The sequence below is a fragment of the Artemia franciscana genome, chromosome 8 (assembly GCF_032884065.1).
Source record: "Artemia franciscana chromosome 8, ASM3288406v1, whole genome shotgun sequence".
NCBI lineage: Eukaryota > Metazoa > Arthropoda > Branchiopoda > Anostraca > Artemiidae > Artemia > Artemia franciscana.
In genome coordinates, this window is record NC_088870.1 from 35,494,574 (window position 1) to 35,566,662 (window position 72,089).

General features: G+C 34.0%; 2 protein-coding genes across 5 annotated transcripts in view; one reads left to right on the forward strand and one right to left on the reverse strand.

Annotated features, from left to right (window-relative positions):
- Positions 1-6,058: 6,058 nt before the first annotated feature.
- LOC136030351 (PAT complex subunit CCDC47-like) lies at positions 6,059-50,158 on the reverse strand. Of its 3 annotated transcripts, none has more exons than XM_065709268.1 (10): positions 50,060-50,158; positions 42,389-42,622; positions 36,232-36,300; positions 29,685-29,859; positions 25,026-25,150; positions 23,832-23,984; positions 18,814-19,004; positions 17,195-17,360; positions 11,788-11,922; positions 6,059-8,186 (listed from the first exon to the last, which is right to left on the reverse strand). In XM_065709268.1, the coding sequence occupies exons 2-10, from the start codon at positions 42,620-42,622 to the stop codon at positions 8,085-8,087; spliced, it is 1,350 nt and encodes a 449-aa protein (XP_065565340.1). In that variant the 5' UTR covers positions 50,060-50,158; the 3' UTR covers positions 6,059-8,084. The 3 variants fall into 3 exon arrangements, with proteins under 3 accessions (XP_065565340.1, XP_065565341.1, XP_065565339.1); XM_065709269.1 differs by having other exon boundaries at positions 50,047-50,065; XM_065709267.1 differs by lacking the exon at positions 50,060-50,158 and adding an exon at positions 50,015-50,053.
- A 17,188-nt stretch (positions 50,159-67,346) lies between these two features.
- LOC136030352 (uncharacterized) overlaps positions 67,347-72,089 on the forward strand; it is a 110,297-nt gene continuing 105,554 nt past the window's right edge. Inside the window, exon 1 of one of the 2 annotated variants that reach the window (XM_065709271.1) lies at positions 67,347-67,544. In XM_065709271.1, the coding sequence (XP_065565343.1) occupies positions 67,463-67,544 (82 nt within the window). In that variant the 5' untranslated portion in view covers positions 67,347-67,462. The remainder of the gene's footprint in view (positions 67,545-72,089) is intronic. The other variant, XM_065709270.1, reaches the window with a different exon arrangement.

Below are 72,089 nucleotides of genomic sequence, written 5' to 3' on the forward strand. Positions count from 1 at the left end.
ATATTTATGTTAGTTCTGTTGTAGTTGTAGACGATTTTTAAATCATATTACTTAATTTGTTATTCTTGCTGTGTACTTTCTATCATTTCTTTTTATCTTCCTCCACTATCTGCAATTTTCAAGATTGATTATAAATGTATATATATATATATATATATATATATATATATATATATATATATATATATATATATATATATATATATATATATATATATATATATATATATATATATATATATATGCATTTGCAGGCACTTTGGGTAAACAAATCGCTTTCCTAACAAACTTTTCTTTTAATTTTTAAAGAAATCAGTTGTTCCATGTAAATATTAAATAAAAAAAACAATTTTTTGACCGAAAGTAAGGAGCGACATTAAAACTTAAAACGAACAAATTTTATTCTGTATATGAAAGGGGATTTTTGTCCTCAACGCCCCGCTCTTTACGACAATAAAGAGCGGGGTGAAACTGTTTTTTTTTTAAACAATAAAAAAATTAGCGTAAAGAGCGGGGCGTTGAGGAGGAAAAGCCCCTTTCATATACGGAATAATTTCTGCTCGTTTTAAGCTTTAATGTCGTTCCTTACTTTCAGTTAAAAAAACATTAATTCCTTGAACGTTTTTGAATTAGTGCATGTTTTGATTTTCGCTTTCTCCACATAAATGATTAAAGCGAAATTTGCATAATTTTTTTTGGCCAAATGGACTTCTCATAGTTTAATTCGAAGATTTTGAGAAGAAAAGGAGCGGGGGAGAATGCCTAGTTGCCCTCCGATTTTTTGATTACTTAAAAAGGCAACTAGAACTTTTAATTTTTTTACGAACGTTTTCATTTGTAAAAATTATAGGTAGCTTACGAATTAACTTACGTAACGAACTTCATTATTCAAATGTTTTTATTACGTATATGAGGGGGTTCACTCCCTCATCAGAGGAGCCGTAGAATAAATAGTTTAAATTACTAGAAATACTTTAGCGTAAAGAGCGATGTATTGCGAGGAGGTGATCCCCTCATATGCGTAATAATTTCTGTCCGTTCGAAGTTTTAATGCTGCTCCTTACTTTCAGTTGAAAAAAAACTTTTCATATTTATTTTTTCATTGTTTTTTAAATAATGCTAGAAAATCCAACGCCCCCTTCATAGAAATTTTCTTCCCCCATGGAAAGATCCTCCCACGTAGCCTCCCCCCTCAACTTCTCCCTTCCAAACCAAAAATATCCCCTGAAAACGTTTGTACACTTCCCAATAACCATTACTATATGTAAACACTGGTCAAAGTTTGTAACTTGCAGTCCCTCCCACGGGGACTGTGGGGGAGTAAGTCGTCCCCAAAGACATAGTTATTAGGTTTTTAGACTATGGTAACTAAAATGGCTATCTCAGAATTTTGATCCGATGTTTTCAGGGAAAATATGAGCGTGGGAGGGGGCCGGGGTGCCCTCCAGTTTTTTGTTCACTTAAAAAGGGCGCTAGAACTTATAATTTACGTTAGAATGAGCCCTCTCGCAACACTCTAGGACCACTGGGTCGATATCCCCTCTGAAAAAACAACAACAAATAAATAAAAACAAATAAACTTGCATCCGTGATCTGTCTTCTGGCAGAAAATAAGAAATTCCACATTTTGTAGATAGGAGCTTGAAACTTCTACCTAAGGGTTATCTGATACGTTGAATCTGATGGTGTGATTTTCGTTAAGATTGTACGACATTTAGAGGGTGTTTGTTATGTTCTAAAATAAGACAAATTTTCTCAGGCTCGTAACTTTTGATGGGCAAGACTAAACTTGAAACTTATATATTTAAAATCAGGATTAAAATGCAATTTTTTTTATACAGGTATTGGTACCAAAGCTCCATTTTTTAGAGTTTCGGTTACTATTGAGCCGGGTCGCTCCTTACTACAGTTCGTTACCACGAACTGTTTGAAAACTGAGATTTTCAGTTATTGATATTTGAACTAATTCACAATTTTTTTTAAGAGCCATTGTGTAATAAAGAGCCATGTTGCACGCCTGGGACCGAATTTTTTCTCTCTTTGGCTTCTTTCATAAACTCTGGCTTTTTTTGTCATATTGAAAAGGCTCCGCCGCATCTGTCTAATAAAGTAATTTTCTCATAGCCCTAAATAACAAAATTAGAATATTTTTTTGGAAAAGCAGGAGTAGGTGATTTAAGAAAAAGCCAGAGTAGAGAATTCAAGAACATTAGCACAAATATAGGCAGCGCTTTCGAGTTTTTGATTGAAGTAATGATTGAATACACTGTCTCGAACTTCTTGAAGATACTGGGGTAACAAATCCCTCGGAGTGTTTATCTATGTGATAAAATTGTATATAGTTCATGGAAGTGAAATATGTTTACGCCCACGAAATATAGGAGCAAAACTTATATTTAACACTATATTTTAAAAAAAACTTCACGTTGGCTTCCTTGCCTGAGTTAGACTAAAATCTTTCTGTAAGTTGTTTTTTGAGTGTATTAAAAATAAAAAACTAAGAATGAACAAAAATTATTAAAAAAACGAGATTTTTCTGATAGAAGTAAAGAGCAAAGTTGAAACTTAAAACTAACCAAATTCATATCTTCGCAGTTTATGCAAAATTTATGTAAAACAACCACAAATAAACTGATCAATAACAGTTTCCTGTATATGTAGAATAAAAAAACGATTTATTGAACAATGTGCTCTCTTGAGTGCCATAGGGAATTTAAAGTGTACATTAAAAGCTGTCAATGTCATGGGCGATGAAAGACTATTGAGAGCCTTATAAATTAGCCTTTCCTTTTTTTAAAGATCCTAGGCCACTTCTACTCCGAGGAGAATATCCTGTTTCTGCATCGTTTTGTGTTTTCAGTAAGCGTTATTTTTCCAGAATTATACAAATATAGGAAAACATCAAGAGTAAGTTTATTTAAGCTGGTTTTGTCAATATGTTGCATTAACTGAAAGCAATAATTTTTATTAGTTTTAAGCTTCAACTATGCTCTTTACTTTCATCAAGAAAACCTTCTGCGGGATTAACGATTAACGCAGCATTCAGATGCTAAACTCAGCCTTGGATCAAGTCGAAAGTTCAACACTGTTGAAGCTTCAGCAGAAGAGATTCAATGAACTATCGACCAATCAGATTGAAACAGTATAAAATCTGGTCCAAAAACATTTTTTTTGCAAGAGTTTTTTATGCTCACTTTCCAACCATAAAAGATCATCTTTTTTGCTGAAGTGACTTGCCTAGGCTTTCTGAACTTTTCTAAAAGAAGAAAATTCAAGCCAGACAAACATAACGTTTTAAAAGCAAATATGGCTAGACTTAGTCAGCACGGCATTCGAGCAGTGAATTTTTCTTGAACCCATACTGATTCTAGGCAATTTTTCACCCTCCTAATCAAGGTAATAGTTGCTTTTTTCAGAGATAGAAATTTTTTTTTAGCGGATTAGTTTCTATCCTACAAACATTGGTACAGAAAAAATACCTGCTATTATTTCTCAGTTAGCAAATTTTTCACTTTATATGCATATGCTGAATTTTTTTCAAACTTTGTTTTTAAATTTATGCCTGGTTCATAATTTTCTGAAAACTGATTACTTGTAATCTTTTTAAGCAGTACTTCTACTTCCATGAGCTAATAAAAGATTGTTTTCTAAAATTGTTAATCATCAACCTGATAGCGAAAAAAAAAGCCTTTTGTGCGTTTTTTACGTTGACTTATTGAATTGTAATTGTTTAAATAAATCTAAACTGAGCATTTTTAATGCTGAACTTACAAAAATACTTGCTAGACATGTTTAAGTTCCTCCTATACCACTTACTTTGCATATTGATGATCATTCTAACAAATTTTCTTCTTTGAGCGTCCAGTGTTTTATGAATCTAAAAAAAAAAATTGCCCAGATATTACAGCCTTTTCGTGAACTAGCAATTTATTGTTCACAAACGTACACTCTTTAAAATCTTAAAAAAAAAAAAAAAAAAAAAAAAAACGCTACGAATATCTAGTCTTTCACACAGAGCTGTCGATAAAACAGTCATTTAAGATGGAACGCCTCTAAATTTGAAAATTTTCAATTCCGTAAAACACGTTTTAGAACCATGTTGCCTTTAAAAGATACCATATTGTTTAAAGAACAAACTCCGTCTCATTATTTTTTTTGCCGTAGATTTGAAGAATAATACGTAAAAATACATGAATAATATAGAAAGTATAAGCAATTACGAGATAAATATTGATACTTCAAAGGGCGTATATAAGTTGTGAAGCAACTTCTATGACATTCTAAAAAAGAGTTATCACGAAGTTTCGAGTATCACCTTTCCTTTGGTGCTCTACTTGAAAAACAGCGTGAACAAAATTTGATTGCACCGAAGTAATTTTTTTTTCACTTTTTAATAAATGTCACTTCTGTATTTTTCTCATAGATTTCTATCTATTTTATCAAGAATTCTTCATCTAAGTTGGTTATCGAAAAACGCCGAAATCTATAGAGGAAATTGAGAAATTTCCAAGGCTTAAAATATAAATACCAAGAAAAATTTCATGGGTAGTATAGTGAACTAAGGAGAAAGAAGGTCAAGGCGTTTTTTATGGTCTACGGTTTGAGCATATGAGAAACGAGCGGTACGCAGTGTCTGCTGCAAAAGATCAGGCTTGGTGTTCACTCACCGCATTGGTCCCAAGGCTTGCATAATACGAACTCGGATTTGGTAACTGAAAAATCGCTATATTACACAACATAAGCCCTATAAGAGAAAAAAAAAGCACACTTCCATTTTTTTTTATTATTATAAAGCACCATTTCTTTGCACAGGGAATGTTTTTCTTGGGAATTTAAGACAAGGCGCAAAGTATTTTGTTACTAAAATGATGCTTCCAAAATGGTGGATGTAAGAAAACAGGTTATCACGCAATTTGAAGCAACTTGTGAAAAACTTATGACATTGTACATATTACAACATTATAATACATTATAACTTGTAAACATTTTTATTTGTTTTAGCGCTGCGGTCGAAACGACAACTCCGAATTCAATATTTTTGGCTAGACAAATGTAACTAATTTTAGCAACAATAAAAGGGAATGAGCTAATACCAAATTTTGTCAAAAAAAATGCCCGGGCTCTTCATAAACTATAGCCCTATGATGATATGAGAGAGCTTGCAAAAGTATAAACTAAATTCATCACAATAAACATCAAAATATTTAAGCAACCAAATGTGTAGTAGATATCTACCAAAATAAACAGAGAACGAGGAAGTTGAAGGAGGAAGCTTGATAAATCTTTGTTTTCCAAAAATAGAGTTCTGCAGCCAACCTGTTCCTTAGCTCAACTCGCCCAGTTAATCAAGCTCAACCCCGAAACAGTCTCAAGTGCGCAAAAGCTTTGGCCAAATTAATCCCAATTTTTCCTAATATTTTAATTGAGCTCATTTATATTAGAATAGAATAGAATAGGTTTTATTTGCACAATCTTTTGTAGTCATAAAACTAAATGGCGCTTGTGCTTACAAAAAAGAAAAAAGGATTAAATCAAACGACAAAAAAAAATCAGAAGGCAAATAGTTTAAAATCAACAATTGTTATACTTTGATACAAAGAAAGGGATGAATGAGTTGGAAAAACGATTTGTGCGTGAAGGAGGTGCTGCTAATCTGTCCTTCGACAGATATATATATATATATATATATATATATATATATATATATATATATATATATATATATATATATATATATATAAAGAAAGAGAAATTACATTAAAATATCCCTCAATATTTTTTTTATATATTTTTGTTATTTTTGCATTTTATATATATATATATATATATATATATATATATATATATATATATATATATATATATATATATATATATATATATATATATATATATATATATATATATATATATAAAGAAAGAGAAATTACATTAAAATATCCCTCAATATTTTTTTTATATATTTTTGTTATTTTTGCATTATATATATATATATATATATATATATATATATATATATATATATATATATATATATATATATATATATATATATATATATATATATATATACAGGGTTTCCCGACCAGCTTGAAGGGCTTCAAATTCATAATTGATTCCAGAAGCCAATAAAGCACTTTGTTTCGTACCCCACCTCCGGCTCGTAAAGTCTGTAATTGTTCCAGATTAGTTTTTAGGCTTCATTGACTTGTGGAATTCTAACATGGAAAGAGCTAATCTTATTTTTTATGCATTTTTAAAATAATTTTACTAGCAGGCATGTATTTCACAAGTTTTACCTAACATAAGGTAGATGCTCCATTTTGCCGGGTAAGGAATTTAATACGTCAAAACCCACTTAGGTAGGTGGTATTTCTCTGATGAGCTTTAATGTGAGGTAATCACTTGAGAATATTTAATTAGATTTAAGGTGCTTCTGCTTGTAATTTTGCAACGACTTACATTTATTAATGATGACTTTACATGGATTTGCTGGAGTAGGATGACAGTTCTTTTCTTCTTACTTCGTTTCCTCTTTTTTTTCTTCTGATACATATTTGATACCTCTATTAGATTATTTGAATAAAAAGTAATTTTTACAAAGGGAAAAATCTTTTAGTTTTCGTTCAGTTCCTCTGGATTATCTGTTCTTGCAATCTGATGTTAAAATCTTCTTCTCAAAGCACCAACTAAAATAAAAATCCGGTGAATTGCATACTGATCTAGGTCAGATCCGCGTCGCTTGTGGATTAGTAAAATTATAATGAGGCGATAGAATTTAATTAAGTGACCTTTTCAGAGAAATCATTCAAAATACCACATTTAAACTGTAATAGATTTTACAATACAATCTCTTACCCAAAAGGCAAATTTTCTATTTATTCTTCACCTATTCGCCTTAAATATTGACGATTTTAACTAATTCTTTCTCTTAACTCAACCACATCGCTCTTTACCATGCTATTCGGTTTTTAATGCAGCAAAATTGTATGGTATGTATTTAATGGTTTCATATATTATACAATATTTTTATATTTAATTCAAAATTTGTGTTAGACAGTAAGCTAAAATAGGAAAGTATCTATTACGGCCATAGAAAAGTTCTGGAGGAACGAAACGGCCCTTGTGGCAGCCCTAGTTCATCCAGCACGCAAAACCATTGACGACTATTGAGCACAAAACATTAAACAATACCAAGGGGACTAAAGAATTCAAGAGCACTCAACGAAAAACAAACAAACAAATTTCACAAAAAATAACTGACCAAATATTTCTTTGTCTGAGATGGCGCACAGAACATGATAACTGGTAGACTAAGCCCAATTCAGGAATCTGGTCTTTTGTTTCAGATAGCACAGAACGACGTGACGTTTCAGATGAAGGTCATAGTCTCTGATTCTTAAGTCAGAGATGGCGCAGAACAACTTTATATTTCCGTCAAAGAGCGTGAAAACTAAACCTTAAAGATAATAAACATTGCCAGGATATGACTCTTTTATGACAACATTAAATAGCAGTAAATCGTCGTATCTGTAAGCAGAACTAGATAAAAAACTGAAGCTTCGAACAAAAAGAGTAAACATTATTGCTGTGACAATGTCGAGACAGAAAAAAAAGAAAAATCATCCAGGAGTTATGGGGCCAACTATTTATTGTTGTTACTTTTCCATTTTGTTCTAATTTGTTATACACTGGAATTATCGAGAAAAATTTATACAACCACATCTGACACTGACAATTTCTAGGAAAAATAGAAAAGTTAATACATATAATTTTGATAAAATAAAACATGTAACCAGCTGACAAAGTTTTGCACTGTGTCATGCACACACGAGCTTACACAGAATATTACCATTAGCTTAAAATAAAAGGCTCATAAATACCAAAATGATGACTAAAATGATTCAGCCTTTTATCTTTTATGAATTCAAACTTTCAGAATTATACATACTGACTGTTATGCCAAGAAATCGGCATCCAAAAAAAGAAAAAGAAAATAAACATCAGTAGAAAGCAAATAATTTGGAAGTCACTGGAATCTAAAAGGAAGAAAAAAGGTAAATATAATAAGGCATCACTGTCACTTAAGCACGAACTTTCATCTGTTTCATTTTTGGTGCTTTTCTTTTCGCTTCCTTCTTTGCTTCTTTCTCCTCCCATTTTCTCTGCTTCTCTGGGTCTTCTTCCTAAATTTCAAATAACAGTGTTAAAAACACACAGCTGAGGTAAGGATGCTAGGACTGTTTTAAAAAATTCTTCATTTTAGTTTTATTGATTTTATCCTGTTGTAAGTTGTTTCCTCTTATAAATTTTTGTATTGCTGAGGACGGCCCTGGGACATAGGGCCGAAATATATATATATATATATATATATATATATATATATATATATATATATATATATATATATATATATATATATATATATATATATATATATATATATATATATATATTTATGTAATTAGATATATAATTATATATAAAGATATAAAATTGAATGTTTGCCACATAAAGATTTTTTCATTGATTAGATTTACTATAAAACTTGGTGTAAATTTGGCTTAGAAAGATGACTTAATACAGTATGGAAATTGTCAAAATACAATACAATCACCTTGGTAATAATGCCACTACTAATAACTCACCGCAACACCAAGCGCCTGAGGTCAACACAGCTACGCATGTTCCTCCTCCATCCCAATCCATTCCAAGCCTTCCTCTTTACACCCTCCCAGGAAGTTCCTATTTCCTTCAAATCTTTCTTTATGACATCCTCTCACCCCAACCGCGGACGACCTGCTTTCTCTTTAGCCTTAGGCTTTTCGCGGAAAAGGACAATCTTTAGCAATCTGTCATCCTTCATCCGCAGAACGTGCCCTAGCCATTTCAGCCTTTCTCTCATTATAGCATTAGAAAGCGGGATTGGGCCACACTTTCCATAAAGCCTACTGTTTGAAATAGGGTCAGTCAGCTGAATATCCAGAACAGTGCGTAGACAATTTCTCGTGAAAACATCTGGCAAATCTTTATCTTATTTTCGGAGCAACAATGCTTTAGAGCAATACCGGACAGCTGTCATCACTGTAGCTTCCGATATTCTAATTTTGGTTTGCACACCTATCTTCCTATTCTTCCAAACTTTTGTATCTGTGAAAAACACCCTGAGTCTTGGCTATTCTACATTTAACATCTTCACTGCTCCCACCGTCTTTCCTAATAATACTACCAAGGTAATTGAAGCTGCCCACCTGATCAATCCTTTCGTTACCCAACTTCACCTTTTCATCATCACTTATTCCTAGCCTTAGTGACTTGGTCTTCTTAACATTAATTTTCAAACCTATTCTAGCATTCTGAACTTACAAAACCTCTAAGAGTTCATTCATTTTTCTCACACATTCATCTTGGATGCTTAAATCGTCAGCATAATCTAAGTCTAGGTGAGTTTTTCCCCCCCATTTGATTCCGTGGTCTACTATTGCCTTTCCTGTGCTCCTTAAGACTAAATTAATCAAAAGATTCATATAAAGGGCGATAAAGCCCAACCTTTTTTAACTCCTGATTTAATACAAACCAGCAGCAGACCTAATTTCCTACCTTGACCGCAGCAATGTTATTCTCGTACATAGCATTAATCACTTTAATGTATTTGTCTGGTATACCATACAAGGATAAAACCTTTGCTAAAGCTCTTCTATCAACAGGATCGAACGCTTGCTCATAATCTATAAAACTGAGGACCAAACGTGTTTAATAACTCTGGCACTTCGCAATAATCAACCTAAGGGTGAAAATTTGGTCGACGCATCCTCTACCTTTCATAAAACCGCACTGTTCTTCTCTTAAAACTTTGTCTAGAGCATCTCTCACTCTAAAAACATCATATTACTAAGTGATTTGTTACCTACAGAGACCAGACTAATGCCTCGATAATTACCACACTAACTCTTATCACATTTCTTATAGTAGTTTGATTAAGGTTTTCGAAAATCGCTAGGTACTTTCCCTAGAACGAAGTTTCTGCATATACAATGTTGGGAAACCAAGTTACTCTGTGCTTCAAATGGGACTTTTTAAACTGCTTTTGAGTAAGAAATTGCTACTTAGAGAACAAAATCGTACAAATTTTCATGCAAATTCAAATATAACGAACTTTCTTTTGTCATCCATGGTTTTCTTTTGCAGTTTGGCAAGCTAAATTAAAGAACAAAATGTTCTTATTTAAAAATAGAATGAACAAAGAACAAAATGTTCTTATTTTCTTCAAATTTAAAGGATAAAATCGCACAACTTTTCACGCGAAATTCAAATATAATCGGATTTCTTATGTCATCCATGACTTTCTTAGGCAGTTTGGTAAGCTAAATTCAAAACTGTTACTATTATTTTTCAGCACTTAGTTATTTAGTGACTTTTATCAACATAAAATTTATATAAAAATGTATGCATCAATACAAAAACAGGAATTCCAATATATCCTCGTGAATACGATCAAAACATATATTGGCTTTCTTATTCAATTTCTTTGACAATTCCTATTCAAAAAATCAAGACATGTAACTTTGTACACCAAATTTACATGCATACAAAGCAGCCGAGCCCTTGCATAACATCCGTGGATAGAATGCTACGGAGCCTTTTATAATCATAATGAATAGAAGAGATAATTTTATTTCTCTTATATTATTATTATTGTTTCTCTTATTATTCTCTTATTATTATTATTATTATTATTATTATTATTATTATTATTATTATTATAAGAATGAAAAATAGAAAAAAGAATAGATAAGATAGATAGAATAAAAGATAGAAAAAAGAATAGATAAGACAGATAGAATAAGAGATAGAAAAATGAATAGATAAGATAGATAAGAATGAAAGGAAGAAAAGAATAAAAATAGAAAACAGAATAGATAAGATAGATAGAATAAAAGATAGAAAAAAGAATAGATGAGATAGATAAGAATAAAAGGCAGAAAAAGAACAGAAAAGAATAAAATTAGAAAACAGAATAGATAAGATAAGATGTAAAAAAATAATCAATAAAAGATATAAAAAATAATATATAAGATGGATAAGAGCATGTAATATAAGTAGCATAACCTCCGTAGATATTATGCTACAGAGCCTTTTATAATCATATTTAATAGAAGAAAATGTCAAACAGCAACCATAAAAAAGGGACAACTTTAATGGGGATCATAAACCTATTAGTGGTGCAATGAGAAATAGTAACTCGGTAGGATGGCTTCATGCATCCATTATATGTCATCAAATAACCGTTTTCCGAGCAGAGTTACCGACATAGCTAATATATTGCTAGATTTTTATATAACCTAATTTTTGCATGGTAATTTAAAGCACCAGTAGTTGTGCAAGGATTTTCCGAAATTTCTTTGATGAAACTGTCGGTATTTCAATCTCAAGAAAATAAGGGCGACGAAATATTAAGAATGAATTTTAGTAGCAGTAGCTTAATTTCGCCGAAATTCCGGGGGGGGGGGCAAAGTTGGAGCCAATTTTCCTAAATCACGTGAAAATGACAGTAAAACTGAAAAATGAGCCATTGGGTACCGTGAAGGTCTGGGAGGGGCAGTTACCCCCACCCCACGCCATAGAAAATGACGCCCCTGTTAAGAACCCAACGTAATAAACCCTTTTCAAATCACATACTTCAACGCTATACAGTATGGAGGTTCTCAATTCAGTTGCATGAAGCCATTAAAGTCTAAAGAAAAACTGTTCCATTAAAAAGAAAAGAAAAAAGAAGTTTCAACTTACAGCCAAAATTCGTTCTTTTTCTAGCCTCCTCTTCTCTTCACGTTTAGCAGCTGCTGCTTCTGCCCTAAGAGCATGAGTGTTTTTCAAAAAAGCCTCTTCTACTTTCTGACGGTTTTTCTCAGCTTTTACTTTAGCCTAGAAAAATACATTTAGATTTTACAATATTTCTACGCAAGAAGAATGGAGTGGACTTTATTTATTTCTGGTACCACTTGCAAACGTGGATTTTTATTTTTTACAAATAAAATGACATGAAATGCAGAAAAAACAGGTATAATATTTAGCAAATCTTTTTTTTTTTACTAATAATAACTAGATCTACGTTGCATGGGCAAGTGAAGTGATGCGGCAATCTCTATTCGGCTTCACCTAGTAAAGTGTTACGAGAGCAACAATTTGTTTTTGTTTCATCGCATCGATTAACACTGAAGTTGTTAATCAGTAAGGATCTTAAAATAAACACTAGGTACACCAACTTGCCAAAGTTGCAAGCCCCTCATTGCAACTAGCAAAAGTTGCAAACTCCTCATCACTGAAGATGATTGTAGCCTAGCAGCCGATTATTACTTACAGGTCCCCTACATGTCTTACTACTGGAACCAAAGTGGTCTTACCACCAAATACGCTGGAAACAAATAATAGGTGCAACAACTAGCAAAAGTTGCGAATTCCCCATTGTCGAAGACGATTATGAGCTAACAGCTGACTGTAGCTTAAAACTCCTCTATATGTCTCACAATTGGTATCGACCTATTTTTGGTTTCAATGTGTACCTTACTAATGAAGTTGTCAACCACTTTAAACTTTCAAACTGGTATATCTTATGAATGAATTTTTCTACCAAAAAGAGGATGACACATACTTTGATCAGCTCATCAAGAGCTATCGACTACTGTCGAAAAAAAATCTATCTGCCTTAGTTCAAAAGTTGACGTTTTTGCCGTGGGCCAAGTTTCTAACGTTATCATTTAGAAAGGAGCAAAGGATAAACTCTAATTTCTTTAGCAATAAGAGAACTTTTAAAGTTTAAGAGGTACATCTGATACCATTTCTGTATCGGCCTATTTTTGGTTTCAGTGTGTACCTTACTACTGAAGTGGTCAACCCCTTTAAACTTTCAAACTGGTATACCTTATGAAGGAATTTTTCTACCCAAAAATGGATGACATATACCTTGATCAGCTCATCAAGAGCTATCGAATGCCGTCGAAAAAATCTATCTGTCTTAGTTCAAAAGTTGACTTTTTTTTGCTGTGGGCCAAGTTTCTAACGTCATTGCATCGAAGGGAGCAAAGGATAAACTCTAATTTCTTTAGCAATGAGAGAGCTCTTCAAGTTTAAGAAACACATCTGATACCATTTCTCTACCGCAATCCCAAGTGCGAAAAACCAGATGATAAACTCAGCTGAAATAACGAACAGAAATGGGTAGAAACACAAGCAAAAACCATCCTTTTTGGCCCCAGGCAAGAGTTCTACGAAGCTTTCCCAAATGCAAAGTCATATTCATCAATACGGCACAAGGTCCACACTTTCCGTAAAAACCGCAGAGGTAAGACCCTTACCACTTTCTAGGAATAAGCTGAAATCGGGGTGCTAGAAAAAAAAAAACACGACAAAACAAAAGTGTTGCTCTCGCAACACAATTAAAGTCCGAATATTTTGGTTTCACACCCGGAAACCTTTAACAAGAAAAAAGGGAAGTAAATTATGCAAAACATATAAAGGAAAGGAAAAAACTAGACAAGAACACACACGATAAAAAATCACATCTTGATAATGTCCAATCTGACACTGAAAAAAAAAATATAGTGAAAAAATATTTTTTTATTTTCCCTTGTCTTATTTGAAATATTTTACTTGTTTTTCTATATTTTCATGTTCTTATATTTTTAAATAGAAAGACAGTGTGCCCTAAGAGATTATTTACGTTTATTTTTAGTTATTGCTTTTCTATAATCTATATTTTCGTTTTTTGTTTAAAGGGTATCCAACTTGGACCTGCAAGCAGGCCGAAAATGCTATAAATGCAGACCCAGCAGAAAAGTTCAGAACAGATTGAAACAAAAGTCCAGTTCAGGCGCGTGCTTAGCCAGACATAAATGTTTTTTAAAATACACCGCACTCTTTTTCAAAAAATCACAATCTGCTTCCTCTTTCATGATCAACATTGACTCGACCAAAATACTAATCCGCCGTGCAAAATGTGAAGTAGCAATGCTACTCGGCAGTTTTCAAATTTGTTGGCAGATTTAGTCTGAAAATTACCATTTTTACCGATAAAAATAATTTTTGCTCAAAGAAAAGCTGTCAAAACACAATTGTGTTCCTCTGTGCAAAAAGTGGCTTAGCATAGTAGCAATAGTACTTAGCAGTTTTCATGGCATAGTAAAATTTGTTTTGAGCAAAAACAGAGCAAAATCGGACAGGTTTTGTCCGAGAACACCAGCGCTTCCACTATCCCCAAATTTTTAGGGATTTCCCCAAAAATCTGTCTCCTCGAAAAAAACTCGGTTGTCCAAAAATCTCCTTTCGTTCAGGATTACCACCCCTAGTGATTTAACACTAGTGACAAATAACCCGTAACAAGTATCATTTTCACTTAACTTGACATATTCATCAAAGATTCTCGTGACTTTCTTTTGAACACGTTTATGTTCAGTGTAATTCTGAGCATCAATGCAAAGAGGGTTATTTTAGACGGCTGTACCGTGAGTTTAAATTTTGTTTTCCTTTGCTATTCTGTTTCTAAGAGAGTTTGATGGAAAAATTATTATAAAATGAAAAAGTGAAACATAATACTTAGGCAGAGAGAGGGGAGGTGTTTTAGTGGTAAATTTGGAGATACTTTCATTATCAAGCTATAAAATAGATGAATATACCACTTGAGGCCTTTTTTATGCTTTTTCAAAATATAACCGTTGTTTTGCTCAGAAATTAAATATACCTAATAAGATGATAGCTTTTCTCTTATTTTCTCAGTTTAGCTTAAATCTTATTTCCTTTTACTCTAGGTTTTAGGCATAATATATTAATCTTAAATGCTGTTTCTAAAGTATTTTATTGTCATCATGTTTTGATATTTTTCATTAGGGTTCACCTAACTTCAGTGCTTGAGCGTTGGCTACATAATACATAAGTACCGATTAAAGGAATTACCTTTTCGCCATGAATCTTCACCCTTTACAATTTTTTGTTAATTTTGCTTCATTTGGTATGCAAAAATTAAGTACTTTTTTTTCCTTGAGAATTTTGTGTGGCAAATAACCTTTTATCTTTAAATGTGTTACCCTCCTTCTCCTCTGACCATTACTACTCTGGCATCCTCCCCCTGCTATATTTTTGGCAGGCGTCCATACTTGATTAAGTGGTTCAACTACAGTCTAAGCTCTTTTCACGTTCTAGGAAAGTTGTTAATTTTGCGGAATAGATATTCTGCTCAAATTAGGGCATTCGGAATTTTTAAAATACCTAGGCCTACCACCACGACTTCTAACGCTTGAGCAATTATTAACCCTATATGGAGGCTAATGCTGAGATAAAACAATAGAAAAAAAATGGTGGTAGAGTTGGATTTGCAAGTCAAAACGTTTCCTAAACAAAATCTTCTTACCATAAAAGTTGCCACCCCTCCCCTTAGTCCTTCTTAATGAAACAAAATTCAGCTATAGATTATATTCAAATTCGTGAAATAGTTGATCAAAACGCAAGCGACCCCAAAACATGATTCATAGAAAATTGTACATTATAGCTTAAAGTAAAAATTTGGTTATTGTTTTCAGATTATTTTTTTTAAAGTTTTACAGTATTTTCAGATTTTTCTTTTTTTTTACAATTGGATGGTCTTTATTTCTTACTTTGCTACATGAAATCTGTGCTTGAAGATTGATCAAACATTTTGTGGGAATGAACTGTAAGTAAATCGACCCAAAAAGAATCAAAACTCTGAAGAAGAGCTGTTCTCGTTTTTGACATTCCTTTTTTTACCATGTGATGTATCTCTTCTGAAATATCTCTTCTCACGAGATGTATGTATCCCTTCTCTTCTGCAAGAAATGACTTCTTACGCTGCTGCTTTTTAAAAGTTTTTTTAACTAAAAGCTCATTGAGTTTCAATGTCACTATGTAAAAATTCAATTTTATGTCGTTGTTATCCTTTGTCCTTATGGAAAAGTTTTTACTTACTCCAGTTCTCTTCAACTGAAAGTGAATATTTGTTCAAATCTTGCTAAAATACCTAATTTTTCTAAAAACAGTTTATTCATCAGTTGAAAGAATCTTATTGGAACTGGTAGCTATTAAGGTGCACATACAGTTAAAGCAGGAAATGGAAAAGATGGAGCAAGGAAGATTTAAAGCCTAAAACAGTCAAAATATAATGTAGCAGCAATTCTCTGTTTATTTTGGCATTAGATTATGGCAAAACTAATATAACAGCTTCATAATGCACGTGAGAGCCAATTAATATTGTTCTCCCAAAAGTCAAATGGTTCTTTTTATAGTTGTAATATAGTGATCAATGGGTATCAAGCATGCAGTTGGGTATGTATTATTTTTATAACTCCAATTGCATCTTAGTGCACAACTCCATCCATAAAGTAGCAGCAGTAATCTATATACAGTATACTTCATACTTTGAATACTATACTCCGTTATCGGTATTAGAGTAATTATTATACAGCGCTTTTAATAAAATGGTACATATAAAACTATGGAGTAAGATATTTATTGCTAGTATTTGACACGCCACTGAATTAGATCACATTATTAATTTTGACCCAGAGAACTGTCGATATTTCTAACTGCAAGCTATACTAAGTTATATTAGTTACTTTTCTGCCAATTTTACATATAAAAATACTTTTTGCTCAAAGCAAAACAAGCAAAACACAAGTTGTTCTGCTGAAGTGTCGGCAGCTCATCCAATTGCATTTTTGTATATCATGATGGTTAGTACAGTTAAACGAAAAAATAATCATATTATATCTTTACTGATGCCCCCCATCCTAATGAAAAAATTATTGCTTAAAAATGCAGTCCTGATTTAAGTTTTTATGTTTTCTTTACCAGGTTCTGCTCAGTCAATTGCATTTTTATTCATCATGATGGATAGTGCAGCTACAAAAAACAACTATATTAAATATTCATTGATGCCCCTCCCTCCTCCTTACGGAAAATTATGGCCGGAAAAATGCACAGGCCTGATTTAAGCTTTTATGTTTTCTTTACCCTCTTTCTGCCCAGTCAGTTGTATTTTTGTTCATCATGACGGAGAGCAAAGCTGCACAAACATAAATCCTATTACATCTTCATTGATCGTCCCCTCCTTAAGGAAAAATTATGGTCTAAAAAACTACTTTATTGCCTAATCATCTTTTAAGAAAAAAAAGGTATAGTTGTATCTTACTTCTCTAGTTAAGCGGAGACGACTGGCTTTATCCACTAAATGCAAGACTAGATTAGTGACCAATTTAGAAGCTTCAATAGATTCCTCTAAATTTCTACCACATAGACTAAGGGTCACAATGACAACTTTTTCAGTGGAGGGCAATCGAGTAAGAGCTGCTCCTTCCCTAGAAGAAAAAAGGTGTAGGGCTAGGGTCAGATAGGAGTGATATTTCACTTTTGCTCCGAGATTTAGCATCATCCGATTAGTTAATACAGATAAGTTTGAAGGCAATAAGTATCGATCTCCTCTACTCTGCTCAACTGACAGCAGGAGACTTCAGTTAAGCTAAGTAAGAACGGCTGTTATTCAGCTTATCCTAGTGCAACTTCAGGTTTATGTTCTTTGTGAAACGTGGGCTTTTATGACCAGTCTACAGTTGCACCAAAGGACAAGATATTTATACCATTGGATTCATTAAGTCCCAATTATACTATTCACTAAGTCAGAACTGTGATGTTGCTCAGAACTTTTCTTCGAGAATGATCTAAACTTGCTTAAAGACAGGAAAATTAACCTTTTTTTCGTGTGTTTTCAAGTATTTTTCAATTTAAAAGAAAGTAAAGTTCAAAAATATCATTCGGCATTCAAATGAATCTGAAGTATCTTAATCGTTGCAGCATTATCATCTTACTTTGAAACATTAAAACCATAGAACTACACAGAAAAAATAATATACAAAAACCAACACAGGGAACGTAAGCTTTAAAGAATCAATAATAAAGCCACTCTAATGAACACTGCAGTAAAGAATAGAACTTTATCTGTCTTCTTCTTGCTTCTCTCTAAAATTAAGTGGACGTCAGATATATTCTTAGGTTTCAGGCACAATGATACACAGCTAGACAGGCTCCTCCTCCATCCCAACTATTCAAAGCTTCCCTTTCTGCGCCCTCCCCAGAGGTTCCTATTTCCCTTATTTCCTTGCGAAATTCTCCCACTCCATTTAGGGACGACTGGCTTTTCGTTTTTTTTTTTTTTTTTTTTTTTTTTTTTTTTTTTTTTTTTTTTTTTTTTTTTTTTTTTTTTTTTTTTTTTTTTTTTTTTTTTAGGAAGTCAGTATCTAATAAATCGTATTTACAATATTACAATGAAATTGAGATTCATTACAAATAGTTGGTAGCATTTTTCGCATTTTCCATCTATATAGACTTGCTAATATAACAAATAACCTTAAATGAATTTAAATTAAAATCATCTTGATGATTATTTTTGTGTGCAAAAACCTACAAATTTGGTGCTAATTTTGTATCACCATTTTCCTCTAATTCTCTCTTTTATCATCTTTTATCCAGACTTATTTTGCTATTTCCATATATTTTTCTATTTTTCTCTATGTATCATATTTTTCTATGGAGACAATGTAGCATAAAAATGACCCTTTTTCATGTTTAGACCTCCCTTTTCCCACTACACCAGAGATAATCATCTGACACGGTGCACGGAATGTTGAACGTATGAAAAATAATTTCTTGAAATGATTTTAGTATTGCTGAAATACAGCTTATAAAGTGCATATACAGCATAAATTATTATTTCAGCAAAATCCTAGGCATTTTTAAATAAAATGAAAATCTTACTCAGGTACTTTGTTTCCAGAATACTGATCAGAAATATGGATGGATTCAATCACTTCAGGGTACTTGTTTAAAAACGACACAACTCGTTGGTCAATCAAAGCAGTTGACGCTTCACCAATTTCGCTCATCAATAAATAATTACTGGGTACGTTTAACTTCTCAGCCGATTTTCGCTCCGGACAATAGGTGCTCTAAAACAATAAAAATAGATCTATGAGTACGGGATTAACAAACCTATCCATCAATCATCAACTTATTAATAAGTATTTAGTATAGAAGCTAAACTTTTTTTGCAAATTTTGTTTAGGATGACAGATACTCTACTAGAATAGCTTCTATGAGTTAAGAACATAGTTGTCACACTTACTGATTTATCATAAGTTTACCAATAATTACGAATAAGCAACAACTGGGAAAGTCAAACTTTTCAGCAAATTTTTGCTCAAGATAATAAATGCTGAAAGAAAAAAACACCAGTTCTATGAGTCAAGAACAAGGTGTCCAGACCAATGGATTGACCATTAACTTATTATTAAGTAATTGAAAGAGTCTGAAATTTCTTGCAAATTCTTCTCAGGATGCCAGGTATCCTATTAGAATATTTTTTATCAGTCAAGGACACGGCCTCCACACTTAGTATTTAGTACTAGTTTATCAATAAATTATAAATATGTAAGCAATGGGAAAGTTTGAATTTTCAGCAGATTTTTGCTCAGGATGATCAGTGCCAAAAGAACAAAGTGTAACTTCTATGAGTTAAGGACAGGGTTGCCAGACCTCAGGATAAATCACTAACTTATCAATAATTAATTACTAGAAAATCTTAACTTTGTTACAAATTTTTTTCAGGACCCTAGCTATTCTATTAGAATAGCTTCTAACAGTTAAGGACACGGTTGCCACATATAGTATTTATCACTAATTTATCGATGATTATGAATAAGTAAAAACTGTGCTAAAAGAACAAAGCACAAGTTCTATGAATTAAGAATTAGGTTGCTAGACCTGGGGATAATTCACTGGCTAATCAATAAGTAATTACTAGAGAAACTCAATATTGTCACAAATTTTGTTAAGAACCCCAGGTATTCTATTAGAATAGCTTCTATCAGTTAAGGACACGGTTTTCACATATAATATTTATCAGTAGTTTATCAATAATTGCGTACTGAGAAAGTACTGAGAAAGTCACACTTTTCAGCGGATAAATACTGAAGAAGATAGATGCTAAACGAACAAAACATATTAGTAGAGGGAAGTGTAGAGGGTCTAGTGATTAGTAATTACTAGAAGGTTGTGAATATTACTAAAGATTGTCGCTCAGACAATAAAAAAATAGAAGTTATATGGATTAAGGACAGGATTTCCACAGAGAGCAATTTAATACTAGTTAATTAATATTTAACAAAAAGTAAGTAATTGTAAAGCTGATTTTCCACCAGATTTTCACAGCACTACAATAAATAATACTTTCTATGATTATATAGGGTTGTCACATCTATTAATTTATAGCTAGGCGTTCAATACTAATCGATAAGGCATTAATAGGGCTGTTGAACTTTCAAGGTTTTGTTCATGACAAAACGTAATCTACAAAAGCAAAGAATAATGGCTTTGAGTTATAAGATAAGATAATATTTTTTAGATAATATTTATTTCAACAAAGCGACTATCACAAGCCCAAAAGGGCCGAATTCGCACTTCAGCGTCAGTACAGCATCATAAATTGCAATCAATAAAAATTCAAACGATAAAAACTCGTAAAGTTAAAACAGGGAAAACAAATTTAAACAAAAATGTAGCTAGCAAGAATTATAAAGTTTGCAATTGCAAAATAAACACTCAAACTATAAGATAAGAGTGGAGTGAGAAAAAAAAGGGGGGGGGGTATTAATTTAAAATTTCAACTATGTGAGGGATTAATGTTCTTAGATAAGATAAGATATTTAATTTCAAAAAATAACTATCACAAGCCCCGAGGGACGCATTCCGGAATTCGCATTCCAGAGTCATAAAACCATAAAAATAAAAACACATCATAAAAATAGCACAACAACTAAAAAACTGGTTAAACAATGTCAAAAACAACTAAATCAGAAAGGCAAAGCCATTCATTTGTCAAAAACAAGAAAAAATTAAACGGCAATATGTCAGAAAGTTGAAAAGGTAAGTCGTAAAACAAAACTAAAAGGGTGAGATAAAATTAGCGTTGAAAAGATTTAAAAGAGAACATATAAACAATCGGTGGGATTATCGGTCACCTCTAGTGATTTAGCTCTAGTTATGATCGACATTTGTTAATAATTAATTATAGGAGAATTTGAGCTTCTCTATATATTTTGCTCAAGACTGTAACTACTCTAAATGAACAATTGATAGTCTCTATAAGTTAAGGGTAGGGTTGCAAAATTTTATATTTATCATTAGTTTATGAAAAATTATGCATAATGAAAGTTAAATTTCCCAGCAGAAAGAATACTTGCTAATCAAGCAGTTCATGGTAACAAACTGTAAGTAAGGAGCAACGCGGCTCAATAGTAACCTAAACTCTAGAAACAGTAATTTGATATCATTAGATCCATCAAAAGAATTGGCTTATTATGCTGATTCTGAATATATAAGATTCATTCAGTTTAGTTTTACCAGTCAAAAGTTACAAGCCTGAGAAAATTTGCCTGATTTTCAAAACTGGGTTGAAACAACCCTTAAAGTCAAGGAATCTTAGTGAAAGTTACACCATCAGATTCGCGCATTAGAGAACCATGCTGTAGAGGTTTCAAGCTCCTGTCTGCAAAAATGAGCAATTTTCTATTTTTGTCAGAAGAAAGATCACAGATGCGCGTTTATTTGTTGTTTTTTTTTTGTTCGCTTGTTTTTCCCAGGGATGCTCACATTGAGCCAATAATCCTGGAATATCGGCAAAGGCCCCCCTCTAACACCACTTTGTCCCCCGAATTCGCCCGATCCAAATTTTGAGATTGCCATTTTCTCCAGAATAGTTGAAAGGTCCAGTAACGGTGCCTTTGGGGATAACATTGCCCCCCACAGCCCCTGAGGAAAGGTCTGCAAGTCATGAAATTTGTCCTTTGCTCACGTATAGTATTCCTTATTGGAAAGTATACAGACATTTTCTTGGGGGGGGGGGACTTTCCAGTGCACATTTTATACTGGGGGAATTTGACAGATTTCCTATCCAAATTCTTTTATTTTTCTTACTTCTCTTTGCCGATTCAATTTTACATATGGAGATGTTAAGGGAAATTGTCCGCGGAAAATTTTCACCGGGTTGGAATTATTTAGAGAACCTTTCTGTGGGAGGTCTACGGGAGAGCTTCTCCATGGGGGAGTTTTCTGTGGGATAAATTGTATAGAAGGAATTTTCCATGGAAGCTACTTTCTACTAGGAGGGGGCGGGGATTTGCAAATAAAATTTTCCACGGAGGAAGGGGATTTTCAGTATTACTTGAAAAAAAAATCAGAAATTAAGCCTTTTTCAAATGAAAGTGTCCTAAGAAAAATTTCCATCCAGAATCGTCCGCAAGCAATTTTCCGGGTAGGGGGGGGGTTCATGGTGGGGACTGGGTAATTTACGTGGAAGGAACTTTCCATAGAGATATTTTTCATGGGGGGAAGGGATTTTCCATGGTAGGGGAACAGGTTTACCTTGTGTAATATAAAAAACGATCAGAAATCAAATTATTTTCAGTTTTTCAACCTAAAAGTAAGGAGCAACATCAAAACTTAAAACGAACGGGAATTACTAGGTATATCAGGGCTACCTCTTTCTTAATAACTCAACTTTTTCGTCAATGTTTGAATTTTTATCCCAATCCGTTAAGAACATCTCTTGAAACACAAGGGCTGTTTAATTAGAACACTGAAAAGTTTTTTTTCTTTTAAACACTAAAAAACTTTAGCGAGAAGAGCAATGTATTGAGGAGGGAGCATCCCCCTCATATATATAATAATTTCTGTTCGTTTTAAGTATTGATTTTACTCCTTACTTTCAGTTTAAAAAACTGTTTGTTTTTTACTTACTTACTAAGAAGATTGAACTTCTTGATGGATATTCACACAGGAAAAAACTACGGTACCTCGCTTGGTCATTGCCAGGCCCCACCAAGTGTGGCTTCCTCCTCCAATGAATGTTAGGGATTTTTCAGTTTAACTATTCCCTAGTCACCTTTTTCTTGAATTTCTCGTTACTTCAAATCATTTTGAAATTCTACTATAGTTGGGTCTTAAATAAGTTGTTTAGAGCAGTTTTAGCAGTGTTTGTGTTTTTAGTATTTTTAGTATTTTTGTTTCTTGTTTTCTTTTTTTAACGCAAAAGAAAACAAATAGATAAATATTTCATCACAATATAATAAAACAAAAATGAGCATGTAAATAAAATAAATTTACAGGCAAACAACTAAATGAATTTAAGCGAATACTCGACACTGCAAATAAATATCTCAATGAACGCAGAAACTCAAATAAAACAAATGCTTAAAAATATGACCGGTATTATCAGTAGCATCTTTGGTAAATATATTATTTCTGCTACTTCTTTGCTAAACGAAAACTCAATACTGCAAATATCGAGCATCGAATACTCGATACTGCAAATATCGAGCATCGAATACTCGATACTGCAAATATCGAGCATCGAATACTCGATACTGCAAATAAATATTTCAATGAAAACAGAAACTCAAATAAAATAAATGATTAAAAATATGACCGGTATTATCAGTAGCATCTTTGGTAAATATATTATTTCTGCTACTTCTTTGCTAAACATATTACAATTGAAAAGATTAAGGATATTCAAAGTTGAAGCCCTGGTTGTGTTAGAGCGACTAATGCTTTCTTACTTTTTAAGGCAAAATAGAAATAAACTAAATAAAACTATGAGATCAAAATCTCAAAATAATATAAGCAACAATCCAAGAAAAATCTAGTTAAAATAAATTTTTAGTTTAAATCTTAAAAACAACTATCCAACATAGAATAAATGTTTTATTATAACTCACAATATCAGTCATGTCTTTGGAAAAAACCGATGCAACTTTTTTCTTTGCTAAACACATTACAAATGAATCCATGTCATCTAATTTAACAGTCATCTGAATTGTATCCTCTTTTGGCTTCAACATGTATTGAATAATTGATACCAAGTCTTGACGCTAGAATAAAGAAGAAGAAAAATTAATTATTATCTTCCATTTAGAATGAGTAGGCAAATTTGTTTTCCGACAAATAAATTGGAAATCTTTTTTTTTTTACACATTTGCCTTCTTTAAACTGCATTTTTGAGCGAATATTTTGAATTTTATCACCCTTTTTCTTATCGACAAACCCTTTCATAATTAAGATAAAACAACACTAAATTCAGCGCCCCCTATCCAGAACAAGATAAAGGATCATGAGAAACAATACCATTAGTCGACAGAACTAAAAACAGAAAAATAAACGGCCAATATTCCGCCTGTATAAACAACAATGCGTCCTCAGTGCAAGCAGAAAACAGAAACTGTCAAATATCAAAGCGTTTGAACTTCAAAAAGATCAAAATAGCTAAAAAACAATAAAGCACTTTGAAATAAAAACCAAACAAAAAACAAACAAAAGCCCATCTGAGTTACTTCTGTTTGATCCAAAACATAACTACATTCAAATACTGAAAAAAAGAAATATCAGTTATAACATAATCTTTTGGTTCGCATTTAGTGCAGTTTTAGTTTATTTTGTGTTCTCATGACACGGCGCCCCCTCTCCATAACAAAATGAAAGATTATGGGAAACAATACCATTGGCCAGCAGAACTAAAGAAAGAAAAACAAACGGCCAATATTCCGCCTGTATAAACAACAATGCGTCCTCAGTGCAAGCAGAAAACAGAAATTGTCAATATCAAAGCGTTTGAACTTAAAAAAAGAAGAAAAATAACTAAAAAAGCACCATTCAACTAAAAACAAAACAAAAACAATCAAATGCTCATCTGAGTTACTTCTTTCTGTATGATCCAAAACAACTATATTCAAATACTGAAAAAATAAAATCAGTTATGACATAATCTTTTGGTTCGCATTTAGTGCAGTTTTAGTTTGTTATGTGTTCTCATGACATGGTACTATTAGTTTTTCTTAACTTTTTTTTAAACTTGGTTTTTTAAACATGATTTTATGGGAGTGGGGATAAAGTCTATAATAAAAAGAGTAGCCTACCTTCAAAAGTTTAAGTTCAACAAGCATTCCTTCGCAGCATACTCTTCCACTACACCAAAGACTATAAAGATGTTCAGCATCCTTGATAAAGCCTGGATTTTCTATGTCTAATTTCCCATCATCCCCTGTAATAAATATTAGATCAGTTAGTGGTAGTCCAATTCAATTTTAACGCATACATGAAGAATAGTTTTTGTATTAAGATTTCCGTAAACTTCATCAATTACTCTAATTATTATAAATAATTAATGAACCTAAAAAGCACCTCTCTCGTATCTATCCCCCTTCTGGTTTCACTATCTTGACTTACGGCTTCTGCTGAAGTTGGTGTAGCGTTGAGTACTAAGACCTACTGTCTCAAGGTGACCTGGGTGTGTGCTAGTGAAAAAGAAAGATCGAGAGAAATATCACCATCTTGTAGGAAACAGTTAGCAGAGTCCATTCATTCCAATAGAATCTGCCTCCAGACGGGGACGTCTCGAACATTTGTTTGAAAGGGATTATCAGAAATAAAGATGTTCAGAGTCAAATGTCTCTTTTGTAGGAGTATTTGGAGATATCCTTAGTATATGCCATGTCATATTGGAAACTTGATTGCCATAACTATTGAATGAAGATGCTACTACGCGGGGTTGAGCAGCTGGGTGTTTGAAACAAAAACAAACTATCTAAAGTCTTTAATGCGTCTAGAGTGCTTGGGGTTTAATATATTAACAGGCTCCTGTAGAATTGATGACGCGGACCTGGTCCCTCTGATATATAATATGACTGCATTGACGTAGGATTTATAAATTTTCAGCGTGGTTAATTTTTATGTGTATCACATCCGCCACAATTAGAACAACATTAAAAGCTAAGACTAAAGTGATCGATCTAAGTCAGTAAAAGACTTATTGTCACACTAAAAGAAGTCTTCTTTACATAATTTTTCTGCTTTCAAAAAATACGACATATTATCCATAAAGACTCATCCGACACTGAAAATGGAAAAAACATTTATCAAAACAGTTTTAGTATGGAAAGCAGAAGTGTTTATCTACAGTCATGCAGGAGCCCGTTTTTTTCTTTTATTGGATCAACCCTATTTTAAATTCGCCAAAAAGTAGGTTTTATGGCTTTTGAAGTTTTTAATTCTGTTAATGCTGATTTTATTTGTCGTTGTTAGGTTTTTTAAGTCTTCCAATTTGGATTTTATTTCTTTTTCTTTCTACCTTCCGCTTTGTTTGTATTTGTTATTTTATTTTATCCAGTTTGTCTCGTCTGTATTAATGTTCGAAAAATGTGAACACGCTTCCTTGAAACTTTATCATATAGAGCTGAAGAAGGGAAGCGGTTGTCCCCCCGAAATATTCATCTTGTTTCGTCCAGTATATTCGTTAGGCTTACAAGAACTCCATTCTCGGTTTTTATGCTTTGCTATGACAGGCCAATATGATTTACGAAAGAAAACATACTCGGTCCCAAAGTTACCAAGTAAAAAACTTTTAAGAAGGAAAAACAGAAGAGAAAACCCACAAACAAGATTTTAAAAAGAAAGCCTATTGCTGATGATCAGTAAAAACAACGGAGCATGACAACTTTCCGTTTTTGCCTCTAACATAGTCTAATTTTCTGTGAAATTATTCGTCAGTCACAATTTATCTCACTAATCTACGATGTAGAACGTACAAGATACAAATGAGAAATGGATCACACACGTCCATCTCCCATACGAGTGATAAATGGAAACTGCGCAACTCAACAAACCATCAAACATGGTAATTATCCCTCTTTCAAAGGAAAGAAGAAAAGAGTAAGAACTAATAAAACTTTTAGAATACTAGAATAATCTTAATGTTGTCGTTCATCCGTAAATCTTGTCCTAGCCATGTCAACCTTTCTTTCATTATAAGCATAAAAAGTGCGATAAAACCACTGAAACAAGAAGCTGTACAAGCTGATGGTACACATTGTTGTTTGACATACGGTCAGTTAAACGGGTACCTAAAAATATCCCTAGACAACTCCTCTGGTAAACATTCCAAATACTCATCTGGCTTCTGAGCGGCCCACATTTCAAAGCTTTACTAACCACTGTCATTGCCATAGCTCAGAGGATTTTTACATTTCTGAGAGAGTAGGTCCACACAAATCAAAACATGCTACCAGCAGAAGAGCGTTTTGAGCACAAACTATCACATTTAACAGTTCTAATGGTAATGTGGAGTTCAGTAAAACCCGGTACTATTATGCAAATATAGTTCCTTTTCTGTCAGAGTTATTAAGTTTTTCCTTCTCTTGTAACATCTTTGAGAACAAAATATAGTTTCGGCTTGTCACCAACAATATTAAAGCTTAATAGCCATTAAATTTCCTTGGGACTGCACGGGGATGTCATTGATCAGTGGTTTTTTTTGTTCAAATTAGTCGTCCTGCATATCTCAAATTAAATAACAAAACTTAAAAAGCAATTACAGTTGAAAAACAATTTTTCACTTGACACTGATGTGTCAAGTGAAAATACCGAAATAAAAACTGATGCTCTTGTTAACAGTAGGTTGTCAAACAAGGGCACTTAGAACGTTGTTTCCATAAGATTGTAAACAACACCCATTAACCCAATTAACAGAACCACTCAACCCATTACGTTGGGATTCTGATAGGCCTTGATAAGGGGCATACGCTATAAAATTTCATTATTAATTTCATAATTATTAATTTCATATTAATTTCATTATTAATTTCATAATTCATAATTAATTTCATATAAATAACATTAAGCGGCTTATCATAATACATTCTCTATGCCAATTTGTTAAGTTATGTTATGTTAACCATGACCCTGCCCACTGAAGAAAATCGTTTCACAATATGCTAGCGTAGAAGCGATAGAACCTCCATGTCATCCCAGAAAATCACCATGAGAAAACTGATATAAAATAAATAGTGAGGGATGGAGGTAAAAATTCAAGCTCTGAAAGGCTTTCTAAGAAAAGTTTAGACTTTCCCATAATGTAATTTAAACATTCATAATGCAAAAATATGGTTGCCTCATTAAAAGCAACCCTATAAAATTCGAACCATAGCCTGTAGTAACCGGAAATTTAAGAATGACTGTAAAATAAACCATCAGGTGAGCCATTTTAATCAGATTTAGGAATGGCAACTATTATTTTTATTAATCTTAATGATAAAAGTTTGTTGCGAAAATACATTTGTGAAAAAAAAAGACAATTGGAGTCATCATAGCCAAAAACTCAATTTAGGAGAAATACAGTCCCTAATCTTGAAAAAAAAAAAAAAACTTTTCGCATGCAATGCAGTAGTGGGTCTTCCTTTTTTTCGTCACCGCTAGTGGGGCGCTGAAACATCATAGAGAATTGTTTAAGAGATCATTTGAAAGAAAATTTTAAATTTAGAGCCTTATCTAAAGTAACAAACATGCAATAAAAAATATCAACTCTGACAAAACTGTATCTCCATATACAAGAATCATATACCACACGTATCCTTTGACAGGGTATCATTTGACAATACCGCCTGATTCACTGTGGTTTGTTCTTTACTAAATTCTATTAGAAAAGTGAGTGATACTAGATGAAGATTTCAGTTGTTTAATGGCAATTTTATTCACATTAAAGTCAGTTGTACTCATCTGCACTCGAATAGGTTAAAGTCTTTATATTTCAAGGCTACCTATTAGGGAAGCTATGGAGAGAATATTTATAAAGCAAAACAGTTTACTGAGCCTGTAGGAAGTTAATTCTAGAGGAGAGGTGAAGATAGCAACTTAAAATATGTTCCCGAGCCCTAACTAGGCTATAGATGTTACTGAAAGTTTGGCTAGCAAGGACACTGAGACCTTACCAACCCTTTTTGCTTAACCCATTCCTTCTTTGTAGGATTTTTGTGGGATAGACAGCAAGATCGTAAGAACTCAAAAAGAGCTAAGTGTTTTCAAATGGCAAAATATACTTACATAACTTATTTCTTTTTTTACTTTAGTTATAAGCTACAGAAGTTTTAAACTGTTACGGGGAAAATCAAACGAAAAATTGAACAAAATATGTTATAATTTAAGTTTGATTTTTGCGACATAGATGCCTTTTGAAAATGCATTTCTTGTTTGGCAGGTGTTCGAATTAGAAAAATTTATTTTATAAAAAAAAAAACTTTCATTGTATCTAAAGTTTTTAATGTAGATACTTACTGCATAATCTTTTATCTTAATTTTCTATAAAGAGCTCAAGTCTACTTGTTAGTACCTACATTGCGGAGAAGTTCGCTCTATAAAAATTACTTTCTGTAACTTAAACTTTTAAATTATGTTAGTGTGTAAGGTTCTTCAACGTAGTGTGAAAGCGCCGTTAGAACAGCACAACTCGAAATTTAAGTATATGCAGACAAAAATACACTTGTTTTTTTGTCATCATTTATTTAGCATAAATTATTGATAGATAAAACAAAATTCATCCATAAACTCTTATTTTTATCAGCGTATAATTTTTTTTTGGGGACTGGGTATGCTCAAAATTGCTGGGTATTTCTAGGTGCAACATGAAATAAGCACATTGAGAACCATTGTCACAGATCCTTAAAATATACAGAAATAGGCAGAAAAATATTTTGTGCTGTTTTAGCACTTAATTTGCAATGCTAAAACGATATAAATAATCTCACCAATAAGGCTGAAATTTTCATCCAAAACAGTTCTATTCACTTCTAGCCACATGCTTGTAATCCTTTGATTTTTTGACCGCCCAAGGAAGAAATTAATGAAGTAGACAACTAGGCCAGCTAATATCAATAATTCCAAAACAAAACTGTCCCAATTAGGCCGTAAATGATGTGGTACCTAAAAAAATAAAAAGGAAGATAAAAATAATAATAACTAGGATTGTAAAAAAGCACCTCTGGGGAGTGTGAGGGATCATCCCATTAGGAATAGAACACGTCATTTGTTGGTCTTTTGATCGTTAAATATTCAGAAGGGACACGAAGAAAATCAACTGTGACACGATCGCGCGAACGACAGAGGGAGTTGGGAACCATCAAAATTTTATTCAAGACAGAAGAACGGGAGGGAGGGGTTGAGTCAGCCGTTACAGGAAGGGGATTCAACTGTGAGAAAAAACATTTTGTAGTTTTGTTGTGCCATTAGATATCGAAGAGGATCGTAGTTTACAACACTTAAGAGCAGATAAAGCTGTTTTAATAAAACCATAACTGAACTGAGGGTTGACCATGTGACTTTTTAGGGATTTAAGGTGATCGATACGAAATGCTTGCGTTTCGCAATAAAATTTAAAGTATTAACTCGTGTTGAAATGGTGAAGTGCTGTTATGTTATAAAGTGTAAGAATTCTGATGGAAAAACCTGACTAGTCTTTTCAACGGTTTGATAAAGGAATATATTTGAAGTTTCTAGTACTAAATGCAACAAATTAAACCTGACACAATTTTAAATATTCTTTGGAGCCCGCCACGGCCTACAACAAGATTTGGCATGTGTTTTAGCTTCATCCGGTGCACTGGTTCACTTAGTAAACCAACAGTCTTTTATCTCTTATTGCTCTTCTTCGTGGATGTCAGCCTTTTCTTCGTTTCTGGCACTGCTCTCTAAGGTAAATGACAAAGCAAGGTACCTTATCCTTGAAACGAATAGCTCTGTAAACAAACAGATGCTTGATTGAAGTTTTTTGATACGATTTTAAATATACTTTGGAGCCCGCCATGGCCTACAACAAGATTTGGCCTATGTTTTAGCTTTGCCCGATGCAACAATTCCCTTTGCAAGCCAACCTTATCCATCGTTGTACGTGTACTATGTTTATTTATTATTAACAAACATCGTCACTCCGAATTCCTCTTATAACTGCTCAAGTGAGCCTTCCTAAAAGGCCAGCTACAGCAGGTTTTACCTGTACAAAGGTTTACGATGTTAAAATGACAAGCACTGGTCTTCTATTTTGCTTTATATCTTCTATTATGTTTTATAGGTGTAACACAAAAAAAAGAAAATCCACTCGTGAAAAGGAAACTTGGTAGCTACTGTTTCAAACTCAGTCCCAACCCAATCTCCATTCTTGGCAAACACAAGTTGGAGATCGCTCATAGTTCTTCTTCAAAACAGCCACATAACAGTCTGGAAATGATGATATTTTACCTAGGGTAAGCGAAGATGTACTGGTCTTAGCCCCCCCCCCCCAGCCTGAAAAAGAGTTGCAAGGCCTAGACAAACATTATTGCGGACTTTTTCATCAAATAGGAGGACATGTAGCTAACCGTTTCAGTCCTGCTTTTACACTCATGGCAGGCATTTCCTAATACGGAACAAGATAAATAGAATTCACAGAAACAAAAACAGGGGAGGGGCTATTGTAAGCCACCTAAGGATTTGGAGCGCATTTTTTCAGTGTTAAATGCCCCTACCTCAGGTTATCACTACGTTATTTTTCATTGATCATTTTTACAGGCTAGCACAGCCCCTTACCAGTATGTTTGAACTAACCATTTGACTTTGAAATCAGAAGCCATGTTTCAAATATGTTAGAATTCAGACATTTTTTTTTTTTTACAGACTGAAAAATTTGAATTGTGACTTTTCATTCTAACCAACTCATAAGATTATAACATCAAGTTCTATTTTTAATCACAGTTTCCTCAATTATTATTTAAACATTTTTTTAATAATTATTAATTTTTTCTACTTATGGAGAAAAACTTTACATATATCAGTTTTATAATTAATACGTACAAAATCTTAATAAAGTAGGGCTAAAACGTAAATATAAAAAAAAACTAAATACATCAAAAAAATTTTCGAAAGCCAATTTAAAGCATAAAAAGTTAAAAGTTATGCTATCTGGATGTATTCCCATTCCTTTCGGTCCACAATGAAAAAAGTGAAGTTGGAACTCTTGAAGGGGAGCTTTAATATAGGGGCTCGAAGTTTGAAAATTTTGTGAACAAAAAATTTTTTCTTAACCCTTTTTTCTAAACAGCACGAAATATTCTTTTTTGAAAAGTATTCCAGGTATGTAAATTTTAGTAGCTTGGGTATACCACTCAAAAGTAAATGCATATTTATTAATTAATTTTTAAGTACCATACTTGTTTTCTACAAGTACTTAAATTCACCTCCTTCTCTAGAGCTTTCTCGTATTGTGGCCCCAACTGTCGAGCCAACAAGGCCGACAAAAAGGCACACAACTCGGTCCAATTATTTGAGGTTGGCATGCCGAGAACAGAGTATTTGAAGAACGGCTTCATTCGATGTTCTCTCAAAAGAAGATTCAAAAGTCATCTAAAACCCCGATAAAAGACAAGCAACAAGTCAGATATTTTATTATGCCTGGCGCCGCAAATATAGGAATTAAAAGAAAAAAACACCTTTTTCAAACACATTTTCAACTGCAAGTTATTTCTAACTGGTATTAAATAAAAAAAACAAGTTTTTTAAACTGAAAGTAAGGAGCGACATTAAAACTTAAAACGAACAGAAATTACCCCATATATGAAAGGGGCTGTTCCCTCTTAAACGCCTTGCTCTTTGCGCTAAAGTTTGACTCTTTCTCTCAACTCTACTTTTTAAAACAATAAAAACTTTAGCGTAAAGAACAGGGCGTCGAAGAGGGAGCAGCCCCTTTCAAATACGGGGTAATTTCTGTTCGTTTTAAGTTTTAATGTCGCTCCTTAATTTCAGTTAAAAAAAACTTGTTTTTTTTTTATTTAATTTCTGAACGTTTTTTAGTTAACCCATGTTTTGATTTCGGCTCTCGGCAGATGAATAATTAAAGCGAAATTTGCATATTTATTTATTTGGCTAAATGACTTTCCCATAGCTTTGATCGAATGATTTTGAGAAAAAATGAGGGAGAGGAGGCCCAGTTGCCCTCCAATTTTTTGGGTACTTAAAAAGGCAAGTAGAACTTTTAGTTTTTTACGAACGTTTTCATTAGTAAAAAATATACGTAACTTACGAACTAGCTTACGTAACAAACTTCTATATTCGTACAAAACTTTTCATATTTATTTTTTCATTGTTTTTTCAAATAATGCTAGAAAATCCCGTGCCCCCTTCATTGAAATTCTCTTCCCCCATGACAAATTCCACCATGGAAAGTTCCCCCACATAACCCCGTCTTCTCAACCCCCCTTCCAACCAAAAAACACCTTGAAAACGTCAGTACACTTCCCAATAAACATTAGTATATGCAAACACTGGTCAAAATTTGTAACTTGCAGCCCCTCCCACGGGGACTGTGGGGAGTAAGTCGTCCCCAAAGACATAGTTATACGGTTTTTCGATTATGCTGCATAAAATGGCTATCTCAGAATTTTGATCCGACGACTTTGGGGAAAAATGAGCGTGGGAGGGGGCCTAGGTGCCCTCCAATTCTTATGGTCACTTAAAAAGGGCAATAGAACTTTTCATTTCCGTTCGAATGAGCCCTCTCGCAAATTTAGGACCACTGGGTCGATACGATCACCCCTAAAAAAAAAAAAAAAAAAAAAAAAAAAAAAAAAAAAAAAAAAATTAACACGCATCCGTGATTTGTCTTCTGGCAAAATTCCGCATTTTTGTATATAGGAGCTTGGAACTTGAACAGTAAGGTTCTCTGATACGCTGAATCTGATGGTGTGATTTTCGTTAAGATTCTATGACTTTTAGGGGGCGTTTCCCCCTATTTTCTAAAATAGGGCAAATTTTCTCAGACTCGTAACTTTTGATGGATAAGACTAAACATGATGAAACTTAAATATTTAAAATCAGCATTAAAATGCGATTCTTTTGATGTAACTATTGGTATCAAAGTTCCGTTTTTTAGAGATTTGGTTACTATTGAGCCGGATCGCTCCTTACTACAGTTCGTTACAACGAACTGTTTGATATCTGACATGAATTGAATGTACTTATTCAGAATCGACAGAAATATCAATTGTTTTTCAATCGTTATATTAAAAAATTAAGGAAAATTCATAACTTGAATCAAGTCTCCTACCAAACCTAATAATCCAAATTCAGCTTATTTCTCATTGGGTTGAGACCATAAGAAATAAAGAAAACAGACAATTTTTTTTTAAGAAAAGGGATTCCCAAACTCAAACATATAAAATTAGAAAAAAAACATTTTAATATCTTGATTTTACATTTTTTTTTCGCGCCTTGTAAATAAAATTAAATAAAAAAACAATTTTTTTTAACTGAAAGTAAGGAGCGACATTAAAACTTAAAACGAACAGAAATTACTCCGTTTATGAAAGGGACTGTTCCCTCCTCAACGTCCCGCTCTCTCCGCTAAATTTTGACTCTTTCTCTCATTTCTACTATATAAAACAGTAAATAACTTTAGCGTAAATTTTTCAACAGCAGTTTTTTTTACGATATTGTATAGCTTATGGACAAAGTTGAAAAAAGTAAGGCAGTGGCTGACGTTAACTGAATATAGTAAGTAAGTAAAACAGCACTAGACTCTTAAGGTCCAAACCGGCGGTGCTGATGTCCATTTCATGGCCCTTCAATCAGAAAGTGCAATAAGGGGCTAAGGACCAACCATCCTGTGCTTTCACATACCATTCCTGCTTAACTTCCCCAGATTTCTCCAGGTACCCATTTAGAGCTGGGTCGACTCTGGCTGATCTTACAGAATCATGCCACTGACCCCCGTCCCAAACCAAATAAATGGTCACAACCGGGATTTAACCCGTGCCCCATGGACCAAGAATTCTCATAACAGCGCGCCAACCACTTAGCCAGGACGGCTTAATTGAATATGCATTGACTATTGCTTTTAACAAACATTTTTATTTTAGGTGATACAGTACCTTAAAAATCATTGGGCGAACTTCAGCGTTGGCTGACCGTCTCAAAGGCAAAAGGCAAATTATCTAATTCTCCCAGGGAACCAGCTAACATAGAAAGCTGTCGAGTATTTGTGGTTTAACGGTGAAATGTGACTAAAAAGACGATGAAATTTACTTCACTTTTGTCAGCGAGATTGTCAATCAAGGCGGGTGGTACCACAAGTCACCCAAATTACTCATGCGATAATTCATGTCAACTGATTTTTAGCGTTTACTGTAAAGGAGAACATATGTCCTTTCAAATAATATAGTTTGTTAGCTTGTGCTAGAGTAATGGAAACATCTGGACCTTACTGGTAAAGGTTTTCAGGTTTAATCCCGTACAGAACATTTTTTGCAAGAACATTTTAAGAGACTATACTTTCTTGAACTTCAAAAAGACGATTCTGCTCCATCTAGTCGAAAAACTAAATTCACGCTCTCTGGTGATATAGGTTTCATTAAAACAGAATATCTCTATCTCCAGCACAAAAAGTGAGAAGTTAAATGACTTTCTAAGATTTCCAGGAAAGTGTGTGTCAGATTTTAGCCTTACATCATTTATTCAGATCTCTCATCCAAGCTCTGCAAAAAATGGCAAGAACTCCAATCAATTACAATAGTTTGGCCACACAAACATAAAAAGCTACAATGGACGAGATAGGGTGATTCTTTAAGGTACCTTAAAATCTTAGGCAAACCTTGCACTTGGTTTTGCTGAAGGTTACTGTGGCAAGATCACGTAATGAATTGTTATAATGTCAAGGGCATAAGTTTCGAATAGTTTACTGCCTTGAAAAGCCCTTGAAAATACCTTTCATAAACCTATAGTGTTCAACTTTACATTTTTCTTTATTTTTATTTGGACCAAGCATATTTATTTTTTTATTTGGATTATCTTTTATTAGGGAAAACGACCAAACATCATAACTTTTAGGACGCTATTTTTTTTGGACATCCTATAGCTTATAAACATAAATAAAAAAAAGAAATAAGGGAATACCTTACTATAATTGAGTATGACTTATTTTGATAATATAAAAATGAAAACTTGTTCAAACAAATTGTTTTGAGATCGATGGCACTAAACATTCCTGTCAACATAGTAAGATAAGGAAATTGACAATCTTGCATTATTTTTGCGACAATAACAAAGGGGCGAGTATTCCATTTTTTCTTAAATATGACAGGAGATAAAAAAAAAATTTGAACAAAACTGTTCCTGCTAGCAAGCTCTATAGGCTTTTTTTTAAGGAACTGTAAAAAATGATTTTGCTGACATGTAGTCAAATCATTGCTTGTTTCTCAATAAAAGTTATTTTTCTACTCAGACTTGAAAAGTAAACATATTATGGTCTTTTTTACACCGTAAGTTACAAACCTGTGCAAAAGTTATCTTGGGCTCCTCTTTCTTATTTGGACTGCCTTCAAATTCATCCCAATCTTCAACCTATAAATAAATTGGAATCAGTGAAATGATTAGCAACATAATAACAATATATATATATATATAAATAAATATATATATATATACTATCTTTATAAACGAGCAATAATCGTATATGTATTTATATATCTATGTATCTCACTCGTTAACGGCTCCATATTTTTCCGGGAAAATTGGTATCTTGGGATATTTTCGCATAAAAAAAGAACTAGATAGCTCAGAAGCCTGAAAAAATTTGTTGATAAATTTTACTTTATTTTTTGCAAATAACGTCAATGTACTATGTTAGTACATCACATAAGCATTTTCGTATATGATGTCATGCACAGCATAAATAAGATTGATGAGTTTCCTACGCATCGGTTATTTATATAATATAATGGCTGCTGGAAAGCTCAAAAAACGAAAATTTGCAGTTACAGTTACTATAAATGATGATTCTTTGGAGCCAAAAACTGAACTTTGAAACGTGATAAGATATGAAAGTTGACGACCTGGACCATCGATTGAGACAATACCAATACGGGCAGCTAAGGCAAAGGCCTTGCTAAATTGTCTGAAAATTATCCAAATCCAAAAAACATGTCAGAAATGAAAATGAAGAGCAAAGACATGGGCGGTTAGAAGATATGCAAAAACAACAATAAAAGCGTTTCATAAATGAAAATGAAGAGCAAAGACACAGGCGTTTAGAAGACACGCGATACAGAATAAGTCAGCGAGTCAAACATGAAAATGAAGAGCAAAGACACACGTGGTAAAAAGAAAAGCGGCGGCGTGTCAAAAATGAAAATGAAGAGCAAAGACACACACGGTTTAAAGATATGCGACACCGAGTATGATAGCGAGTCAATAATAAAATGAAGAGGAAAACACACGCGATTAGAAGAACAGCGGCAGCGTGTCAAAAATGGAAATAAAGAGAAGGTACAGACGGTTAGAAGACATGTGACACTGAAAATATGAGCGAGTCAATGAAAATCAACCTGGGCAGCAAGAATCAAAACGTGTCAAAATTGAAAATGAAACCAATAATGATTGGGTTTGGGATTTTGACATGGATAAGGTCATCAATACCTACCATACCTTTGTTAAAAAAAAAAAACAAATGTTTGGCAATATGTGTTTCGTAATGACAAAAGAAAAGCCGAGGCAAAACAAACCAAACAATTTGAAAATAGTAGCGATGACGATTGGGTTTTAGATTTTGACATGGATAAGGTCGTCCGTGCCTACCATAGCTCTGAAAATCAAAAACCTGGACTAGATAAATCGTTGGAAGAAAACGAAGTTTTTGTCCCACCACCAGAACAATTAAAAGAGCCCGGGGATAAAAAAAAAAGAAAAGAAAATCATGAAATTCAAAATTTATCTATCCTAATCTGAATTATTATAATGGCGAAATACCTCTAAATAATCAAATTTACCTAATTATAATAGGACTAGCAACCAAGAAACCGGGAAAGAGTTAAAGGAAAAGATAAAGAGGAAAATTAAAAAGTTTGTGATACCTCGGATGTGCAGGAAGATTTGTCCTATGAGGAAGAATTAGAGACAGTACTAAAAGGATTAGAGAACAATAAGGCCCCATGTGCTGATAGGGTGTTCAATGAGTTTATTAAATATGGTGGTTCTGAGGTTAGAAATAAGTTACTGAGGATTATGAATACGATTTTTAAAAAGGGGAAGTACCTAGCGATTTTAGGAAAACCCTACTTAAACCTCTGTATAAGAAATGTGGTAAGAGTGGGTGTGTTAATTATAAGGGAATTAGCTTGGTTTCTATAGGCCACAAATTACTTAGTATGATGATACTTTTTAGCCATAGAAATGCTTTAGATAAAGTTTTAAAAGTTGCAAGGGTAGAGGATGTGTCGACCAAATTTTCTCTCTTAGGTTAATAATTGAGAAGTGCCTGTGTCACATGCAGTCCTCAGTCTTGTAAATTATTATCCTTGAATGATATACCAGACAAAAACAATAAGGTGATTGTTTTTGCTGCAGTTAGGCTAGGAAATGAGGTTAGTAGCTGGTCTCGTATTAAATCAGGAATTAACCAGGATTGTGTTCTATTCCCGTTTATATAGATAATTATGATGAAATCTGTCTTAATGAGCACATGGAATCAAATGGGGAAGAACAATTTTCATGGACTTGTATAAGGCTGATGATTTTAACATCCCAGAATAAAATCAACGAATGTGTGAACAATATCGACGAACTTTTAGAGGCTTTGCGAGTTCAGAGCGCTAGATTAGGTTTAGAAATTTAAGTTATGAAGACTGAGTCACTAAGGCTAGGAATAAGTGGAGATGAAAAGGTGCCTTTGGGTAAAAAAAATCGATTAATGTTAAGAAGACTAAGTCACTAAGTCTAGGAATAAGTGAAGACGAAAGGTGCCCTTGAAAAAAAAAAAAAAAAAAAAAAACGATGATCAAGAGCTACACTTACGTTGGCAGTATTATTAGTAAAGACGGTGAGTGCCGTGTTGATATTGAAAGTAAAACAGCCAAGGCTTAGGGTGTTTTTTTTTTCAAAGTTGAAAATTTTTGGAAGAATGGAAAGATAAGTCAGCAAACCAAGATTAGTACATTGGAAGCTACAGTGAGAACAGTGGTCTAATATGGTCTGAAGGATGGGTGCTCTGAAAAACAAAGGAAGATTTGACAGTTGTTTTCCAGAGAAATTGCTCAAGGATTGTTTTTACGTACCCGATTAACTGATCCTATTTCAAAGATGAGGCTGTGCAAAAATTGTGGCTCAATCCCGCACTCTAGGGCTATAATGAGAGAAAGGTTGAAATAGCTAGGGCATGTTCTGTGGATGAAGAATGACACATTGCCAAAGATTTTCCTTTTCGGCCAACATTCTAGGGGTAAACCGAAAGCAGGTCATCCATCTTGAGGTTGGAGGATGTCATAAAGCAAGATTTAAGGAAAATGGGAACTTCCTATGAGGGTGTAAAGAGGTAGGCTCTGAATAGATTGGGATACATAAACCACATGGCTACATAAGAAAGACTTTTAAATTAAAATGAATTTTCCAAGTTTCCCTAATTATTTAAGATGTCTATGCTTGTATACAAGTTTTTGCGTCACCAATTTAAAAAATTAAATTTCATTTTACTGTCCTTGGTAATTCAAAGGATATAGTGTTAATAGGGTCCTTGAACAATTATAAAAACATGTCGGAACCACTTAAAGTTTTTATTCTCAGCCTAAGAATATTAATTTTCCCTATTACCAAGAAAAATAACTTTTAAATACAAATGGAGAAAGAAAAAGTGTTTTTGTATTTTTATGCGATTTTATGAAGTCAGAAATACTAATTTATATAATTTTCAAGAAAACTTGCTGACGTTTCTATTTTTTATCCACAGTTTAACTCTGCTCACAACCTGAAAAAATGGTTAAAAAGTGAATTCCTTAATTCATATTCTATTTTATCTACAAAAGGCCACGGCCTCAATTTATGAACAAATAAAATATACATACAAATAGACTTTCTTTTAAAATTCCAATGGGTAAAAATATTTTAGACACCTCAAAGCAAACTTGAAAACCAGAGTCAAAACGCTCTTTGATCACTGCCTTCAGTTTGATTTAAAATAAGCCAAATCTACAACCCATAAATAGAACACAACATTAATACGATGCAAAATTGACAGTATTCTATTGGACTCCTATACAGTTAAACTACCGTTTGTCCCCATTCTCTTGCTATCATCACTGATTCCAAAATTTTAATGTATCGAAGGCGATTTTACATGCATGATCCAAAAAATCATTAACTTAAAAAAAAAAGATTTCTTGTTTGCAGGAGGTATAAAATTTTGACTATTATTTGTCCGTTATTTCTACCATAAAAAAGGGAATTGTTGTCTCTTCCATAAAAATTACAACCCCTCTGCAGTGGATAAAACTAAAAACATTGACTTAAAGTTCTTCTGACCAATATTCCTTGTAGTGAGAAGCTCTCTTCCCTTCTTATAAGGAGAGTAAAGGATACAGTCTTTCATTTGTTTTAATCAAGATCTTTTCCAATAAGGAGTACACTTCCCTCAGAACTCGTATTTAAGGCTTAAGTTAAATATTTTCGTTTAGGTCAAGGGAAGTACAGATGAGATGAGTACTCTCTTCAGAGCGTCAGTTTCCCCTGTCTTCAAATCCATCTCTTATTTGTTTTACTCAAAATCTTTTCCAATAAGGAGTACACTTCCCTCACATCTCGCATTTAATGCTTAATCTAAATGATTTCTTTCAGGTCAGAGATGTACAGATGAGAGGAGTATTCTCTTCAGAGCGTCAGTTTCCCCTGTCTTCAAATCCATCTCAACAACTTCTAATAGATACTTCAGCAAGACAGGGATACAAGGACCATAATCATCCTGCAAAATTCTTATTGCTTTACCCTTACAAAGCAAATGGTGCATCAGAGGGATGTTTTTTAAAGAGGCAGGAGTATCAAATATGAAATTTGTTATGAGCTACATTCACTTTTGGAGGGGAACTTTGGATCAATTTTAGAAGTAAGCCATTCCAGACGGTTTTAGATATATCCACAGTTTTCAAAGCAGCTGAGTTAAACAATGATGTTTCCAAAAAAGGGTCAAATTAAGTACAACTTATTTACGTATTTGTTGTTTAAAACACAAATTCATTCTCTCAAAAATTTAAATAATTTCAGAGAACAGAAAGATCACAAGCAGGTTTGAATTAATTCATGAACCTAGTTTGAAAGCGACAGAAATTCAATACACATGAACACCAAAAACACTGGTTTGTTGTTCAATTTTCGTCCATTCACTTTCTTCCATGTGGATTTATGTTACCGTTTTACAACAAGGTCAAAAAGTTAATTACATCCATAATGACTTTAACCACATCCAATAAAGGCTAGTTCTAAGACCAGAAAAAGATCTGAGGAAATTCTTAATAGGAAGGAAAAAGGACAGCAAATGAAGCAAGAAGGGTTTGAAATGTTAATTATTCAGAATTTACAAGAGGACAATAAGTAGGTATATATTCAAATATTTTTTAAAAGAGCTTGCATCAAACCATTGAAACATCTAAAACCGCAAAAAATGTGCGCTTTACAAGCTAAAAAAAGGAATTAGACAGTACTAAGTAAAAAAAAATTTAAACAGTCTTCATTAAAAAAAAAATTATACATAACTAATCAATCTCTATGGAGTATGCATCCCCATTAGGTGACAATAGTTGCCTTATGATTAAAACCTTTTTTTGTGTGTGAAGAGCAAGGTACTTAGGAGGGGACAACCCTTTCATATACAGAATAATTTCAGTTCGTTTTGAGTTTTAATGGCTCCTTGCTTCCAGTTGAAAAATCTTGTTTGTTATTTCAATTTATTTATCAAATACAAAATAAGTTTTTTTTTTCTACCAAAAGTAAGGAACACCATTAAAACTTAAAAAAGGACAGAAATTATTCCATACATGAGGTGGGCTATCCCATGATGAAACCCTTTTTCAAAGATTACACCTTGGACACCTACAAGGGAACATGCAGGTTTGTTGGGAAGTTCTTCAAAAAAATGTTCCTATAATTGTACACATATTTGGGAACAAAAATTCAATGTATCAAGCAGGCTCCAAATAACTATAAAATAAAAGCTGTAGATTTTGCTTTGTAGGTTTCAAATATGCAATATTTTACAGGGGGCCCTTCTAAATTTACATCTTACTGCCTGGAGGGAATCATATATTCCTTACACGCAAGTGAAAAAATAGACATATTTTTGAAAAGTAATAAACCTTGATTTAAAAAATCACAGTCCAAAGCCAGTTCAAAGCTAAATATTTACTTTTTTGTTCAAATACCAAATATTTTACATTTTATGGGTGTAGACACATAAAATTCAAGTTCACCCCAGTGTACCCTGAAGATTGAATACAAATACACTTCAGGTCACGCTATTATCCTTCCCTCTATGGCAAAAGAAACAACAACAAATGAATATTTTATCATTAATATTTCTGTGCAAGCAACTCTATACAAAATTAATATTTCTAAGCAAAGCCTTTTTGAGGGAGAAGGAATCTAATTTATCTGAAAAAGATGGAAAATAAACCTCAATTGTCACACCATCATCAAAATCATCCTCTGCAACATTCATATCATCAAAATCTTGCTTTACTTCAGCTTGTGGTGGGCTTATGGGGGCTGTTTCTTCAAATGCTTCATCTTGGAAATCTTCAAATTCAGCAAAATCATTGTCATCAGTATCTAAGTTTGATCCATAAACACCACATAACAAACAAGAAAGAGCCAAAAGATGAAATAAAAGGATTGCTTGACAATTCATCTAAAAAGAAAATTAAATTCATTTATTTGGACCAACGTAAAATGAACATGTTAAAAAAAGAAGTTAGCAAATAGGACATTTCACTTGACAAACCAAGTAACTGTTAAAAAGAAAAAAGTTGCACAAAAGCTATAAATTGCTTGTTTTATGTTATGTAACTAATTAGCTTGAGGAAGGTATTTTTGGTATTTTTTATGCAACCATAAGTTTTTGCAAAGGTCTTTTTAACGGTTTAGTAAAGTTTTAACTTATTGTATTAATCATAAAATAATTATCTCTGTTATAATGCAGATTATTGGCTATTTAAACACAATTGGACAAAAAATACCTATTGTGTCACTTTGGCAGAAGAAATTCATTAGAGTTTTGGCTTAATGTGAAGGAAAAAAATAAGATCACACTCATGTTTCTATTTAAGATTTAGTAAGTAAGTAAATGATTTGGCTGAAAAATGCTAGAAGGCATTAGTTGTCTTCTTTTTCTAACAGAAAAATTTGACTTTTGCCTCTTATCAGTTTCCTATATTCTTCGCTTTGAACCCTTGGTTCTCACAAGTATAACATATATACCACCAGTTTAATTTTTGTACCAATTGTGCTTCAAGAAGAGTAATTTCAAGTTTAACAGCAGAAGTACCATTTACTTAAGAAATTTCACCATGAGCAATCTCAAAGGAAGCTTCAAAGAAAATTAACTTAATTCATTGTTTGTTTTGTGGAAAAACTTAAAACAATCATTTTATATACCTTAGAAATTTCATTTAATTTTCATTTTCACCATTTTTATTCAGCAGTCACAAACATGCAGAGGATATTTTACAATTAGTAATTTGAACAATGTCTAATTTGCTAAATGTTCAAAAAGGGATTTTCTCCAACCAAATTGCATTTGGGGCATTTAAAGTGTTGTTACCTTCATGCATCCCATAAAGATTTACTTAAGCTTCAGCACTATAGCCTCTAACATACTCTAAAAACTGAACATAACAACTGATGCATATTTTTAAGGAGGGTTTTTGCATTTAACAGAAAAAGAGAAAAAAAGAAAAAGAAGCAACACCAGACACAATATTTGGTGATTCTCCTTGTATAGGCTGTTGTTTCCGTGGGTACACTCCAGTTTTTCATATTCTATACTCTTCTCAAATATAATCTAATTTACTGTGACAATCTGACAAAACCTTTCTTTATAAAATCAGATATAATCCTAGGCTATTAAGACTTCTAAAGGAAACATTATGCATTTTTTTATATTTGAAGATTAATAAGAAGCAAGGGAAACATAATAAATTAGTGACTAATAAAAACAATTAACATTCTTGGAATTGAGTACTTATAGTTAATCAAAGCCAAGGGTGCCACCACCCTTTTCTTTTGGGAGTGGATCCCTAAAATAAAATGACTAAACTAACTCATAAAATGATTTAAACTCAGTTTAAATTTAATAATAATATAAGTAATTCAGGTACAATACCCAGTGCTCAGACAGTTAATCAATGCTTCAACAGTTAAATCACTGTAAAATATCTATACCCCCAAGAAAGTGGATTGTTCCACATCTGGAATTACTTCAATTTTCTTCATGAGAGTATGATTAGGTGGAATATTTTAGCCATAAACAATGTTGAATATTTCAAATGAACTGACTGTCAACAGTGGAGTTTCATCTTTGAAACATGTTTAAAGCAGTATGTCATGGACATAGGGTCTTAAAAGTTAGAACCAAGTATCTAAGTAAAAAAGAAGACTCAATCTTGGATAAATTTTATTGAAGACAATTGTTGGAAAGCTGAATAGTTGCATTTGAAAAGGTTGAGCTGTTTGGATAACTTTTTTCTTAAATTGAATGTTGAAAAACAAAGTTTTCCAAGATTGTATTAGGAAATGCCAACTAGCCTAGTCCTAATAATCAGCCAATCTTAACAATCTAATCTTATATCCATCAAGTCCACAGCAAATTGTATATCTAAACAAGTGTCACCTAAAAACAAAGCTATATGCTACATGGCAAAATTGACTATATAAAAAACCCAAATACAACACACCTTTCTCATTCACTTTTCAAAAACATGATTGCCCAAATAACAAAAAAAAATAAATGAATAAAAATACCTTTAAAATTACAAGGAAGTGAAACAAACCAGTAGTATGACCAAATCCAATAGAAAATTTGAACTTAGTTTTCTAGCCTAAGGTGATGATGCATAATAAACCAGGATAGTGGGCATTATGAATTCTTTAGAAATGACTTCTTGGAGTATTTCCTTAATGCATCTCTCTTCTTATCACACTTTTAGCAGCTTAGAAAGAGGTGGGATATGTCTTCAAATGCTCTACAAGTTTCAAAATTGGGGAAGGAGGCCATTTCCTATTGGACAAAGCGTAGATTCTATTTTTCCATAGCAACATCTGAGGCAAAATAGGCATATTGAAAGGTTTTTCATTATCAAATAGATCTAGGGACTAAGTATGTGATGAATAGAGCCAAGCCTCTTCTTCTTCAGAGATTTCTGTACTCATTAAAGACAGTAATTCCAGACCAATAATATGAGTAAAAGGGATCAGATACAGCTAGGATGCTCCTTTTACAATCAAGTCTGGTAATTTATTACCTGCTATCCAATAGTGTGCAGATACTCAAATAAGTAAAACTTATGTAACTTTCCTTGGTAATTATGTAGCCATTTTTTCAATCTGGAGGGCAGCATTACTTGGTAGACTTTGCTGATGTAAATGGTAATTCAGAACAGACAGTGATTCTTTAAGATTCTTTGAGGTAATTCAAACAGAATAGAACAGCAAACTTGATTGCTATAAGCTCTGAGGAAAAAATTGTCAGGTTAGGAGATAGACTTTGGGAGGATATCTTCCAGGAAGATAATAAATTTCATAAATTTTCTGCAACCAGGAAGGCAAAGGAATCTCTGAAAAGAAGATATCTCATTTGGCTTGAAAAATATATCAAGATTATGGCAACTAACAATTTCTTCATGAATGATGTGACTTTTGAACTTTAATCTTATTTGTAAAAAATCTAGCAAGGAGATGTCTTCTTCTAGTGTGAAGGGACTGTATCCTGAGTTTACATTGCTGCAATAGGAGTTGGTTTTAGAGAATGGGAGATCACAGAATTAAATGGAAAAGTAAAATACCATAGACTTAGATCATGCTGAAAATTTAAGCATCCTAGATAAAAGTATGAGCAAAATGAATGAGCTTTTAGAGGTTTTAAAAATTCAGGGTGCTAGAATAGGTCTGAACATAGTGTTAAGAAGACTAAGCTGCTAAGTTTAGAAATAAGTGAATATGAAAAGGTGACAGTGAGCAACAAAAAGATTGACCAAATATATAGCTTCACTTACCAAGGTAGTAATATTAGAAAAGACAGTGGGAGCAGTGAAGGCATTAATAGTCTAGTAAAATAGCCCAGGCCCAGGGTGATATTTTAACAGTTTATTTAAGGATTAGAAGAATAGGAAGATAAGCATGATAACCAAGGCTAGAACAGGCCTACTGGAAGCAACAGTGAAGCCAGTGGTCAAACATGGTTCAGAACCATTGCTGCTCTAATAAGGGAAGAAGATTTGCTAAATGTTTTCTTAAGAAATCACCTACATACTGTCTTGGTTACTCAACTAACTGACCATAGGCTATTTTGGTAGAATTCTAGTTTAGTGACTTCTTCCTATCTAGGAAAGGGGTTAGGTTAGCAAAATGAAACTTTCAGGAATGGGTCTACAGGCTAAAGTAGGTCCCAGGAAGGTATTTTGAAGTACCTACCTCTGCTCCCTTTCCCTCAAGAGGGTCCTGACTTTTGATGACCTTAAAAAATATGTGTGTTATAAAACTGAAACCTTGCAAAATAGATCTTCTGCTTGAATGAAGTACAACAAATTTGTTTTTAGCTTTACAACTTGACCCAATCCCAATTTATAAGGTTTTTAAAGATATGCAAATGCATTTCCTAAATTTTGAAAAAAAATATTGATATGGCTCAGAATTCTACTCAAATAACAGGAATTGCATTTTCAGAACTAAGGGCAGAGAAAAAGCAATTGGTAACTGAAAATTAAGGTTAAATGTTGTTTTGTCAAAATTTCAATAGATATGGATCTGTCATGTAGGCAAATTTCAGGGCCCTCTGGAGGGAGAAGGAGTGGAGGTGGGTACTTTAAAATGCCTTCCCAGGGTATAATTTAGCCTGTAGATCCATCCCCAAAAGTTTCATTATCTTAACCTAACCCCTTTCAGAGATAGCAAGAAATAACTAAACTAGAATTTTACCAGCTATTTCAAACAGAAGCTTATGCTGTATGCTGTGAAAGTGTGGTTTGATCTCACTTGCTAGGGTTATAATAAGAGAAAGGTTGAGATGACTAGGGAAAGTTCTGTGGATGAAGGATGACCGTTTGCTAATGATTGTCCTTTTTAACCAACTGTCTAGGGCTTAACATAAAGGTCATCCCTGTTAAAGTGGGAGGATGTTGTAAGGAAAGATTGAGGTGAAATTGGAACTTCCTGGGAGGGTGTAAACGGGAAGACTGAATAAATTGGGATGGAGGAGGAGCATGCATAGCTGTGTTGGCTTCAGGGATCCTGATGCTGTGGTGAGTTAGTAGTTGTAGCTCAAGGTAGCCTTCCATTAGGCCTACTACTAGTAGGCTGGTAGCAATAAGTACAGATCACAATTCAAATTTACAATCAAGATTGTGATTTTAAAACTTGGTTTAACTGTGAAAAAGACTTATATAGGCCACTGCAAAACAAGCAGTGGCATTAATTTGTAAAAACTTGAGAGGGCAAGATGAATTTTTCCAAACCTATGAGATAGTTGTCACTTTTCAATAAAAATACATTTGGTAAACTTCTAGTTAATTGACTTCTTGCTATCTCAGAAAGGGTTTAGGTTAGGAAAATGAAACTTTCAGGGATGGATCTACAGGCTAAAGTATGTCCTGAGAAGGTATTTTGAAGTATCCACCTCTACTCCTTCTCCCTCTAGAGGGCCCTGAAATTTGCATACATGACAGGTTCTATACCTATTGAAATTTTGACAAAACAACATTTAACCTTAATTTTCAGTTACCAGTTGCTGTTTCTTGGTCAATGTTCCTATTACCTGAACAATTGTTAAGGGCTATGAAACTATTGTTAATAGATGCATTTTGAGTTTTTGAACATCTTTTCTCTCTTGCAAAATTACAGCAAACTCACCATTATGGAGTTATTAGATATTTGCACATTAGGGGGGGGGGAACATAGCATATATTAAATACAGCAATGGTTATTTTATGTATTTAATATATGCTATGCTTTACCCCCACTCCCTTATGTGCAAATATATAGCCCAAATTTGGGTAAAATTCTAGTTGGTTGACTTTTGGCTATCTCAGAAAGGGGTTAGGTTAGGAAAATGAAACTTTCAAAGATGGGTCTACAGGCTAAAATATGTCCTGGGAAGGTACTTTAAAATACCCACCTCTACTCCTTCTCCCTCTAGAGGGCCCTGAAATTTGCCTACATGACAGGTCTATACCTATTGAAATTTTGACCAAACAACATTTTACCTTAATTTTCAGTTACTAGTTGCTTTTTCTCTGCTTTTAGTTCTAAAAATGCAACTCCTGTTATTTGAGTAGAATTTTGAGCCATATCAATATTTTTTTTCAAAATTTAAGAAATGTATTTGTATATCTTTAAAACCTTATAAAATGGGATTGAGCAAAGTTATGAAGCTGAAAACAATTTTGCTGTACTTCAATTAAGCAGAAGATCTGTTTTGCAAGGTTTCACTTTTATAACACACATATTTTTAAAGGTCACCAAAGGTCAAGGCCCTCTAGAGGGAGAAGGAGTGGAGGTAGGTACTTCAAAATACCTTCCCAGGAAATACTTTAGCCTGTAGACCCATCCCTGAAAGTTTCATTTTCCTAGCCTAAACCCTTTCTGAGATAGCAAGAAGTCAATTAACTGAAAATGGAAATGATTGCAATTCTATATGTGTAAATACAGGATATTTGGGCCAGAATAACTCCATAATGGTGAGTTTGCAAATGGTGTTGACAAATTACTTGTACTGATCTAAAATTCATGTTAGAAACCAATAACAGGTGCAATAACCAGGAAAAGATGCAAGCCCCTCATTGATAAAGACGATTGGGTCTAGCTGTTGAATGTTGCTTTTGAGTCTCTTTATAGTCCCAGACTTTTAATCTGAATTATAAATATGAACATTAAAACATAAGTTGTCATCCCTTCAAAACGTTTCTGAATGGTATATCACATGGAATATCTCAAAATTTGTATTATAATTGTAATGAACCTAATTGATTTTATAAAGCTATTCCTTGCTTTTTGTAATTATGAAACAGCTAAAAATAATAAAAAGATACACCTGCCAGTTAAAGTAAGTAGCTCCTCATTCCTTTAAGACAACAGTTGTTTTCTCTATTAGGCTATTTTGATCAAATACAAGATAAACTAATTTGCAGAAGTTTCTAACTCCTTAACAAATAAAATGACCTTGAAGTTCTAACTACCATGTTTACTTGCACCTTCCACTCTGCAGTGGACATGAAAGCAAGTTTCTCATACCCTCAAATGGATTGGAAGCAAAAAATTGATAGACCCACTTGCAAAAAATGCCAACCCCTCATTGACAAAAATTGAGCCTGGTGCAAGAAGGGGTACTTATAGGTTGTATAATAGACACTATAAAATTTCAGTCATGAATCATGTGAGCATGACACAAGAAACTGGTCAAGCAAATTCTTTATACCACACAATTAACTTTAGTTTGGTTGCAAATTAATTGTAGCTATATTTTATTTAAGTATTTAGTTTGTATTTTGGTTTGCTTTGGCTAGTGCAAACAAATTTGGGCTATATATTTGCACATTAGGGGGGTGGGGGTAAAGCATAGCATATATTAAATACATAAACTAACCATTGCTGTATTTAATATATGCTATGCTTTACCCCCCCTCTAATGTGCAAATATATAATCACTCCATAATGGTGAGTTTGCAGTAGTTTTGCAATTGAGAAAAGATGTTCCAAAAGTCAAAATGTATCTATTAACAATAGTTTCATGACCCTAAACAATTGTTCAGGTAATAGGAACATTGACCCTTTTTCTCTGCCCTTAGTTCTGAAAATGTTCTTGGAATTTTGTTGTACTTCAATTAAGCAGAAGATCTATTTTGCACGGTTTTGCTTTTATAACACATATTTTTAAAGGTCAGGGCCCTCTAGAGGGAGAAGGAGTGGAGGTAGGTACTTCAAAATACCTTCCCGGGACATGCTTTAGCCTGTAGACCCATCCCTAAGAGTTTCATTTTCCTAACCTAAACCCTTTCTGAGATGGCAAGAAGTCAATTAACTAGAATTTTACCATACATTTTTCAGAGAGAAACATCTTCCTACGGTGAAAAATTACTTTTAAAAATCTACAGGAAGGGTAAAGGCCCTCCACATGTGGTAGCAGTGAAAACTAGTTTATCCTACTTTTATTTCTAATTTATAAATTTCTTCAACTTCTTTTATAATTACCTAGGTCTAATAACGCTTCTTTTATTATTGCACCATCTATTATTTCAGGAAATTCTGATAAAAGAAATTCTTTATTATTTGAAACTGAAAAAGCCTTGGTCATGGAAAGAGGCTTTGCATGGAGATTATGATCTGACGTCTTCAGATAATCAAACAAAAAGAAGAAGGATCATAGAAATAAGTTGCTGCGGAAGTAAGATGTCAACAGTCATACCTTGAAATCATCGTTGCAGCAACAGTTGACAGATCCAACCCAGTAAAGAGCAATCCTCAGGTATAATTACCACCAGTTCAGAAATTTGCTTAAACAAATCGATTAGTCTTACTAGGGCTCAAATCGAAAAAAACTATACCATTAAAATCGCCTTTGTCAAAGACCTTGTATTTTTATGCTAGGAGTATTAATAGATTGTTTGGATAGCTAATAAACTAACTTACCTCTAGAATCAGAATTTCATCCTGAATTCAACTATGACACTCATTTCAGTTACATAATTTAGCTTATCCATTCTAAGTTTATCCAAATATTTAGCCCATATTATGTATTTCCCATGTATTTATCGATTCTCGATTTTGTCACCGTTGATTCAATTTAAGGATAAATCAGTTTTAACAAGATTGACGCTAACACAGGTATATAAGCCATATCTAAAATAAGTAAAATAGGTATCTTATCTGAAAATCCGTAAAGGACTTAAAATTTAATTTGTGACGGAAACGAATGTTAAATTTGGATTCAGGATGAAATTATGATTCTATAGATACGTTTGTATCTTATCTATCTGAATGCTCCGTTAATCTACATATTTACCGTATAAAAAGTGCACAACCCCCTACCTTGAACATCAAGGAAAATTGCTTTTATGTATGTCTAACACTGATGTATTCTCTTTTTTTCTTTCTTCAACGGCTGTTTTGCCTTTACAGATAATGCGGTACTGTGACATCGTAGAGAGATATCTACAGGCTCATTTTAAGTCAATTTCTATATTTAGGTGCATTTTATAAATTCGACTTGATAATTTTATTACAAAGCGTCATATGACACCCAAAAGTGCCCTTTGGGTAGCGTTTTTGAGATGGAAAGGCTGAAAAGAATGAAAGGTGAACTATCACAATTTTTGTGGTTGGAAACCCTAAGTCTGAGGTTTACAATCCGCCCGTTTCTATAGTACCCTCCTAGGCCCCATAATGTTTTCATAAGTCGTCTACTGTCTAAAAGAACTAATATACTAGTAAAACATCGTAGAGAGCTGTTGAATGTCTCACTTAAAATACAAGTTTTATATTTACGTGCTTTTTCTAAATTCATATTGATAACATTGTCATAAAGTGCCATGTGACAGTTTTTGATGCCATATTTGGAACAAAAAGGCTGGGAAACATGAAAGAGGTATCATCACAATCTCCATATTTGAAAACCTGTAAACTGGGTTTCATAATTCTCTCTCTTCTATACTCTCCCTCAGATCCTCCTAGTAAGTTTCATAAGCAGTTGGCTGAATAGCAGACATAGTCGGCTACTGCAACGTCTTAGAGAGATATTTTATGGCCTATTTTAAGGTTCATCATCGTGTCTACGTGTTCTTTATAAATTTGTATCGATAGCACTATCATAAAGTCCTAAACGGCATCAAAAGGGACATTTTCAATACAGTTTCTGGAATAAAATATCGAAAGCATGAAAAGGGCACAAAACAAATCTTTATAGGCTAAAACCACCGGCCAGAGATTTATATTCCCTCCTTTTTAGTGCTCTCCCTCTCAGTTGTTTTAACAAGCTAGCCAAGAACAAACCCCAGCCCATAGCAACCGTAAGTTTGAAAACACGTTAAAAAAAAATATCTAGTGATAAAAAATTCCCCTTTGAAGCTGATTCAGAAATTGTAAATTTTATTTCAATTCTGAGTAGTTACAGTTCAATGCGGAAAGAAGTTTATTGGAATTTCAGACGACTTGGACCCCCTCCCCCCAATAAGCTTTTATTTTGAGGGTTCGCGATTGTACTCTCTTCTTTATCTCTAGCTCAACAGACCCATAGACACAGTTATGGTGAAGATTTGAGCTTGATTCGATAGCGCAAGAACAAGACAGCCTTTTATCTTTTTATGACATCCCTTTCCAACTTTGTAAAAAATTAGGCCTTAAGGCGTAGCTTACATTTATTTAGTCATGATCTTTGTACCCATTTTTGTTTTGTTTCCTTTCATTTTTTGTACCAAATGATTTTACATCTAAGATTTTAAAGGACAAGAAGCAAAAATAACAAAAGTATGTTTTTTAATGAGAAGCTCCCAATTTTTTTCAGTAATGCAGGGGGAAAACTGCAATAGCGATACCGTGAACTTTCGTAAAATATAAATTTTTCAATTTCAGTTCAAGAATTTTGTAAACGTTTTATACATCGTGTGCTCACTGCTGATTCTCTTCTCAGTACAGCCTTTCCATCTTGCTTCTAAGAAGGCGACCGTTTTTGACAGTGCTGACATGGTTCCAACATTCCAAAGGCCTATCTTAAACATTTTATTCAAAAACAAAAATCTTGTCCTGGGAACTGTATGATAAATTGAAAGTATCAGATTCAAGGCTTATTGTTGATGTTCTTTAGCGAGCATTGTTTTACGTGGATAGGCTGCTAGCCTAAGCAGAGTCCTCCTCCCTTTCCAGGAATGGAACTGGATGAAGAGTATCAAATGATAATCTAGACAAACAACAAGTTTTATTGATATTGATCACTTATGTGTTTATTTTTATTGAATAAGTGTATTTAAAAATTTTGCAGGATCGTTCATCCGTGTTCTGTAAATATTCCTTTATGTATTTTGTCACTTGCCATGTCATTGAGTCTTACTTGTGTGCTATTTCATATGCTCCAATTAAAAATTACCAGTTCGAATGCTAAGTCCAAGTTCATTCCTTATTATACTCAACTTTTGTGCTCCAGCATGAAAAAATCGAAGCTTTTGTCTCTACCTCAGGAACGTGTGAAAGTTAATACCCGTAAGCGTATTTGGCGTATCGATCTTGAGTTAAAATTAAATAAAAAAACAAATTTTTTTAACTGAAAGTATGGAGCGACATTAAAACTTAAAACGAATAGAAATTACTTCGTATATGAAAGGGGCTGCTTCCTCATCAACGCCCCACTCTTTATGCTAAAGTTTGACTCTTTCTCTCAACTCTTCTTTTTAAAACAGTAAAAAACTTTAGTGCAAAGGGCGGGGCGTTGATGAGGATGCAGCCCCTTTCATATACGAAGTAATTTCTGTTCGTTTTAAGTTTTAATGTTGCTCCTTACTTTCAGTTAGAAAAACTTGTTTTTTTATTTAATTTCTGAACGTTTTTGAATCAATGCATGTTTTGATTTTGGCTCTCCGCAGAGGAATAATTAAAACGAAATTTGCATGTTTATTTCTTTTGGCTAAATGGTTTTCTCATAGTTTTGATCGAATGATTTTGAGAAAAAAAAAGAGCGGGGGAGGAAGCCTAGTTGTCCTCCGATTTTTCGGTTACTTCAAGAGGCAACTAGAACTTCTAATTTTTTACGAATGTTTTTATTAGTAAAAGATATACGTAATTTATAAATTAGCCTACGTAACGAATTTTGGTATTCTCATGTTTTTATTACATATATGAGGGGGTTCACCCCCTCGTTAGTACCTCGCTCTTTACACTAAAGCTTAAATTTTGTCCCAATTCATTAAGAATGACCCCTGAATCACAAAAGCCGTAGAATAAAAAGTTGAAATTACTAAAAATACTTTAGCGTAAAGAGCAAGGTATTAGGAGAAGGTGAACCCCTCATATGCGTAATAATTTCTGTTCGTTTTAAGTTTTAATGCCGCTCCTTACTTCCAGATAAAAAACTTTTTCATATTTATTTTTTCTTTTTTTTTTTTAATAATGCTAGAATATCCTGCGCTCCCTTCATGGAAATTTTCTTCCCCCATGACACATTACTCAATGGAAAGTTCCCCCAAAAAATCCTTCTCTTCTAAACCCCTCCCCCCAACCAAAAAATACCCCTGAAAATGTCTGTACACATTCCAATAACCATTACTATATGTAAGCACTGTTCAAAGTTTGTAACTTGTAGCCCCTCCCACGGGGACTCTGGGGGAGTAAGTCATCCCCAAAGACATAGTTCTAAGGTTTTTGGACTACGTTGAATAAAATGGCTATCTCAGAATTTTGATCCGTTGACTCTGGAAAAATAATTAGCGTGGGAGGGGGCCTAGGTGCCTTCCAATTTTTTCGGTCACTTAAAAAGGGCACTAGAACTTTTCATTTCCGTTAAAAAGAGCCCTCTCGTAACATTCTAGGACCACTGGGTTGATACGATCACCCCTGGGGAAAAAGACAACAAAAAACAACCCAAACAAATAAACACGCATCCGTGATCTGCCTTCTGGCAAAAAATACAAAATTCCACATTTTTGTAGATAGGAGCTTGAAACTCTTACAGTAGTGTTCTCTGATACGCTGAATCTGATGGTGTGATTTTCGTTAAGATTCTATGACTTTTAGGGGGTGTTTCCCCCTGTTTTCTAAAATAAGACAAATTTTCTCAGGCTCGTAACTTTTGATGCGTAAGACTAAACTTGATTAAACTTATATATTTAAAATCAGCATTAAAATGTGATTCTTTTGATGTAGCTATTGGTATCAAAATTTTTTGAGTTTTGGTTACTATTGAGCCGGGTCGCTCCTTACTACAGTTCGTTACCACGAACTGTTTGAAAAATCGGTTAAAAAGCGGGCTAAGTTTTGTCTCAAAATTTAGTATGAGTATCATCAGCCAGAATCGGGCACAGTGTGTAATATTAAATATAATACTTAATGTGTGCATAAGAAACATTTCCATTCAGCGCGTTATAATGGTTTGGTTTTTCCTTGCGGTCAACGTGATTGGCAAAATTATATAATTTCTTTGAAATTAAATAATGTGTCTAGCAATAATTTCTTGGGGAGATTAGTGAGTCTTTGTGGACCTCTCACTGGAGTTACTAAAAAGATGTTTATTATCATTTTAAAAAGTAATTAACAAATGTTATTCCCCATAGTCTTTTTTATCACCAACTCTTTACAGTCTAAGTCAATTGACTTACAAGGTAATAGTAAAAAAACATCTAAAATCCTCCTTTGTTGTTCGGTGGCCTTGGCTAGTACTCTATGTGGCACGGTCAGATTTATTTTAGAGCGGAGCAAGGATCCATTTTCTTTTTCTTTGTAGGGTTCTATAACTGTTACTTGTAATCTCAGCAAAGTGTTTGAATATCTTTTACGGTCCTTTACAAATTCAAATGTTAGCTTTGGAACAAAACAATTCGGGGTTCAGAAGGGTTTTGGTTGTCAGAAAGCCCATAACGTTCTACCTTCTCTTCTAATTCAAGCTTCGAAAAAAAAAGTTATGGCCTCTAGAGGTATATGCTCTTGATTTATGAAAAGCTTTTGATTTTGATGAGCACACTAAGCTCTGTATGCTCTGACTTCAAAGGTGTCAATTTTTCTGATATTTGTATCTTAAATTATTTGTATAGAATTTTTTTCTCCGTCTTAGACTAGTGATGATCTAAATTTAAATTATATAGTACTTCACAGATGATATTTTTAAAATAAGTCTTACCCAGATGGGGCTTTCTGTTTCTGTTAATTTTGTTGTCTTTTCTTTTCTTAGTATTGGATTTCTCCTGAATGTTGGTAAATGTAAGTTTCTCTATTTCAATGCTAAGCCTTCTTCTAGATCACCACTAAGTTGTCAGAATTTTCTATAGCTTTGGTTGAACTTATTACTACTACTAATAACTCACTGCAGCACCAATTGACCTGAGGCCGACACATCTACGCACATTCCTCCTCCAGCCCAATCCATTCAAAGCCTCCCTCTTTACACCCTCCCAGGAAATTCCCATTTCCTTTAAATCTTTATTTATGAAACCCTCCACTTTGACAAGAGCGACCTGCTTTCCGTTTAGCCCAAGAAGGTTGACGGAAAAGGACAATCTTTGGCAATCTGTCATCCTACATCTTTAGAACGTGGCCTAGCCGTCTCAACCTTTCTTTCATTATAGCCCTTGAAAGCGGGATTGAACTACATTTTTTCGTACAGCCTACTGTTTGAAATACGGTCAGTCAGCCAGGTACCCAGAACAATCCTTAGGCGAAATCTCTGGAAAACATCTACTAAATTTTCATCCGCTGTTTAGAGCACCCATGCTCCAGAGCCATATTTGACCACTATCATCACTGTAACTTCCAATATTCTAATCTTGGTTTGCAGACTTGTCTTCCTATTCTTCCAAACTTCTTTTAACTGTGAAAAAAAAAATCCTGAGCCTTGGCTATTCTGATTTTAACATCTTCACTGCTCCCACCGTCTTTACTAATAATACTACCAGGCCAAGTGAAGCTGCCCACCTGATAAACCTTTTCGTTACCCAAAGTCACTTTATTAGGCTGAACTTATTAGATGGTTGGGAATCTTGATTACAAATAATTTAGGGTCCTTTTGTTAGCGTACAGTTTCCGACGCTAGGTTTAAGTTCCAAATTTGGTATTGCAAAGATTGCTGCTACTACCCCACTTTGTCTTGCGGTTTGTAGTGAGCTAAAAATGGGTTATTATTGTTATTAATAAAGTTCTCTGATGTTTAATCACAATGTGTACATTTGTTTAAATACATTTAAACTTAGAATATAAACAGAAAAAAATAAATTTTACCATTTAAAATCACTGAAAACAAACGTCTTGGTAGCACTTCTACCCCCCCCCCCTCCAAGAGAATCCTTGGCAAGGTTGATGATGCCTTGCCTTGCCTTTCCCCCCTCTGTGCCAAGGGCATGTGACTTAATCTTTTTTACTCTATATTGAAAAAGACAGTCACAATGGAAGGAGCACTATTACCCCCCCTAGCACTAAAAATAAAGGTTTAAACCAAAAATATCCTTGGGAATCAAGAGGGATTAGGTTTGAGGGCTGATGGAGAGTTATACAGCTTGGATATTAAAATGAGCCCTTTTAAGCATCTGGCATCCCCTCCCGCCTAAACGGTGACCTGAAGCTCTTTCTTCCTAATAGCTTATGTGCAAGTATTCATCACAAAACTTAATTTTGTAGAAAATGGAATGAATCAACCTAGTTAAATGAAGTACCAAGATAGACGTAGGTATTAACCATTTATCTTGCCGCGATTGCTCGGGAACGAATGTTCCATGCGGCATTACTTTTTCCGGAGCCGGAAAGCTCAATATAAAGTTTAATTTATACTTTTAAGTCGATCAGCCATGACAGAGATTTTAAATTTGAAAGCAACTTTGTCCTCTTTGGGCAAAAGTTACAGTTGGGTGTAAAATCTGGCAGGAAACACAACTTTCCCATGACCTAATCTTTTTGCTTACTTAAGAAGGAAACTACAAGTTTATATTTCCGTTCAAAGGAAATCTCTCAATACGATCATCTAAACCATCGGATTGATAGTCATCCCTGGGAAAAAAAAAAACAAACACATAAACAAATAAACACATATTGGTGATCTCTTTTCTGAGGAAAAAATTACAAAATTCTGTATTTTTGTAGATTTATTTATATTTGTTTCCCACAAAACAAGTTTTCAAATGAAAACTAAGGAGCTCTATTGAACCAAATTAAGCAGAAACACGATCTTCCAAGCGTAAAACTACCACACATAACCAGGAATAAATAAATGAATTCCCAAATGAACAGAAATTACAATAAATAACCAAGTCAAACTAAAAAACGACCAAAAAATAACATGAGTAAGGGTGACAACCCCCCTGCCTTCTCAAGACCAGAACATAATTTGCACATTACTGCAAAAAAAAAGAAAGAAAAAAAAAAAAAAATAATAAACAAGTGACTGTGGATTGTCAGTTGAATATACATAAACTGATATTTATTTCTTAAATTTTTAGTAATTTTTATCTTTTAAATTAAAAAAGTGAAAATATTTAAATTGAACTTTATTTTTCAGTGAAGAGCAAATTATATTCTGATCTTAAAGGGATTGTAAGCCCTAATCATGTTAATTTTTATTCGTTTTGAGCTTGACTGTGTTATATATTTTAATCTAAGTTCGTTTGGGCTTTCCTTTATTTATTGATGGCGATTTTCAAAAACTTTTTTAAATCAAAAAAAGCTTTCTTAAATCAATTTCTGTTTGCTTTTTATTGACATTAATTAATAATTTGCCGAAAAAAAGTTTTTCAAAGAAAAGTAAAGGTCATATTAAACTTAAGACCAGAAGAATTAGAAACCTACAATAACTCAAACTCAAAACGACCAGAAATTACTATTAAAGAATAAATAAATCCCAAAACGAACAGTAATTAAATAAACAATCATAGCAAAAAAAAACATACAAAAAAAAGTTTCCCAAGAATGTTCGAAACACATATAGTTTTCAATAAAGCGCCAATGACGCAGCAGGTTTTAGACTTTTACAGTGAGAGAAGGAAACAATTCCCAAACTCTTATTCGTAGTGATTTTTCTTTGTTTAAAGCTTGATTTGCATATTCAATTTAAGCTTTACTTGTTTTAAGGTTTATACATTCATTTATGTTAGTCTATATTGTATGTTTGTTTGAAATTATTGTTTATTTAGTTTCTCTTCGTTTTGGGTTTCATTTATTCTTTGATGATAATTTCTGGTCATTGGTCCATGGAGGGAGGGCCAGGGGTCAGATCCTATGATTTTCTTATAAAAAATCGTTACTAATTTGCTGTTTTTTTTTTTGGGGGGGATGGAAGGGGACATGGAAGGAGGGCCAGGGGTTATCTCCCATGAATTTTGAAATAAAATATTGTTAATAAGTTATTTTGGGAGGGTCCGGCCATGAAGGGAGATCCAGGACCAGTTCCTATGATTTTGGAATAAAAAATTGTGAATAAGTTGTCGCTTTTTTGAAGGGGGAGGGATATGGAGGGAGGGACAGGGGTCACGTTCAATAATTTTTGGAATAAAATATTGGTAATAAGTTTCTTTGGGGGGCCCAGCCACGAAGGGAGGCCCAGGTGTCAGTTACCGTGATTTTTGGAATATAATATCGTTGATAATCTTTTTTTTTGGGGGGGGGCAAATGAGGGAGGACCAGGGGTCAGCTCTCATGATTTTTGGAATAAAAATCGTTCATAAGTAATTGTTTTAGAGGGGGTTCGAGCCATGGAGGGAGTACCAGTGGTCAGTTCCCATGATTAGAATCGTTAATAATTTTGTTGGAAGGGGGAGGGGGAGGTCAGGCCATGGAGAGAGGGCCAGGGGTTAGTTCCCTTGTTTTTGGAATAAATTGAAGGAGGACCAGGGGTCAGCTCCAATGATTTATCATTGTTTTTTTTTTCGAGAGAGGGGGGATCACATAGGTTTTGAAATACTTTATCGTTAGTAAGTTGTTTTTTTTCGGGGGGGGGGGAGGGAGCAGGATCAGGTCATCGACGACCAGTGATGAGTTCCCATAATTTCCTGAATAAAAAATCGGCCAATAGTTTTTTTAGGGGGGTCAGGCCACCGAGGGAGGGTCAGGGGTAGCTCCCATGATTTTTGAACGAAAAATCACTGATAAGTTGTTTTTTGAAACAGGGCTATGGAGGGAGGACCAGGGGTCAGCTCCCATGGTTTTGAAATAAGGAATCTTGGTTAGTTTTTTTTTTTTAATAGGGGGAGGTCAGGCTATGGAAGGAGAGCAGGGGTCAGCTGCCATATATTTCGAATAAAACATCTTCAATAAGTAGTTTTGGGGGTGGGGCTCAGGTCATGGAGGGAGAACAAGGGGTCAGCTTCCAGAAGTTTTGGAAAAAATATTGTTAATAAGTTTTTTGAAAGGGGATTGGGGTCAGAATTATCTGATCTTTGAACTATTTTAAAAACCCTTACATAAAACCCTTATTTGCTCCCAGGGCAAAACTTACAACACTTGCCTCCGGTATCTTAGGGATTCTGTCAACCCCGGAGATTATGTTGTCTGAATTTTGAACTTATTTGAACAAAGTAGCTATTTCAAAAATTCAATCGGATGGATTTGCAGAAAAGAGGGAAGGCCAGATACCCTCCACTCCTTTTGACCCTCTTGGAGATTATGTCGACCCTGGAATTTATGCTATCTGACTTTTGAACTTATTTTAATAAAAAGGTTATCTCAAAAATTCGATCGGATGGACTTGGGGAAAAGAGGATAGGCCAGATGCCCTTCACTCCCCTTTGAATACTAAAAAAAAGGAACTAGAACTTTCAATTTCCAATCGAATAAGCCCCCTCTAAAGTTTATACGACCACCGCCCCTTCCATAAGAAGCTTATATGACCCCGAGGCACAATTTTCAGTATTTACCCCTAGATTCCGGGGGTTGTGCAAATAGAGGTGCTTTTTTTGTGCGATATTCGGTCTATTTTGAAAAAAATGACTATCTAAAAAATTCGATGGGATGCATTTGAGGAAAACAGAGTTCTGTGGGGATGGGGGCTAGTTGCCATCCGATAACTTTTAACTCTTAATAAGGGAACTAAAAGTTTCAATTTCTAATCATTTGAGTCCCTTTTGAAGCTAAAATGACAACCTTTTCTATAATAACCTTATTTGCCCAAGAGGCATAAGTTATAACCCATTCCCAGGGCTCTGGGGGGGGGGGTTATGTTGACTCCGAACTTTTTTTATTTGATCGTTGGACCATTTTGAACACAATGGTTATCTCAAGATTTTGATCGGATGTATTTGGGGAAAAGAGGGTGTGTGGGAGGGAATAGATGCCCTTCGATAGCTTGTGACTCTTAGAAAAAAGGAACTAGAAATTTAAATTTCCAATCAAATGAGCTCCCTCTGAAGTTTATACGCCAAAAAGTTTTATAAAACCTTATATGCACCCGGGGCATAGCATACAGCACCGTCCCTTGGGCTCTGAGAGGTTTTGTCAACCCTGGAGTTTTTGCTATCTGATATATGAACTATTTTAATGGAATGGCTATCTAAAAATTCTGATCAGATGCGCTTGGGGAAAAAAGGGCGTGAGGAGGAGTGCTATTTGCCTTCCAATCTCTTTTGACTCTTAAAAAGTGAAATAGAACTTTTAGTATCCAATCAAATGAGCCCACACTAAAGTTTATATGAGTAACCCTTCCATAAGAACAATATATACCTCCTGGGCATAACTTGCAACGCGTGCCTCCTGGCTCTAGGGGGTTGTGTCAACCTCGTAATTTTTGTTATCCGATCTTTGAATTATTTTTAACAAAATGACTACCTCAAACTTTTATCAAATGCTTTTGGAAAAAAGGGCGTAGGGGAGGGGGGCTAGTTGACCACCGATCACTTTTGACTCTTAAAAAGGACCCTAGAACTTCAAATTTCAAATTGAATGAGCCCCCTCCGAAGCTTTCTTACGACCATCCCTTCCATATGAAGTGCCTTTGGGAGTAAAATAAATAAATAAATAATAAAAAAATTGGAGCTTTATGGCTTTTACTATGGGGAATGCTATAGTGTTGCCTCTGATACTCTTTTTCATGAGAAAACTATTTTATATCTTTTCATTTTTTTCTATAATAATCCATGATTTGGATTGCTATTTTTATGTTTGAGAAATTTTTTCCACAATTTTTAACCCTGACACAAATAGTTTTGTTTAATTTAATTTGATACCTCCTCAAGTTGATCTGAAAAACAAAACTTAATGTCATTTCCAAGAAATTCTATCTTTTCTCTTTGAAAAACTGGGTATATTTAGACTTTTATTGATTTACTTAAATTGTAAGAGCAGAAGTAGCAATAGTAGTAGCTTCAAAATTTTCAATTTAATACCCCAAGTCTCTCTCGATATATTGCTGAGGCGTCTTATTGACAACCATGCACACCGTGTCTTTTGATTTAGCTTTGAAACAATATTTAGTTTGAAAGCATAATGAGCCCATTGCATAATTGTCAAAGTTGACATACCCAATGTACCTTGAGACAAAGCTACTGGACCGTTCTACTGTGCTGAACAAAATGGCTGTGCTAGTCACAGCGAAATTTTGACTACTGTGCTAGTCAAAATTTTGACTGGATGTGTCTGGAAAAGGAATGGGCTTGGAACTTGGGCTGCTTACCCTCCAATCTCTTTTGACTCTTAAAAAGGGCACTAGAACTTGGAATTTCCAATCGAATTAGCTCCTTTAAAAGTTTCATTAAAACTTCTAGCTATTATAGAGTGGCACTGCCTATGATATTGCTTATATGCCCTTATGAAAGCCTACATGCATTTCGTTTCTCTGTTGAATTGTAAAGTTTAAATGTTTAAATTGTCCCTAAAAGTTTCACCTCAGTACCCTTAACGCCATTAGTTACAAAATACAATAACTGTGATGGTAGTATTAATAGATACACACAGTGCCTTCTGGCCTATTCAAAATCCACCAGATATTGCTTCGTCACCTTTTTGAAAATCTACATGCTCACAGTTGGTTTGGACTTAGTTCAACATCCGCCTGAATTTATCTTGAAAGCTTCACCTTAATACTCCTAGATTGCGTGCAATAGTTTTAGTAATAGTAATAGCAATAACATGCTCATAGCACCTGTGATTTCTTCAACATCTTTTTCAATACATGCTGAAAATTTCAACTTAATACCATCAGCCGCTCCTGAATTAATACTGGCACGTTCTCTTGACATACTGTTTGGGCAATTAGAAACCCAATTATAATTGGTGTGAGAGTACGTTCAGGGTTGTATACTCTCCAGACTTATGGTACATGTCGCAACGGAAGTCCCAAAACCTATGGTGTTTTGATTTAGTCCTATTCAGTTTCAATATTTCCCAAATTTTTTTGCATTAATACCCTTAGTTTTAGTACCAGTGGTAGTAGCAGTAGCAGTAAAAGCAGGATAATTAATTTGAAGACCATACTGCCTTTCCATGACAAAAATATAACCGTTCAAAATAGGGATGAAACCTTTTAATCAAGAGTGAAACAAACACAGAATTTTTAACTGAATATTTCGTGAAACATATACAGTGTCCATCATCAGCAGTCATCAGAGTTTTACTGCTGATGATGGACACTGCATATGTGTCCAAAATATTCAGTTAAAAATTTTATATTTGTTTCATTGTTGATTAAAAGGTTTCATCCCTATTTTGAACTGTTACATTTTCGTCAGGATTAATAGTAGCAGTAGTAGTAGTATGAGTAGAAACAGTAGCATTAGGATGCAAATATTTTCTTTTGGTTAGTTCAACATCTTTCACAACAAGCGTTGTTAGTTTCAACTTCGCATACCAAATTGTTCTTAAGATATTGCTGCTACGTCCTTATGACAGCCTGCATACAGACGGTGTGTTGTGATTGAGTTCATCTTACCCCCTCAAGATTCCTCGAAGACTTTCTCTTTATACTCTTAAGTTTAGTTGCAATAGTATTCACATTAGTAGCATTGGTATTATTAGTAGTAGTACTAATAGTAATAACAGCAGAAATAGTAGTAGCAATAGTATTAATGTATTGCTTTTGGTCAGTCAATCATCCCTCCCATCAAATCAAGGAAGTCTCAACTTAGTGCTACAGCCGTTAAGCCGTTGCAATGACATTACCGATATGTCCTTTTGGTAGCCTCTAGGCTCACATACTTCATGAAATTTTCATCTCAATGCTCTTAGCCTTACATATAGTTACAAAAGAATTGTAGTTAAAGTAGTAGTAGTAACAGTAGTATTAAATGTAGCAGTAATTGTAGTATTAGTAGTAGTGTGCATATACTGCCTTTTTATCAAATGATCTTCCTCTTTAAGCATTCTCTGAAAGTTCCAACTTAATACCAAAATCAATTCTTGAGATACACTCTTTTGACAATGCACATTGATATAGTTCAATTTTCCCCGCTATATTTTAAATGGGGTAGTTTGGAAATAGTAGTAGTAGCGGTAGCAGAAGTAATGTTCGTAGTTGTAGCAGTAGCGGTAGCTAGCAAATATTGCAAAAAAATAATGATTGAAATTAATATTTCAGTCATTCCTGAGTTTTACCCTTTGGACATTCCGAATGCACACAACAGTTTGGTTTAGTTCAACACTCCTCTCAAAATTCTCTGAAAGGCTTACTTGAATGCCCATTGTCCTTTTGGAAAGGAAAGTTCAAACATGCTCATCTTTCTCAATAACATATATTATGTGTAAAAAATGTACGGATCACCTAACTTACAGCCCTTGCCGTGAGGACTCTGGGGAGATTGACATTCCTAGTGATATAGTTAATTGACCTTTCAATTAGCTATATCACTATAGTTAATTGAAAGGTTTTATAGTTAATTAATAACAATATAGTTATTGTTAACAGTGGTAAACAAAACAGCTCTCTTAAAATTTTATCGGATGTGTTTTAGGGAATGATAGGCTTGTGAGGGCTGGCTTCCCTCCATTCACTTTTGACTCTTATAAAGGACAGTAGAACTTCCGACTTCCACTCAAATGAGCCCCATCTGATCCCAAATTAATATGTCCACCCGTTCCAAAAAAACATCATATGCCTCGGGGCATAACTAGCAACCATTGCCCCTGGGCTCTGAGAGTTGTTTGCACCCTGAAATCATTGTTATACGTTCTTTGGACTATTTTTAAGAAAGCGGCTATCTCACAAGTTCGATCGGATGTGTTTGGAGAAAAGAGGGTGTCACGGAGGGGGGACTAGTTGCCCTCCGTCACTTTTAACTCTTAAAAATCTAGAACTTAACATTTTCAATCAAATGAGCTTCCTCTAAAGTTCACATGACTATCCCTTCCATAAAAACCTTATGTTCTCCTGGGGCATAGCTTACAACCCTTGCCCCGAGGACTGTGGGGGTTGACATCCTCAAAGACAGAATTACTGGAAATTTCAATTACGTTGAAAAATGATCATTTCAAAATTTTTATTTGATGTATTTAGAGAAATGAAGTAGGGGGCTGGTTGCCTTTTATCCCTTTCGACTGTTAAAAAGGGCATAAAATTTGCCCATTTTGAAGTTTCTACAACAAGTCCTTCTATACGAAGTGCCCTGGTATAAAAAAAAATAATAATACATTGTGCCCACATTGCTCTTTACTTAGGCAACGGTATTGCGCTGCTTATGATAGGGGCTTAAAACCTCTGTAGTTGGGATCTCTGATATCTTCAATTTTTTCAAATTTTGGTAAAATCACTTGCCGTTTTTTTGGGAACTTCAATCTCCCTCCCTTTTCGAAAATTAGGCAAATTTTCTCTTGCTCGTGGCTTTTGATGGCTTACATTAAGCTTAATGAATTTATATATTTGGAACAGGATACAAAACCAATTTTTATGCGTTAAACATTATAAAAAAAGTTATTTTTTAGGTTTTTTTTATCGCTTTTGATTCGAGTCGCTCCTTATTTACCGAATAGAGCATCAGTTAGATTTTTTTGCGAAAATTAGAAAAAGTTTGTTAATTTTTATAGCTTGTTCAATTCATAATGAATTAAGGAGTAGGCATAAGGAGTCATAAGGAGTAACATTATAACTCAAAACGGACAAAAATTATTACGTATATTAGGAGATTCAACCCCTCGTAAACACCTCGCTCTTTACGCTAAAGTCTAGATTTTGTTCCAATGCCTTAAGAATGATCCCTGAATCACAAAGGGCTTAATTAGAATAAATAGCTCTTTTGAAAGTACAAAAAAATTTAGAATAAAGATCAAGATATTGACGAGGGAGCGAACCTCCTCATATGCGTAATAATTTCTGTTTGTTTTAAGTGTTAATGTGGCTCATTACTTTCAGTTGAAAAAACTTTTTTTTCGATTTCTGGTCGTTTTTTAAATAATGCTGGGAAATCCGGCACCCCCTTCATGGAAAATTCCCTTCCCCCACGAAAAATTCCTTCCTGGAAAGATTCTCCCGTATCACCTTTCCCCCAGCCCCCACCAGAAATAATCCCCCCTGAAAACGTCCGCATACTTCCCAATAACCAATACTATATGCAAACAATGGGCAAAGTTCAAAAATTGCAGCCCTTCTCTCGGGGACTGTGGGGGATTAAGTCATCCTCAAAGACATAGTTATTAGATATTTTGACTACGCCGGACAAAATAGCTATCTCAAAATTTTGATCAGATGACTGTGGGAAAAAACATGCGTGGGAGGGGGCTAGTTGCCCTCCAATTTTTTGGTCACTTAAAAAGGGCACTAAAACTTTTATTTTCCGCTCAAAATGAGCCCTTTCTTGATATTCTAGGACCACTGGGTCGATACGATCACCACTGAGAAGAACAAAAGACAAAAAACATTAACAAATAAACACGGATCTGTGATTTTTCTTTTGACAAAAAAACAAAATTCCACATTTTTGCAGATAGGAGCTTGAAACCTCTACAGTAGGGTTCTCTGTTACACTGAATCTGATGGCGGGGTTTTCATTAAGATTCTATGACTTTTAGGGGGTGTTCCTTCTTTTTACGAGAATAAGGCAAATATTTTCAGGCTCGTAACTTTTGATGCGTAAAAGCAGAATTTACTGAAACTCATATATTTGAAAGCAGATTAAAATCTAATTCTTTTGCTGTATCTATTTGTATACAAATTCCATTGTTTAGAATTTCGGTTACTATTGAGCCGGGTCACTCTTTACATACAGTTCGTTACCACGAATTATTTGATTAAAAAATGTTATTTATACCGTTATTAAAAAGACGGAAAAAACACGAAAGCTCCTCCAAGTATATAGTCAAATGAAGAATAATTTTAGTAGCAATGTTTAAAAATACAAAAATTGAAACTCCTACCGTGATCGAGTCTGCTGTGTTGTCCCGTGGTGGGTGTATCTTTCGAGTTGTATGCCTTTGATTACCTACCCTGAGTAGCCTTCGTCGAGTCATTCGTGCTGAGTTGCATGTGTTAGGGCTTTTTTTTAACCATCAATAGTTATTATTTGAGGTTAGATGTCAAATTTTTCGTTCCAGACAGCACTGTTCTGATAACAGGGTAAGCTTCCGTGAAGTATGTATGGCTTAACCTAGTCTAGTATGGCTTAACCGTGATGACAAGGGAAGATGTATTCGTCAGATGATGAAAGTCTAAGTAACCTCTTTGATTTTTCCTACATTTAATTCACCTGGCTGGAAAGCCGGAAGCTTATACTTTTATGGTTTCTTTTAGCATGAGGCCAAGGAAAATTCACAACGAAGTGTGTTCAGTAAATCAATAAGTAGCCTACTGTATCATTCTTTCCTTATAATTTTAAGAAGTTGGTGGTTATTATAAACTATTTAATCGAAAGACGTTGATACAAGTGTGAAATTTAGTGCAAAGAAAGTTATGGACAACTTAAGTGGGGCAGTAGTAGGTAATGATTTGGAGGATATTTATCCCAGTACTGATGAAGAAGAAGTGGGTGAAGGTAATAAATCAGTTCATTTGACAAATAATACGTAGATTTTGATTGGAAATCGGGCGAAGTCACAAAATGTTGTCCCACTTTTCCTTTAAAATTGAGTATTGGTAGTCAGCATTGTATTATTGTTAATATCCTTGATAAATAATTTCCAAACAGTTCATGGTAACTAGCTGTTTGGATATGTCCGGCTCAATAGTAACCGAAATTCTAAAAAAAGGAATTTTGATACCAATAGTTACTTCAAAGAATCGTGTTTTTAGTCTGATTTTAAATATATAGGTTTCATCAAGTTTGGTTATACCCATCAAAAGTTACGAGCCTGAGAATACATGCCTTATTTTAGAAAATGGGGTAACATCCCCCTAAAAATCATAAAATCTTAAAAAATTACCACACCATCAGATTCAGCATATCAGAGAACTCTGTTGTAGAAAATTCAAGCTCCTATCTACAAAATGTGGAATTCTGTATTTTTTTGCCAGAAGACAGATCACGGATGTGTGTTTGTTTGTTTTAGTAGGGAGCGACATTAAAACTTAAACCGAACAGAAATTATTCCATATATGAAAGGGGATGTCCCCTCCTCAACGTCCCGCTCTTTACGCTAAAGTTTTTTTTTTTATTGTTTTAAAAAGTAGAACTGTGACAAAGAGTCAAACTTTAGCATGAACAGCAGGGCGTTGAGGAGGGGACATCCCCATTCATATATAATTTCTGTTCGTTTTAATACTTAATGTAGCTCCTTACTTTCAGTTGAACAAACCTTTTGTTTTATATTTAATTTTACATTTAAACCATAAGTGAGATATAAGAGAATAAGTCAAACAGTTCGTAGTAACGAACTGTAGTAAGGAGTGACCCGGCTCAATAGTAAATGAAACTATAAAAAACAGAATTTTGATGCTAAAAGATACATAAAAAAATCGAATTTTCATGCTGATTTTAAATATATAGAGGTCATCAAATTTAGTCTTTTTCATTAAAAGTTACGAGCCAGAGAAAATTTGTCGTATTTTGGAAAATAGGGGGCAATACCCCCTAAAAGTCATAAAATCTTAACGAAAATCACACCATCGCATTCAGCGTATCTGAGAACCCCGTTGCAAAAGTTTCAAGCTCCTATCCACAAAAATGTGGAACTTCGTATTTTTGCCAGAAGACCTGCGTGTTTATTTGTTTTTTTCCCCAGGGGTCATTGCATCGACCAATTGGTCCAAGAATGTCGCAAGAAGGCTCATTCTAACGGAAATGAAAAGATCTAGTGCCCTTTTTAAGTGACCAAAAAACTGGAGGGCACATAGACCCCCTCCCTCGCTCATTTTTTCCCAAAGTCAACGGATCAAAATTTTGAGATAGCCATTTTGTTCAGCATAGTCAAAAATCATAATAACTATGTCTTTGGGAATGACTTACTCCCCCACAATTCCCAGGGGAGTGGCTGAAAGTTACAAATTGTGACCAGTGTTTACATACAGTAATGGTTATTGGGAAGTGTACTGACGCTTTCAAGATGTTTTTTTTTGGGGGGGGGGGGGTGAGGGAAGTGGGTTAAGTGGGACGATCTTTTCTTTGAGGAATATACCATGGGGGAAGAGAAATTCAGTGAAGGGGGCACAGAATTTTCTAGCATTACTATTAAAAAAACAATGAAAAACAAACATGAAAAAGTTTTTTCAACTGAAAGTAAGGAGCAGCATTAAAACTTAAAACGAACAGAGATTATTACGCATATGAGGGGTTCTTCTCCTCCTAAATACCTTGCTCTTTACGCCAAAGTATTTTTAGTAATTTCAACTATTTATTCTACGGCCTTTCTGATTCAGAGGTCATTCTTTAAGAATTGGGACGAAACTTAAGCCTTAGTGTAAAGAGCGAGGTATTAACGAGGGGACAAACCCCCTCATATACATAATAAAAATATAAGAATATAGAAGTTGGTTACGTCAGTTAATTCTTAAGGTACGCATATTTTTTACTAGCAAAAACGTTCGTTAAAAATTAAAAGCCTAAGGGTAGCAAAGGATGATGACAAAAAAATGAGTTTTTGGAAACTCTCAGGAAAGGCAAGATTGGAATATTGCAAGTTTTTGGCTTTAAGAGTATCTTTTAGCTTTAAGTATTTGGGTGACAGAATCAAAGAGATTTCTGAGCAGTAAGCTTATGGCGCGTTAAGCAACAAGAGTTTTCCGGAAGGCTGAGCGGTTCTCATGCGAAAAGTTATATACCAGTAAAATCTGTCGCTACATATCTTTTTATCAAGTTTGTGAGGACCTGTATTTTTTTGTTTTGCAATGTTTCTTTTTTATTTAATAGAAATGGGCTTCCAAATGGAATTAAAGATTTATGTGTGTCTTCCATGAGCACCAGTAACGTTTAGAAGAGCAGAAATTATCATTTGCATGAGAGGGAGGGCTTCATAGCAATCCCAATCGCCCCTGTTTTTATGCTAAATGTTTATAGTGCTTTACTGAAAGGCTTTTTTATGGAGCCAATATAGTAAGAGGTTCATTGCAAGTGTTTATACCAGTTGCTTTTGTAGCACTTCAATTGAAAATGGTTTAGATTAAAAACATGCACATCAATAAGCCCTAAGTTTCTTGAACATCTTTAAGAATAGTTCTTACCCGTTTTCATTCTGTTAGAGCATTTGTTTTTGAAGTACTGGAGGGGAAGAGTGTAAATTTCTTATTGAAAAGAATGGGGATTGCGAAGCAACAACCCCTTCTTATGTCTGTTTGTTCTAAGTTGTAATGTTGGTCTTTAGTTTCCTTTAAAAAATGTCTAGTTTTGTGCACATATGTAATGCCACCTCCACGGTTATTCTAAATGTAAGAAAGGTTACCACCCCATCAGCTAATTTGCGTTAAAGTTAACTTTTGCATGACAGTGAATAAAGAAAAAAGCTCATTTAGTGTATTTGATTTTTCAATCAAAGTATCGCTTTCTTAAATAAACTATAGTTTCTAAGGGCGTATCTAGAACTTTTGTTAGGGATGGGAATACAAAACGAACTAAAAAAAGCATCAAATTTGTGTTTATTATATGTATTTTTGTTACATTTTTATGTGTCAGACAAAATTTCGGGGAGAGGGAGGGGTCAAACTCAGTAACTCATCCCCTGGATGTACCTTTGATTGTTTCCACAAAACGAGTGGAGATTTGACCCCCCCCCATAACATCACTATTGCACGATTCATCCTATATTCATTTACATATAAATTCGGTACTTGTTAAGTGTCTCCGCCCCACCCAAAAAGTGAAGTTAGGTTAATCCTAATAAAATACACCAAGATATGATTAAAATATAGTATTTTAGTAACAAAATTATGGAAACTACAGAATAAAATTATAGAAAACAGGCCGCCCAGAACGCATTAGGTTAAATACCTAACCTTTTTCTCAATTATTTGTTCTCAATTTTGGTAAAAATTTTGGCTACGGATTTTTTTGGGTGCTCAACTGACTGACCGTATTTCAAACAGTTGGCTGTGCGAAGTGTGGTTCAATTCCACTTTCTAGGGATATAATAAGAGAGGGTGAGATGGCTCGGGCATGTCTTTTGGACGAAGAATGACAAATTGTCAAAGATTCTCCTTTTTGGCTAAACAGAAAGCAGGTTGTCCGTGGTCGGGATGGGAGGATGTAAATGAAAATTGAAAAGAAATGGGAACTTCGTTCCCAAAGCTAATTATAACCAACTGCAGACAGACAAGCCGGTTTTTCTCAGATCATACAGATCAAAGTTCTTGAGTGTGGTCGAGTTGTTTAACAAGTACCATAATACTGCCGTTTTTTGAGAAAGAGACGTAAATCCAAAAACACAGTTTCGAGAAAACTGGGTTTAAAAATTCCAGAAACTTCACTTCACTGGAGAGCAAATAAGCCTGTAGTAAAGGCTTTTAAACTTAATTTGGGGCTTTTTATATTGCAGAAGTGGATAGGCAGCTTTTCAAGTATTCCCGAACTTAGGAAGTTGTGCATTTGGTTTTTATGTTTCTTTCACTAGAAACTTGAAAAACAAACGAAAATTGGATATACGTCTCTTCAGTTTTCTCGTCAGTTAGATATAAGTCTTTTACCTTATATGGTCAGTTGGCTATATGTCTGTTCACGCGAATATGGCAAGGCTGGATATACACCAAGTTGCTGAAGAGCTAAGTCATGGGCAATGTATTCATTTCAGGTAAAAAATATAAAAAAAACAAAGAAAGTGCACGCTAGTTGATTGACCCCAAGAAGTCTTTATTCCCTGTTGACGTTGGTATATTTTGCAAAAACTCACGGTCGACTCAATTTGCCATCAAGGGAGCTAGCCTCTCAAGTATGACGGGACGTTTCTCACTCTGTACACCTCTTGGCTTTGACATCATCGAGGGGAAAAGCTGACAATCAAACTATAACTGTAGGAAATTCTACTCTTGAGGAAGGCCATCCAAGTCCATTTTCACGGACATGGTTTGTTTGCCTCTGACAAAAGAAACTTGCACAATATCAACTAAGTTATATGGCATTTTTTCATGTTTCTTCCTGATTTCCACAATCTGAAAT

Excerpts from the sequence above, each read along its gene's own strand:
- LOC136030351 (XM_065709267.1), bottom strand. The coding sequence starts at position 50,038 with ATGTTTCTCTCTGAAAAATGTATG. Across the intron at positions 36,301-42,388 it reads ATGATGGTGTGACAATTGAG|GTTGAAGATTGGGATGAATT; the intron begins GTTTATTTTCCA and ends ATTTATTTATAG. Across the intron at positions 8,187-11,787 it reads AAAAAGAACGAATTTTGGCT|GAAGAAGACCCAGAGAAGCA; the intron begins GTAAGTTGAAAC and ends TTTGAAATTTAG.